The sequence below is a fragment of the Monodon monoceros genome, unplaced genomic scaffold, assembly GCF_005190385.1.
Source record: "Monodon monoceros isolate NGI ecotype Baffin Bay Population unplaced genomic scaffold, NGI_Narwhal_1 Super_Scaffold_18, whole genome shotgun sequence".
Classification (NCBI taxonomy): domain Eukaryota; kingdom Metazoa; phylum Chordata; class Mammalia; order Artiodactyla; family Monodontidae; genus Monodon; species Monodon monoceros.
The window spans coordinates 39,468,047-39,528,743 of record NW_021703774.1 but is presented as its reverse complement, the minus strand read 5'-3'; the positions used below and the strand labels follow the sequence as shown (position 1 = coordinate 39,528,743).

The 60,697-nt window shown below is 38.1% G+C and overlaps 2 protein-coding genes across 6 annotated transcripts; one reads left to right on the top strand and one right to left on the bottom strand.

Moving 5' to 3' along the window:
* Nucleotides 1-2,121: 2,121 nt before the first annotated feature.
* TATDN3 (TatD DNase domain containing 3) lies at nucleotides 2,122-18,171 on the bottom strand. Of its 5 annotated transcripts, none has more exons than XM_029229356.1 (10): nucleotides 17,995-18,171; nucleotides 16,061-16,093; nucleotides 15,067-15,140; nucleotides 14,767-14,851; nucleotides 10,197-10,259; nucleotides 9,169-9,278; nucleotides 8,949-9,004; nucleotides 7,473-7,585; nucleotides 5,827-5,907; nucleotides 2,122-2,926 (listed from the first exon to the last, which is right to left on the bottom strand). In XM_029229356.1, the coding sequence occupies exons 1-10, from the start codon at nucleotides 18,058-18,060 to the stop codon at nucleotides 2,783-2,785; spliced, it is 825 nt and encodes a 274-aa protein (XP_029085189.1). In that variant the 5' UTR covers nucleotides 18,061-18,171; the 3' UTR covers nucleotides 2,122-2,782. The 5 variants fall into 5 exon arrangements, with proteins under 5 accessions (XP_029085189.1, XP_029085191.1, XP_029085192.1 ...); XM_029229358.1 differs by lacking the exon at nucleotides 17,995-18,171 and adding an exon at nucleotides 17,451-17,940; XM_029229359.1 differs by lacking the exon at nucleotides 17,995-18,171 and adding an exon at nucleotides 17,578-17,940.
* Nucleotides 18,051-57,912, top strand: NSL1 (NSL1 component of MIS12 kinetochore complex). The gene is made up of 6 exons (XM_029229355.1): nucleotides 18,051-18,447; nucleotides 20,318-20,396; nucleotides 25,837-25,967; nucleotides 27,697-27,751; nucleotides 54,182-54,249; nucleotides 56,383-57,912. Exons 1-6 carry the CDS (start codon nucleotides 18,145-18,147, stop codon nucleotides 56,659-56,661), a joined length of 915 nt encoding a protein of 304 aa, XP_029085188.1. The 5' UTR covers nucleotides 18,051-18,144; the 3' UTR covers nucleotides 56,662-57,912.
* The last annotated feature ends 2,785 nt before the right edge of the window (nucleotides 57,913-60,697 follow it).

Genomic DNA, 60,697 nt, shown 5'->3' with positions numbered 1-60,697 from the left:
GGAAGCCGGGTCTTGGGGCTAGTGCTGGCCTGCTGCTGGGCAGACCTATGCCCCAGGATCTCTGGCTGCAGGCCTGGGGGTCCCAGGGCTGGTAAGATGGTCTGCTGGTGGACGGGGCCCAGGCTGCAGCCCAGGTGATCATGGGGCTGATGCATGTCCACTGGTGGATGAGGCTGGTCCAGGGTCTAGCACTGGTGGGCAGGGCCATGTCCCAGGATGACTGTGGGCTCAATGTGTCTGAAGACAGCAGGCCAGCTGGTGGGTGGGGCAGCATCTTCCCCCAGCTGGTTTGGGCTGAGGTGTCCAGTACTGGTGCTGACAGGCTTGTGGGCAGGGCCAGGTCCCAGCGCTAATAAACTTGAAGGAGGATTCCAAAATGGCACTTGCCAGAAACAGTGTCCATGTGGTAGAAGCAGCTCCACAAAATTTTCTGCTGCAATTATTTATGTCCCCAGAGTGAGCTCCAGGTGCCTCCTGCCTCTTGGGGAGGCTCTCCAAGATCAGCAGGTGTGTCTGACCCAGGTTCCTTTCAAATCACTGCTTCTGCCCTGGGTCCTGGCATGTGTGAGATTTTGTGTGCACCCTTTAAGGGTGGAGTCTCTATTTCCCGCAGCCCTCTGGGTCTCCAGAAAGTAAGCCCCCGTGGCCTTCAAAGCCAAACATTCTGGGGGCTCATCTTCTTGGTGTAGGACACCTGGACCTGGGGAGCTTGATGTAGGGCTCAGGCTCCTTACTCCTTGAGAAAAGCCTCTGCAGTTGTAATCATCCTTCCGTTCAAGAGTCACCTACCTGGGCATATGGGTCTTGACTATACCATGTCTCCGCCCTTCCTACCTGTCTCATTGCTGTTCCTTCTTTAGTTGCAGAAGTTCTTTTCTGCTTGTCTTCTGGTCTTTCTCATCAACAGTTACTCTGTAAATAGTTGTAATTTTGTGTGCCCATGAGAGGAGGTGAGCTCAGGGTCTTCCTACTCTGCCATCCTGGCCCCTCCTCAGAGACCTTCTCCATTATGTAAAAGATACATGAGAGCATATGATATTGCAAACCTTGTTGCAAGACATGTAGAAGATGTCTTTTTCTATGATGCAAAAACAAAAAAAGTATTTGTCCTCAAAAGGTTTGCAATCTCTGGAGGTGAAAAACATAAAGTAACCCTAGTAAGAAGGAGTTATGTGTTATAATGTCATCAGACTGGTTTTATAGTACTTCATTCTTCCTTTATTATAGTACTTCTCACATTGCTTTGAAATTTGTCCACTTGTCTATCTTCTTTAGTAAAGTATGAACTGAAGGCAAGAACCATATCTTATTCCTCTCTGTAGCCTACAGACCTAGATTAATGGGTAACCTAAAGGAGGAGCAATAACTATTTGTGTAAAATGAAAGAAACTGATGAATAAGTGAAGAAAATGCCTATGCAATTTAGAGGGCAAGGGTCATGTCTGGCTGGGGTGATCGCATAGGGTGAAGTCATTTAAGTTGGATCTTAAAGGTGAGAGTCTGAGAAAGGGAATGGGAGCTGAAGGAGGTAGAAAACAGGCAAAAGAAATATAGAGTTGAAAGAGAGATCAGAAGTCTAGTTTTAATATAACCTCCCATTAAATGTGGGCATTTCATCTGTCATGATGCTGATAAGTGGTTAAGTATCTCATAAAACGTTCTATTCTGCTTCTTAGATAGTCTAGTTTGATTTGGACAATCTGCCCTAGAACTAGTTTTGATTCTTCTATAAATGAATTCATTTCAAAGTATTGAAGATTATGTAAAATCACTTGGCTTTTTAGGAAGTTAGCTTATTTCTCTGACAGGTACTTTTTCCAGTATTTGCTGCTTATGTAATTTAACAAAATTAAATACTCATGTTTTGGTATGGATCTCAATACCTTGTAACCTACACCTAAGATGTTTTTCTAAAAAATTGTGGTAAAGTACACATAACATAAAATTTACCATCTTAAGAATTTTTAAGGGTATAGTTTAGTGGCTTCAAGCACATTCATATTGTTGTGCTACTATCACCACCATCCACTGGACCCTTTTCATACCAGAGATTTTTAAAACTGAAAAATATAAAATATTATTGCATGCAAAAAAGTCAGATACATTTTTTCTTCTTTTTTTTCAGATACATTTTTAATAGAGCTATGTACATTTTAAACATGTGACAAAATTCAGACTGGAACTTAAAACCAATTTATTAATTAAACTGTGGTGCTTGGTATTTAACGGTGATTGCACGAACCATGGGCTTATAAGTCAAAATCTAAGATCTATATAAAAACCTTGTACATTTTTCTCTTAAAATGAGAGATAATTCAAAGTACTAAAAGTTCAATTTTGTAAACCCAGAAAAGATAAGATTTCTGATAGTATAAAAAACTAGACACTCGCCTTTCACTGGATAAATCCTGTGGGAAGTCAAACAGGTGGTAAAGGATCAAACTTTAGCCTATTCCATGCCATCACAGTAGCACTTATTTCTTACCTGTGGGAGCCACCCTTGCCAGAAGAAATGGTTTCAGTTCATTTGGTGGTTCTATTTAACAGGGCAAAGTAAGAAGCAGTGGTATTTCCCAATCTCCTGCTAGGACTCCATTAATTGAAAAGCAGTGCAAGGTAGAATTAGAACCCAGGGTTTTAGGATCTAAGCCCAGTTTTACTTCTAAGAAAAATATTTCTCTAAAATTATAATCCCGATACAATGGCTTCTTCAGTTCAGACTCTTCATCAGAACATTTATTTTTCTCAAACAGTGCCCTCTGCACTTGATTTTGTTTTGAAGCTATTTCGGGAGCAGGTACTGAAGTTTGGGAAACAGTTTCAATGCGTTCTGTGTTGTCACTTCTATAACTTCCTCCACTGAGATCCCTTTCGCCTGGGCAATATATTCTGCTGAAATGGAAATGTTTTGGGGCTCATTCCGTACCTGAGACAGACAAAGCAGACATTAATCAAACATGACACTCAAGGGAAGCAATCCTTGAAGACTGTAGATAAAAGAGATGAAAATGAGTTGGTAAAAACAACTGATGAGCTCTTTTTTTTTTTTTTAACGGGGGTGAGGCGAAGCTGAGGAAAAGGCCCTGAACTTCAGCTTGAAAGCTAAGGCTACAACATTAACTGTAAGTCTATCCTGCTCCTGAAAAGAGCCCTGGGGTATTACCAGTCGAGGTCCCAGCACCTAGCATATGAAGCAGTCTGCACAAAGTGGACACTTGGTGACCTGCCTCACTGATGAATTAACTGTCCTTTGGTTTGTTCCTCAAGTGAGTGCTTGCAAAGGTCAAGCTCTGTAGCTTGGCCATTTCAACTCACAGGCTACGTTACAGTTTGACTCAGTAATGCCATGGTGTCTGGAAGACTACACAGATTATGTAGTCATATTTCACTGATTCTAAGATGCATTTCTCCCCTATCTTAACATCTCTGAAATTGACATATATTTTAATGACATTCAGTGGCATGTGAAAGTATAACTGTAGTGTTTTTTTCCTTAATGGTCACAAAACAGTGGTACATCTACAATCAGTGGCATTTAGATTTGATGAAATATATTATTGTTGTTACTATTAAGTTATCGACTCAGGATGATAATGTTCAGAGGAATAAGATAACAAGGTTAAAAAATAACCTTGATAACGTAGCCTAAGAAAACAATGAAAAATGCACATCAACATTTAGGTTCAAGGACATTCATCATATTGTTTATAATACAGTTGACCCCTGAAAAACATGGTTTTGAACTGTGTGGGTCCACTTATACATGGATTTTTTTTTTTCAATAAATACTACAGTACTACACAATCCAAGCGTGGTTGAATCTGTGAATGCAGAACCACGAAAATGAGGGCTGAATCCGCAGATGCAAAACTGCAGACGTGGAGGGTGGACAGACATGTATTTTCCATGGTATGGGGCGGGGCTGGGGGGTTGGGGAGGGTGTTGGTACTCCTAAGCACTTCTTGTTCAAGGGTCAACTGTACTGTGTTGGAAACAAATAACCTAAATGACAGTATCAAGTTAAATATATTGTGGCACATTCACACACTAAAATTTATATACTTATTAAACATGATGAGGAAAAGTATATTTATTGATATTTACATGTGTTCACCACATAAAAGCAAGTTATGGGGGCTTCCCTGGTGGCGCAGTGGTTGAGAGTCTGCCTGCCGACGCAGGGGACACGGGTTCGTGCCCCGGTCTGGGAGGATCCCACATGCCGCGGAGCGGCTGGGCCCGTGAGCCATGGCCGCTGAGCCTGCGCGTCCAGAGCCTGTGCTCCGCAATGGGAGAGGCCACAACAGTGAGAGGCCCACGTACCGCAAAAAAAAAAAAAAAAAAGCAAGTTATGAAATGATGTGTTGAGGCTAATCCTATTTTTATGAAAAAAAGATTATGTGTACATATATGGACATAAAGAAGTGTGGAAGGACATAAGAACTTTCATTTATTTAGTGCTTGTTGTAGGCAAGGTTTTGTTCTAAGGTTTTCATGGAATTTCTCATTTAATCCTCAAAATAACTCTGTGAGATAGGTACTATTATTATTAGCATCCCTTTTTTACAGATAAGAAGGGATCCTAAACAGCGAGTAAGTAGCCCAGTTGAGGTTTAAACCTGTGCAAGCTGTTATCAGAGTTTATGCTTTTAACCACTATACTATAGTGGTAAACTTTCAGTGGTAGATGGTTCTATTTTATGATTTTCTGTTTTCTATTTTTCTAGAACAAACACATTTTACTTAACAAAAAGCATATTCAGTTTTATTTTTTTTATTTTTATTTTTTGGCTGCGCTGTGCGGCATGCAGGATCTTAGTTCCCCGACCAGGGATTGAACCCGTGCCCCCTGCAGTGGAAGTGCAGATTTCTAATCACTGGACCGCCAGGGAATTCCTCAGTTTTAAAATTCATTTATTCAATAAATGTTTTTGAGTACCTACTATGTGCAAGGCACTATGCCAGAAACCCACAATTTTTATCAAATCATCTTAATACAAACATAAAACTGAGTTATAAGAGCATTTGAAATTCATTTCTGTTTAGGGTGAAAAAGCTAGGCCATTTTCATCCTATTTCATACTAACCAGGAAGGCAATTTTGTACCATTCTGTCCTACAGTCAAACAAGAAAATAAATGTGGTTATAATCCTCTATTTTCTCATTCCTCTACTATATTCTTTTCTTTTTTTTTTGCGGTACGCGGGCCTTTCACTGTTGCGGCCTCTCCCGTTGCGGAGCACAGGCTCCGGACGCGCAGGCTCAGCGGCCATGGCTCACGGACCCAGCCGCTCCGCGGCATGTGGGATCTTCCCGGACTGGGGCACGAACCCGTGTCCCCTGCATTGGCAGGCGGACTCTCAACCACTGCGCCACCAGGGAAGCCCTAGGCACTTTCATATACATTACTTCATTTAATCCCCACTGTAATACTTCAAAGTATTTTACTATTATTTTACCCACATTTTATAAATGTAGAAACAGTTTCAGAGAGATTAAGGAACTTGCCCAAAGTTATACAGCTAGTGGGTATCAGAGACAGGATTTGAATCCAGCCCTTTCTGCCTCTAGACACTAAGCTTTTTACTATACTGGTCTGGATTTCAATATTACATAAATTAGGACATGACCCATATCAAATAATATTCTGTGTAGCACAACAGTCATATTTACAAAAGACTTGAAATTAAGTCAATATAACCTTTCAACCTAGCATTAAAGTAGGATCCCATTATATTTACACTGCAATGAGAAACACAGCTAAACTGAAAATAGTTCAAATAAAAGACACAATCTAAATAATGTAGAAATTAGAAAATCATTTACCTTTTTTTCTGGCCCTAGCGCAGGTGAATCTGTTTCCAAGCAAATCGAAGTTAAAGGCAACTGTTTAACAAGTTTCTGCTTCTTAGAGAAAAGAGAAAGCTAGTAAGTTTAAAACATGAGAAGTAAAGATTAAATAAGTAGCATTAAACCCACATGTCAATGCATACTACTCTGCAAGAATCTAAAATTCACACTTTAATATTCAATTAATAAATGTTCACTATGTTCTCATCATTCTACATTAATGGTTAGATTTAAGAAGAAACATTCTTTGCCAAAAATTATCCGAAGCCTCTAGGAACCCAAAGAGTAGTAACCAAGAGCAAAAAATGAGGTAACATCCAGCAAGAACCCAAACATCTGATATCATGTGCCTACTGAAAGATCCAAGGAAGAGTGACTTCTCTGGTGGCATAGTGGTTAAGAATCCACTTGCCAATGCAGGGGACACGGGTTCGAGCCCTGGGCTGGGAAGATCCCACATGCCATGGAGCAACTAAGCCCATGAGCCACAACTACTGAGCCCGCCTGCCACAACTACTGAAGCCCGCGTACCTAGAGCCCGTGCTCTGCAACAAGAGAAGCCACCCAATGAGAAGTCTATGCACCACAATGAAGAGTAGCCCCTGCTCCCCTCAACTAGGGAAAGCCCGTGCACAGCAACGAAGACCCAACACCCAAAGATAAATAAATAAAATAAATAAAAAAGAAATTTCTCCACAAATGATAAAAGTAGGAAAAATAAAAGTAATCATGGACTATCAATTAACATGACCTAATTGACATTTCTAGAACTTTCCACCTGAAACCGTATATAAGGCCCAGTGTCCCTGTATTTTGAAGTAAATTGCTTTTGCTTCAAGTCTCCCAGGCCTCCCCTGGGCCTCAAAAGGCTGGTTCAAGAATTAGTGATTAGGAAATGTGAAGATGTAGGAGCAATGAATAGCTGTTGGGTCGGAAAACTGGTAACAACTTAGACTATGAATTCGCCACATAGCAGAGTCACCAAATTCCCAGTTCCCTGAAAGTTATAGATAGAGGCCTGACACACACTCCTAAGCTGTTCTTACAGGAAGCAGACCCCAACCAGATGGAAACTGCTGACCTCAAGCATGTAGACCCCAGACCAGCGGAAACCAGAAGATTGATGATGCTCAAAACTTCACCTTGACGCCAATCAATTCGAGAACTGAGCACAAGCTGCTCACATACCCTGCAGCCTCCTCCCTCACACTGCCTTTAATATCCTTTTTCTGAAAGCTATCAGAAGTTCAGGTCTTTTGAGTATGAGCTGCCCAATTTTTTGTTAGTGGAAGTTTATTTTTTTTGTGAGTGGAAGTTTATTTTGATGATATCCAATTTATCTATTTTTTCTTTGGTTGCTTGTGCCTTTGGTGTCATAGCTAAGAAACCACTGCCTGATCCAAGGTCACAAAGATTTAGATCTGTTTTCTTCTAAGAGTTTTATAATTTTAGCTCTTATACTTAGGTCTTTGATCCACTTTTGAGTTACTCTTTATATGAGGTAGGGACCTAAGATTAATTTTTGCAATGAAACCAGAACAGTATCACAAGTATATAATAAAAGTTCATATTTCAAATTATATTTCACAAAGTATAAAATGAGGTTTAATGAAAGAATTTACCTGTCCACTTCTTATGATAGAAGGAGGAATTGAGAAGAAGTACCCAGCTTTTACTCCTTCCATGGCTACAGATGGCCGACCATCAAATGCATGCAGCAACACTTTGTCGGCACCTCTCAAAAATTAAAGATAAATCACAGTTCCATTTTATTTCCTTAATGAGAGGTTTTACCACTAATCAAATTGAACAACACAGATTTTAAGTAAATGTCGGTCACTATAAGGTTCTATGATTTCTAAAGAGTAGATAAACATATAGTGTTCAACCAGTAGAATAAAAATATAGTAAATTCTTAATCTTCAGAATAAAATTAATAAATATAATTGAGCAATTATTTAAACTTCCTATACCATCAAACCTTCTCCAAATCTTCAGAATAAAATTAATAAATACAATTTAAGCAATTATTTAAACTTCCTATACCATCAAACCTTCTCCAAAAGTTTCTGAACTGTCAAATTACTGTTCCTAATAGGTTTTTAAGCAAATTGTCCTTAAGAAGGATGCTAGTGAAAGAAGAAATGAGGAAATAAATGACTCACAAATTCAACACTCAGAGTTAGTTTCACAAAAACCATCTCCAGTTCTTAAAGGATGGCTGCTCAGCCTGCACAAAAATCATGTTCTCGGTGAATCCAGGGGGACTCAGTACTCATCACTGAGAAATACAGTGCTTTCTAATTGTAGGCAATTATGTTTACTTCACTATTTGATACTGTTGGTAGGTGTGACATTTAGTGAGCTACTACTGTGAATTATGAAATCAAATTAGTGGGTCACGACTGGCCAGTGTGTGCTTATATATTTGTGTGCATAAACACACGCACACACACATATCTATACACACATACATATAGATGTACTGCTTCTTGAACTTTTGTCAGTTTTCTGTATATGTATATACTGAGTTTTGAAATAAAGTCAGTGCCAAAAACAGTATGTATGTGTATATATCGAGTTTCAAAATAAAGTATATTTCTTACCGTGGACAGCACTTTAAAAATTTGAAAAGTAATCCTATGAGAAGTATTTTTTCTTTAGAAACAACTGGTGAAGATGACAGTACATTTTATATAAGATGGCCACAATCTGTATAATACCATTTTCTAAAGCAACAGCCATAAAACATGCAAAATAGTAACTCAATGTGATCACCCTTCTTTGCTTTGTTTTTTCCTCCCTCACATACGCTGACTAAAATGTTGGAGCTGCTAATTTTCAAATTAAGGCATTAAAATTACTTGATCCAATTTTTTATTTGCTTTATCCTGGCCTGATAAACATCATAATCACACTGAAAACCTTGTAAATAGTAGGCTGACTTGCAAAACCATCTTAGTTGATTTCCATCTCTACCCTTGACCCATTCCCTTCCCTTTAAGAAATCAAGTAAAGCATGGCTTGTTCTATTGGGAATATGGACTGGAATTGTCAAACTTAAACATTAGGCACATTTTTCTCAGGAACCTAAATACCTTGCTCATTTAAGAGGCTGATGGTGGGTCTTCCAGCTGAACGTGAGTGAACATTTCTGGTAAACAACAAAAAAATTCCTTTTGAGTACTTAATATGAAATTATTATTTTTGTTACATTAAAGCAATTCAGAGAAAAAGAAAAGTAGAGCTCAATTTCAGGAGAATCATTACTTAATTTGCTCTGTAACTATTAATATAGAAAGATGATAATTAACCTACAAAGGCAAATTTAGTCTTTTGGCTAATTGGACCTGTCTGATTAGGACTTGTCTTTGCTCTTCCTTCTGTTCATCAGTGCCAGCAATTCTGGGGGAGAAATCTAGTCCAACCTATAATGGAAAAATAAAACAGAATTACATGTTTATGGTTTAATGAATCCCCGAAGACATATTATGGTGCAGTACAGTCCAAGAAAAATATAATGGGAGCCACACACATAAGCCACATACACAACCTTACAGTTTCCAGTAGCTACATTAAAAACACTAACAAGAAACAGGTGAAATTAATTTTAATGATATATTTAATCCACTATATCTAAAACATTATCAATATTATCATATAGTCATATTATTATGTCAACACATAATCAATAAAAAAAAATTATTGAGTTATTTTACATTCCTTTTTTGAGGTATTGAGACTTTGAAATCCTCAGTGCATTTTATCCTGATAGTACATCTCAATTTGGGCCAGTCACATTTCAAGTGCTCAACAGCTGCATGTGGTAACCACACTGGACAGTGAAGATTATAAATGACTGCTTCCCTTGATTCTATTCTGGCATGCATCGTGATAACCTAGATTCTGAATGTAAGTGCTATTCTTATCTTTTATCTTTAATTATAAGTGGAATTACCAAGTGATAAGATGTTTCACAGCTGTAAATTATTTAATAAAAAATGTTCTTTAATTATAAACTCTAACCTATTTAAAGTATGCTTGTATATACTATTTTAACTAACCAGAGAGATAACCCTATGTAAGCAAAAGGAAAAAAAGAGGAAAGTACATTGAAATGGTAATAGTTTTCTTTCATTAACATAAGCCCATGGGGAGACTTCTATTGTTTTATCCCTAAGCACTTTTGATTATTGAGGAAGTACTGACAAAGTATTATTCAGCTGAACAGGGTGAACATAATTATCCAAGTCTGTTATAATCACCAACACTGAATTAAGTACTATTTTCATCTATCACATGAAAGTCTGGATTAGAAATCATTTGATCAGCTAGTGGGTATTTACCTCTCCAATTGCCAACAATCGATCCTTATAATTCTCGATAATGGGCAAAGCTACATCCAAATCCTGGGATGAAAAAAAAGTAAATTTATTAAAATAGGAGAAGGGAATTTTATAGGTTTTGTATAAACACCCATTATATGCCAGGCACTATGCTATACTGGGTCCTTTACATAGTCAATACCTTTTAACCAGTTGAGGAACTAAGAATGTAATCCTTCTATAATGGTGAGTACTTCTGTCTGGAAATTTGAGTACAAACATCCCACATCCATTTATGTTACAAGAACATGACTTCCTTTTTGAAAAAGTATTTATTTATTATTTGGCTGTGCCGGGTCATAGTTGCAGCATACAGGATCTTCGCTGCTGTGTGCGGGATCTTCATTGGGGCATGCAGGATCTTTTAGTTGTGGCATGCGGAATCTTTAGTTGCGGCAGGCGAACTCTTAGTTGTGGCATGTGGGATCTAGTTCCTTGACCAGGGATTGAACCCGGGCCCCCTGTATTGGGAGCGCAGAGTCTTAGCCACTGGACCACTAGGGAAGTCCCAAGAACATGACTTCTTACGAAGATTCCCACTTAAACCCTTCCTTCTGTTCAGGAGGCATTTCCTGGCATTTAGGAGGAGTGAACTGGATTTCCTGGAATAGCTGAGCAAGAGAGAAGAAAGCCACCAAGTGGTCACCTTTGTGAGTTTTGGGGAGTGCACTGCTATGTTCTCCTCTTAGGGTACTGATGCCTTGTGAATTTTTAATAGTGATAATCCCATACATCCTTTGCACTATTTTCACTAATTTCTTTTGTCTTTATAGTCCCGTGTAGCCTATTTTTGTCCTAAAGGTTCAACAATATACATACTAAATATCACAAATATATTGTTTGCCAACTATTGAAGTAACTGTGTACTGTTAGTTTCCATGATATTACTATTTCCACTTAAAGAGAATTCCCACTGTGAGGGATCCCTTTAAGACAAGGGAAAGACAAATACATGGAAAATTTGCTTCTAGACATTTTAAACTACTTTGAGGATTTTAGTCTCAGAATATGTAAATTCAAGGTACTTCTAGTGAGGATAATCAGAAAAAGGGAGAATTAAGAAAAGGGAGGTAGGGCTTCCCTGGTGGCGCAGTGGTTGAGAGTCCGCCTGCCGATGCAGGGGACACGGGTTCGTGCCCCGGTCTGGGAGGATCCCACATGCCGCGGAGCGGCTGGGCCCGTGAGCCATGGCCGCTGAGCCTGCGCGTCCGGAGCCTGTGCTCCGCAGGGGGAAAGGCCACAACAGTGAGAGGCCCACGTATCGTAAAAAAAAAAAAAGAAAAAAAAAGAAAAGGGAGGTAAACCATATGGTAGAGGAAGAAGAGGAGATTTTATAATTATACCTCAAGAGAGAGAAAAGAAGATGAGGAAGGGTAAATCAAGGCCTCAGACATTCCAGTAGACTCAATGAAGAATTAATATTGTCATGTGGAGCTAAGAGTATATAACCCTAAATACCAAAGATGTCTGGCAATAGCTGAGTAGGTCAAAGTGTCAGGCAAAGATTTTCCATATCAAACACCCAAACTACTGTGTGTCTGTGGGACCTCAAAGGGACTGGAGAAGTTGGAGAGATTACTCAGGAAATGTGTGACACTTAGAAAGTCTTCAGTCAGAAAGAAATTACACATTTGGATGAAGACCAGATACAGGGAAAATATGCTTCTTGGAATATGTATTATCTATAAAAAGAAGCAAAATACATTTACAATGAGACTGTTCCCATTCCTCATGAAATATTTTGGAAGTTTCTGGCAAGTCAGGTATAGTAAATAGAAATTAATATAATTCATATCACAGATTCAATATGTATAAATGTATGTGTGGTCTTTATCATTTTAATAGATGTAAAAATATTTATAAGTACATTCATAGGTCTAAAACTGACTTCAGTTCTATTCCCACTTCCTCCATGAAGTCTCAAGTTCTTTAACAGCTAATGGTTCTATTGTGGGGTTTTAAAATATCCTATACCTCTATACCCTATGACTGGGCATACTACAACTAAATAATTATTCATGATTTACAAATGAGGAAATTGAGACTTGGCAAAGTTAAGTGCCACAGATCACAGAAGCCAGTAGGCCAAGTCTCTCTGACTTCAAAGCCCATGCTGTTTCCACTATGCTATTGAAAGAAGAAAGGAGAGGGAAGGAAAGGATGGAAGAAAGAAGGGCAAAGGGGAGGGAGGAGAGCTTTATTCTGAATGATTTAAAATAATTAGAATTGATTTTTTTATTAAAGAAAATGTTTAGTCTTCAGAACCTTTAGAACAGGGGTCAGGCGTGTAACCGAAATGAGTGAAGTGGGTTAAGTAGGGACAGGAGCCAAACGGACAGCACGTGCCCTGCCTGGAGGGGGCAGTAGCTTGTAGACAGTGAATTGTGATTCCCCAGGGTATCCCAGGGGCTTAAATTCTGCCTAGTAATAATATTTATTGAATATGCTGAAAGATTTGTGTGATGCTAGGCAATTTTCATTTTATAAACCAAGGTAATTTAATGAATACTTACATATTGTACATACCTACCTTTGTACCACATGGTAGGAGCTTGTAATCTAACCACAATGGGAAAACTAAACTATTGTGGGGACTACAAGCACGTTAGGAACAAAACTGCTTAACTCTGGTCTTCTCCAGCGGGCTACCTTGAGATTTGCTGAGTTCCTGTCTGCTTTGAGAATCTAGACTTACCTGTATATTGTTGGTATTTTATTTAGTTTTGTAAGTTAAATAGTCCTATCAGTTCTACATTCATGCCAAAAACATGCCAAATCCACTCACTCCTCTCCATCTCCACTGCTACCACTCTGGTCCAATCCACCATCGTTTCTCACATGGACAATTGCCAACAGTCTTTTAACTATTCTCCCTTCTTCCTTTTTTGCCCTCTTCAAAAATTGATTCTTCACACCATTGCCAAGGGTATCTTTTCAAAACAGAAATCACATCTTGTCACTCCTTACTTTAAATCCCCCACTGATGTAAACTACAATCCAACAAGGCCTTGGATTGTGATGGGGGATCCCTGCCCAATCCCTCTGACCTCACTATTCCTTCCTCTTCCATCTAGTCACATCAGCCCTCTTTCTATTTCTTGACCACATCAAACTTGTAACTACCTTAGGACCTTTGTGCTTCACTGTTTCCTTTGTGTTCAACACTCTGACCCCTCTCTTTGCATGGCCAACTGCATTCAGGTTGCAGTTCAAACATCACCTCCTCAGAGAGGCCTTCCCTGACTACACAATCTAAAAACCAGCATCCACAATCCCCATCACATAATCTTGTTTCATTGCCTTTAAAGCACTTAGTTCACGTATCTAATTGTTGACTGTCTTCCCCAATCCAGAATCTGGCTTCTGTGAGAGGGATTTTACTCTATAGTGCTTAGAACAGTGTTTGAAATATAGTACATGCTCACTAAACACTTGTTGACTGACTACTGAAATGAAGGACTATTAGTATAAATCTCTACATAAGTGAAAGAAATACTGTCCTGCTATGATCCCCAACATTTTGGGAATTGGGAATTGCAACTCTCTGGCAATTTAGCTAATTTTATCATATCAACAACTCAGGAAATCTACAGGTTAAGTACTTATTTTTACCTGAAGTGAATTAAAAGTAATTTTGTTTCAAAATAAGTAAAACTACCTCGGGTACCCCAATGTAGGAATACAGATTTATTATTATAAAAAATGATAGTCTTCATATCTTAATTTATTCATAGATAACAAAAAGTCTTTACTTCTTCAATATGGGGCTTTCAATCTCATTATGTAATAAAGCACTCAGGACACTGTGCATCTCCCTGATGCTGAGTCAGGAGAAAAGTCTGAAACATAAGACCTATTGACTACTGTGAGTCAGTGAGATCTTGTGGGTAGGAGTTTTTTTAGAGCGGGTATAAAAGTAATGCAGTTTAACAGATCAAGAGCACTCCTATAGGGATAGTTCAATGTTCAAAGAACACACTATGTACTTGAACTCATCTGTTCCCTTATAGTACCGCATCTATGAATTTGTATCTTTCTTTTTCTGGATATCTTATCACTTTTATTGCCAAAGCAATATGATAACATGATAAAAAATATGAAAACAAGGTGCTTATAACTCTACCAGACCATCACAATGAGTATAATTTCTGTACTTTTCTCTCTAGTCTTTTCCTTATAGAATATATTTTTACATGGATGTCACAGTGAATAAACCATTTGGTATCCTGCTTGTCTCCCTACACTATACTGTAAACATTTTCCATGTTGCTACATAAACCTTATAGTCCACACTTTCTATAGTTATATTTAACACTGTATAAGTTAACTAGCTATTTATCTCCTAACCTCTAGGCTCTTTCCACTTTTTCTCTATTTCAAGTAACTGCTGTAACAAACATCTTTGTAAAAGAAGATAGAATTTATTTCTTTTGGATTATTGCCTTATAATATTAATTTGAAAGAGGAGGAGCACTGAGTCAAAAGATGTTATGATTTTTTATGGTTCTTGTTTTATAAGACTGTTTGTTACCTTTAACGTGACACTTCTTTGGTCTTTTGGTGAAACTCCCTGAACTGGGTGAACACCCAAGCACGGCAGGACAAATCCATTATACCTAAAAATGTAGAACGAATTAAGAAAGCAGAATATTAGACTAGGAGACAAAGTTACTCTGAAGAACAAGTAGGAAAGAATTTTTTTAGGGCTATGTTAATGTGATTTTTTTCTTCTCATTCTCTTTAAAAATTGATGATCTTTGATATTATAAATATGAAATCATAACTGCATCCTTATTAGCAACTCTTTCCAAATCTTAATGAGAAGTAACACCTTTCTGAAAGCTGCATAATCTTTTCAAATTCTCCTGAATGTTCAGCAACCGCCACAAGAGCCATAACATTGGCCTGCAACAAAAATGAAGAGAATAGTTAGTCTCAAACAATATACATCCAATATAATTAAATAAAAATTTAAAGTTTTCTGTGCTTTTAGTTATCCTTGCTCACTCACACTCCATCAATATAATCATAATAGCTATCACTGAGTAGTTACTATGCTTCGGGTATTACGTTCGGTGAATATAAATATTACCCCCCATTTAATCTACATACTCCTGTGACATAGGCATTGCTGTAATCCACTGTATGGATCAAGAGACAGAGTTCTGGATGGAGTCAAATAACTTGCCCAACATCACTAGCCCTGTGTAACTCCAAACCCCATACTCCTAATTAAGCTGCCACAGTGAAAGATGGCTGTATGTAAAAATGGCAACCATTTCTGAATATCACTTTTGGGGAAGACCACAAAATGCTAGCTTCATAAACACTTCCAAAGATTAATAATTTTTTTCCCACACAAATCAAACTGTTTCAGAAAACTTTTATAATTTCTCCAAGATCTCCAGAATAATGTTAATTCAAGAACTGAAAGATGGACCAATTTGTTCCATATTGCTGGTAAGCATGGTGGCTGTGGGAATGTGTTTTGGATTCAGACCATCTTGTCTACATCACTCACTAATGGTGTGTCTTTGGACAAGTTAATCTCTAGGCCTTAGTTTCCTCATCTATAAAATGGTAATGGTTGGCTATAAAATAGTAGCTTCCTCAGAAGCTTGCTGTGAAACATTAAATGAGATAATGTACAGGATGGGCTTAGCTCAGTGTCTGGCACACAGTAAACAATAAATGCTGTTTATTATTAACTTATTATTATTGAAGTAACAACAACATAGTATAACTAAATTTCAAGCTGTTTTAGATCAAAATTAGGAGGAAAGTAAAAACAACCAAGAAAAGGGCAATTATAGGTATTGGCTTACTTTCTTGGCTTTCTCCAACACATCATCCAGATCCTAAAATAAACATAAGTAATCACAATCATTTTAGATGGATAAGTAAGTGTGCTTTGGCTGTGTATATCAATGTAATTGAGGCACCATAAAGAATGACAACGATGGCAAGGAACAAGGTGGTGGAATGTGAAGAGCCTATGCTGACCCTACCTCCCATCTACTCTCTCAGTAAAATGTGGCTTCTGTTCCCACTCTACTAAAACAGAAACTGTTATTGTCAAATATAAAGGACACTTCTCTGTCCTCCTACTCTACCCCTCAGCAGCATTAGAAACTCCTCACTTGTCCACTCCTTCCTTTTTGAGATTTTCCACTCTTGGCTCCTGCAAATACGCCTCTCTAGCTGGCTGCTACTTTTCAGTCTCCCTGACTGGCTCTCTCTTCTCTATCTGATTTCAGGACCCTATGCTTCTCTCTCTGACTCACCTTAAGTACTCTTATTACTACGCTCATTATGCTAATGAGTCCCCAGTTTTTATCTCCAGCCTATAACTCTCTCCCGAACCCAAGATTCACATTTTATTTTTTTATTTATTTATTTTAGCGGTACGCGGGCCTCTCACTGTTGTGGCCTCTCCCGTTGCGGGGCACAGGCTCCAGACACGCAGGCTCAGCGGCCATGGCTCACGGGCCCAGCCGCTCCGCGGAAGGTGGGATCTTCCCGGACCAGGGCACAAACCCGTGTCCGCTGCATCGGCAGGCAGACTCTCAACCACTGCGCCACCAGAGTAGCTCCAAGATTCACATTTTTAAACGACCATATGACATCTCTACTTGGATGGATATTAGGTTTCAACATGTGCGGAACAACCATTTTCTCAACAAACCTATTCTTTCTGCCTGCCCTCTCCAATCTCAGTTTTCCCTCATCTCAGCACCACCACCTCTCTACAGCATCCTCAAGTTCTCCCTTTCCCTCTCTTTCCTCAATTCCTCTCAGCATGTACTACAGATTCTATCTGTAAAAGATACCTTGAATCCATCTGCTTCTCTCAAACTCCCCTGCAACCACTATCTTTAGTCTAAATACTACAAAAGCTTCTAAGCTGGTCTTCTAGCTTCCATTCTTGTTCTCTGTCCATTAGCCACACATCAGCAAAATGGTTTTTAAATGGATTATCAGATCTTGTCTCTCTCCTTAAAAAGCAAAGCACTTTACTGGATCCCCATTGTGCTTCTAATGAAATGCGAACTCCTGACACTAAACCTCAGCAAACCTCTTCGGTCTTGTTTTACGCGTCTCTCTTTTTAGCTCATCAGGCTCCACCCAGCCTTTCCTCACGTAGCTTGAACGTTCAAATTCTGTCTTGCCTGGAGGCCTGCAACCCGCCTGCTTTCCTCACCACCATGCACTCACCGCTTTGTCTTTCCAGCACCAATTTAAGCTTCACCTCCTGAGAGGTTTTTCCCCTAAAATAGACCCCGCTCTTCTTTTTTATTAGCCTCTAGTTTCCAATGTAGCGGGTAAAACACTTTGAAATTACGTGTGCGTGTGCGCGCGCTGGTTTTTGTTTGCTTCGCTCCCCCGTAGAACTGGAGCACGCGGCGTGCGGGAGTGAGCCCGAGTTTCGCGGACGGCGTCCTGGGGAAAGTGGATTCTCTGCCCGGAGCTGAGAGGCTGGTAGGATAGCCGGGCCAAGGCGGGGTAGGGGGAAGGACTCCAGTAGCCAGTAACAGCAAATAAAAGCCAAGTGGAGATAGAGGATATGGATATTCGGGATGAGAAAGAAAAATCAGTGTGAGTGAGATTAAATAAGGAGTAAGGAGCAAATCGCACAGGACCACAGACGGGGGCCTGGGAGGATTTGGGGCTCCGCCCTAAGGGAGGAGAACAAGGATAGCCTGAAGGGAAAGAATGGGGGCCTCCCTGCTCCCACGGGCCCGACCTCGCCCTCACATACGCGGTCAAAGTCCGGGGCGGAGAGGTGGCAGTGACAGTCCACCAGCCCTACGCCCACCGCCCCCATCGCCGCAGCCACTGAATCCCTCGACTTGCCCGCGGAGCCTCAGGCGGAACGCTGCTGCTGCAGGCCGAGTTTCCGGCCGGACGTATGCTCTTTCCTCCAGGGGAACCCGCTCTTCCGCTCCCAGAGTTCCCGCCCACAATTCAAGTTGGGAAAATGGAGGGGGCTCTTGCGTCGGTGGCCCTTTCTGCTCCGCGGGACGTGGAGAGAGTGGCCGGGACAGACGATGGGGCCCCGGTTCTTGCCACTTCCCGAAAAGACTTCCGGGTGCGTTGCACCTCGAAGCGGGCCGTGACGGAAATGCTAGAACTGTGCGGCCGCTTCGTGCAAAAGCTGGGGGACGCGCTGCCAGAGGAGATTCGGGAGCCCGTGCTGCGAGATGCGCAGTGGGTACGGGCCCAGTCTTGTTTTATCACCCCCTCTCCACACCCCAGGTCTCAGTGGTCAGAAAGAGCGCACGCCAGGCTTCGGCAGAGTTAACGGTGCCCCACGCTTGGTTAGAAGCAGCCCGGGACACGGGAGGGAACGAAGTAGATGCTAGAGGCAGCTGGGTATTGTTAATTACTTAGACCAGTGCTGTCCGACAGAAAAATACAAGGCGAGCCATGTATGTAACTTGAAATTAAAAGTAAGAAAAAATAGGTGAAATTAATTTTAATAACATTTATTTAACCATGTCCAAGATATCGTTTTAACTTGTAATAATTAAAAAATGAACGAGATAGTTAAATGAACGAGATAGTTTACATTCTTTTGTTCATACTAAGCTTTTCAAATCTGTCTTAAACTTACAGCTCATCTCCTTTCCTACTAGCCACATTTTAAGGTCTCAGCAGCCATAAAGTGGCTAGTTGCTCCCCTATTGGGCGGTGCAGACAGAGACTATGAGAAATTCTCCAGGAGAGGGTAATCCTGGAAGTCAGTCAGTCAGTCACCAGGCTAGCTTTTGGTCTTTCCTTTTGTTTGTTTTAGGACATCTTGTAAAGAGAGCGAGAACTTTTTCCCTACAAGTCTAAAGTAGATAAGGAAGCTGTCTTGCTTTTATAAACTTCAGTAAGATCACACACTGGCCCTTATAATACATTTCCCCTTCCTTTCTTAAATATTTTGCAAAGCCCTGAAGAAGATAGTTTTTTTGGGAAAGACACAACAAATTGAGGGATTTGTGCCTGTCAAAAGGAAGCACACAATCTATTTATATTCAGGAAAAAAAGTTAAAATGCTTATAATGCAGTACAGTTTTGAGTGTGAATGACCACAGTGCAACCAAAATAAAGGGTAAATGGATGGAGAATGAAGGAACACTCCCTGGGTTGTGATTCTGTATTCCAGTGTTGTGTACACTGGCTCTTATATCATTCTCTCCTTGCAAGCAAGGGAAGAATAGAGACATACCTGAGTACATTTTTAGTAGTTTCTTGGGAGAAGACTGTTTTGTTGTGTAATGATCTTAGAATTTACCCCTTTCTAGGAAGTGCTAAGCTGCTTAGAACATTTAATTATCTTACAAAAAAGAGGAACTTGGCTTAACCTATTATACCTTATTTAATGGATGAGAAAGTGGATTAGAAGATAAAAGGTGTGAAGACTTAAACTACCAAGGGAATTAACTTGTGTTTTACTTTAATTAAGAGAACAGATAAAAGGCAGAGGCTTTAATTATGTTGACATCTCTTTATCTAAAACCACAAAATATAGTATTATCACATTCTTTTTTGTGATAGTTATTTTTAAACTTATTTTATTGAAGTATAGTTGATTTACAATGTGTTAATTTCTACTGTACAGCAGTGGTTCAATTATAGATGCATTCTTTTTTTAAAAAAATTTTATTTATTTATTTTTGGCTGTGTTGGGTCTTTGTTGCTGCGTGCGGGTTTTCTCTAGTTGTGGCGAGTGGGGGCTGCTCTTCGTTGCAGTGTGCAGGCTTTTCATTGCGGTGGCTTCTCTTGTTGCGGAGCACGGGCTCTAGGTGAGCAGGCTTCAGTAGTTGCGGCACGCGGACTCTAGAGTGCAGGCTCAGTAGTTGTGGCGTGGGGGCTTAGTTGCTCCAAGGCATGTGGGATCTTCCTGGACCAGGGCTTGAACCCTTGTCCCCTGCATTGGCAGGTGGATTCTTAACCACTGCGCCACCAGGGAAGCCCCTGCTACTTTTTTTAATATTCTCTATCACAAATCTGAAATTGTTATTTTGCCAAAATGTTTGAATTCAGTATTTAAAGTTACTTTCAGTGACTTGACTATTGTGACTTTATTGCAGACTTTTGAATCAGCTGTGCAAGAGAATGTCAGCATTAATGGGCAAGCATGGCAGGAAGCTTCAGACAATTACTTTATGGGTATGTGATTTCACTTTGTCCCTCTGTCATTCATTTCTGAGTTATTTTTGTGGCTAGTTTTATTTATTAATTTAATTTAATTTTATTTTATTTTTGGTCGTGCTGCGAGGCTTGCAGGGTCTTAGTTCCCCAACCAGGGATCAAACCTGTGCGGAGTCCTAACCACTGGACCCCCAGGGAATTCCCTCTAGTTTTATTTTGAGTGCTAATTCTTAATCCCCATTTTCAGTGTCACTTCTTTTAAAATTCCTTTAGTGGAAGAGTTCCTTTGCTGGAAAAAAGAGAAAAGTAATCTAGAAGACTATTGAGGTCATAAGCTGAGGCAAACAATGTAGTGGTTACTGTGATCCTTTATATTGATATATACTATCTGGCATTCCCAACAAGACTTTCATCTGATTAAACTTCAGAAGTACCCTTGTCAATAGCTTGTTGGAAAATACTGTAGAACTATCCCCAGATGAAGAAACAGGTCCAGAGAATCCCTATGCTTAATACTTTATAAATCAAGTTGTATTTTTACAAGTGATCCTTTGAATAGATAGTGAAGTACTCTTAGAAATGTGAAGTTAAACTATAAAAGTACCATGTAAAAGATGAGGTCAGTATTTGTAGAAACCTCCTTGATAAAACAGAGTGTTTTCCTGGTGTAGAGCAGACTAGATTGTACCCTAACTAATGATGTTGACATATCTAAAGAAAAAGTTTTAATAGAAAGAAAATGGTCAGTGTAGGAAGGAAAAAATGTAGTAGAAAAAGAGTGATCAGTGTGGGAAGAGAGGCAGAACTCTCCAGCAATGTCCAGGAGAAGGGCTGCCCCATAAGAGGACTGGAGTGTCTTGTTGGTCCCCATGGTGATAGTATGGAGATTTGACCAGCATAGATTGATATCACTGCTAGCTGTTCAGCTTAACCACTTATACCCTTGAGCTTATTCCAAGCCCATCAAGTAATTCTCTGTGGCTATAATTTTTCTCCTCAACATTAAGATAATTCTTTGCCCAGAAGACTTCACTGTTTAATCCTCGGCATTATTATAGTTATCTCTTCAAAGTCACCAAAGTTCACTTTCCGGTTTATATATTAAAATGGAAAAAATAACATCAGATTTTCCAAATATTATCAGAGTGATTGCCAATTAGTGGGGGAGGGGCAGTGTATCATAATCACCTCGGAGTATTTTCAAACTACACAGCTTCTACTGTGTGTTCAACTGACTCTTGTTCTTTGAAGTTCACTTTGGAATCGCTTTATTGATTGGTCCAGACTGCCTTCAGCAATATGATTCATCAGTTTATAGATTACCATGTATTTTCTGACAGGTTGGCAGCCTGGGTAGATGGCTCTGAAGTGTGGATATTCTCTGTCCCTTTTCCCCCTTATAACTCTGAGGGGAAATAGTTGAGAATACTACATTTTTACCTTCTTTCATGGGCACTTGATAAATGCCAGACACTGCCAAATTCCAGGAAATAGATGAAAAGATATGGCTCTTACCATTTAGGAACTCATCATTAAGGGAAGGAAATAGACAAAGAATCACTATTACTCTTCAGGAAGTAGGAGAAGACGTAACAGAGTAGGTTGTTGTTAAAGGAAATGCATTTAATAAGTAAGCGTGTGCTAGACAGAAAGGAGGTAGGAAGGACATTTGAAGCAAAGAGAAAAGCATATGCAAAGGCACAAAGGAGTGATATGTTTGCAAAATGTCAGCAGTGAATTGGGAATACTAATGACAGATGTGACCAGAAAGATAAGTTGGGACCAGATCACAAAAAACCCTGTAGGATATGCTGAGGAATCTGCACTTTATCCTGTAGGTAATAGGAAGCTGGTGAAGGTTTTTAAAGTAAAATTACAGTAGTCCCTTCTTATCTGAGGGGGATGGGTTCCAGGACGCCCAGTGGATGCCTGAAATCTCAGATACTACCAAACCCTATATCTACTGTTTTTTAAAAAATTTTATTGAAGTATAGTTGATTTACAGTGTTGTGTTAATTTTTTCTGTACAGTAAAGTGACTCAGTTATACATATATGTATATTCTTTTTCATATTCTTTTCCATGATGGTTTGTCACAGGATATTGAATATAGTTCCCAGTGCTATACAGTACGACCTTGTTGTTTATCCATGCTATATATATCTATGATAGAGTTTAATTTAGAAATCAGGCGCAGCAAGAGATTAACAGCTATAACTAATAATAAAATAGAACAATTATAATAATACACTATAATGAAAGTTATGTGAATATGATCTCTCTCCCTCATTCTCAGAATATCTTATTGTACAAATTTAATGCCTTTTCCATCTGAACTAAGGACGTATCATGCAATATGGCTGTAACTTTTGCAGTTTGAGGTACGACAACAAAGCTAGTACAGATTTCTTTTTCCTTCTTCACAATTTCGTGGATAGAAGATTTATTCTTACTGTCAATCTTAGCAACTTCAGCATACAATTTTTTTCCTTTATTAAGTTGTGAACTTTCACCTTTTCATTTAACGGAAGCACAGCTTCTCTTTGCCATATTTGAATTGGCAGCATCACTACTCTTGTGCTTTGGGCCCATTATTAAGTATCGATAAAATAAGGGTTACTTGAAAACAAGCACCACGATACTGCAGCAATGGCTACCAAGTGACTAATGGGCAGGATACACTGGACAGAGGGATGATTCATGTCCTGAGTGGGACAGAGCAGGATGTTGCGAGATTTCACCATGCCACTCAGAATGGCGCACAATTTAAAACTTATAAATTTTCCATGTAATATTTTCAGACCATGGTTGACCATGGGTAACTGAAACTGCAGAAAGTGAAACCGCAGATAAGGGTGCACTACTATTACAAGAAAAGGCTTGTGTTTTAGAAAGCTAACTGCTGGCTGTGTGGGGGACAGATTGGAGAAGGGAGAAATTCCAGGGAGAACCTCTAAGACCTTAGGACGTTATTGCAGTAATACACCAAAAGGTGAAGACTTACCCTAAGAAAGGAGAGAAGAGGACGGGTTCAAGAGATGTTAGCAGGTAGAATTAATAGGATCTGTGTCTGATCTGATACATAAAATCAATAAGTAAGCTTCACAAGGGCAGAGGTTTTTGTCTGTTTTGTTCATTGAGATCATTGTGCAAATGAGTGAATGAATAAAGAATGAATGAATGTGCAAATGAAACCAACTTCCTCCCTGCCCCTCTACCCTGAAAGGAATTGAATTCAGAAGGCTGGACCTGACACATTTAAGAATTAAAAGATAAGTTCCTTGAGAGCAGAGATTATATATTTTTTTCTCATCACTATGTTTTCAATACTTGGCTTGGCACGCAGTACATATTTGTTAGATTAATGACAAATTCTTCCCTGCTCAAATTTATACATTTCAGTTTTGTAGCTTTATCATTAGGTGGCGCTAAGAAACCATTTTCTCCTCTACATGGAAGATTTAGCTGGGAGACTTGTTTTTTTAAACTGATTGTGAAATAGTTACAATATTCCTTTCAGGCTAGTGATTGAACTTTTTAAATAATAAATTAAAATATAGGGAAGACTGCTCATTTAAATGAATATTCAAAGTAAGAAATGACTATATTTTATAATATTCTCAGAAGAAGTAATTTAATTGGACTTGGTGAATATTTTTTTCATGAATGCAAGGCCATACATGATATATATACCTCATTAATCTTTATGATATATATGTTTATGCTGATGTATGTCAGCAGTGTCTCAAAATGTTCTCAAAATATGTAACATGTTTCAGACTTCTCCCTAATGAAGCTCTACTCAATAAAATAAATAGATCTATTTCTATGATAGACTTTGACATAGCAGAAAACAAATGACGTAAGACCAGTTAAGCTGAGGACCTAGCTCTTTAGTATTTTTAGCTACTTAATATTTGCTACTTTTTAAAGTGATTTTCAAAATAAAGTTGATGTATCCCCTGCATTCATTTCATCTGGGGTGCTTAATTTCTGGGCCCCATTTGAGAGAACTCTACTAGGAATCAAAATTTCTGCACTTCTCCTTACCAAAGAGTATGTACTGTATGATTTCATTTATGTAAAATTCTAGGAAATGAAAACTAGAATATAGTGACAAAAATTTGATCGGCAATTGCCTGGGGATAGAGAGCAGTTTGGGAGGAGCAGGAGGGAGAGATTACAAGGGAGCATTAGGAAACTTAGGGGTGATGGTTGTGTTCATTATCTTGACTGTAGTGGTGGTTTCAAGGGTATACACATATGTCAAAACTTATCAAATCGTATACTTTAAATATGTGCAGCTCACTGTATGACAGATATACCTCAATAAAGCTGTTTTTTAAAAAGTAAAAAAAAATATCTGCACTTCTGACAAGTTCCCCAGGTGATTATTCATTCTTTCAGAGTTTGAGAATCAGTACATTTGACTCTTGAACAACTCAGGTTTGAACTGCAATAGTCCACTCATACAGGGATTTTTTTCACCAAATACAGTACGACACCATTTGTAGCTGGTTGAATCCACAGATGTGGAAACTCTAAAGTTTCCACAGAGGGCAAACTATAAAGTTATGCTTGGATTTTTGACGGCAAGGATGGTTGGTGTCCCTAACCTCCACGTTGTGCAAGGGTCAACTGTACTTTAAAACATAGGAAAGCAACTGATAAGATAGCTTTAGCCAAATCAAAGAAACTCTAAAGTCACCATATCTTTTATGTTTTCCTACCATTTATCCAGTTGTACCTGTTTCAAATCTAGCTATTCCACTCACTGCTATTGTCACGGCTTTGGTTCACCACATGACAAAGTCAAAACTTATTAGCATCCCTGATGTTAAATGTTCTTTACAGTGTGGCTCTTCTATATATTATCATCCTTTTTTCCTTATACTTTAACCTGCAGCCATTTAGATCTTTTTCTGTTTCCTAAAGACTCTTTGATCTTGCAGATACTGTTTTCTCTGCCTCAAATGCATCTCCCTATTATTTTTTTCCCTACCTTCTTTTATGCAGTGGATTTACACTTATATTTCAAGTTGCAAATCAAATGTAATTTTCTCTTTAAGGTCTTAAATTCCCAAGGCAGAGTTAGTGTTCCACTGTTCTTTGTCCAGATAGCATTTTGTTCATACCTCTACTGTATTTATTCAGTTGTTTTGCAGTTGTATGTCTGTTTCTTCCAGTGAACCGTGAGCTCTTAGAGAAGAGGGATTATGTTATGTTCATCTTTGTATTTCTCTGATTTAGGCTTGGCTTTCCATAGGGGCTCAGTAAGTAATCGACTGTTCAATGAATAAATGAATCAGTTACCAAAGTGGAGCATCCATTAACTTGCCATATTTGTTTTCCTTAAATTTTGTGTTTTCTAAATTTAGTTTATTATGTTACATTTTCATATAGAATATTAAAAAATGTGTTTTAAGGAATTTTTTGATATTATTTTTCCCTCGAAATAGATTCTGATATCAAAGTTCTTGAAGACCAGTTTGATGAAATCATAGTCGATATAGCCACAAAACGTAAGCAGTATCCCAGAAAGATCCTTGAATGTGTCATCAAAATCATAAAAGCAAAACAAGAAATTCTGGTAAGATGATTTACCTTTAAAATAGTAAATTTTATGTAATGTCTATTTTATTACAGTAAAAAAATTAAAGTATGAGATCCAAGTGGAGGTAAGTGACATTTTGTTTTCTTTGTCTTTCCTGCCTCAGTTACTACTGTTTGTCTCTTTCTAAGTCACACTAGGTTTTGAATACAGCTGATGATAAAATAAAATAGAATTTGAAGATAGAAGACTGACAGTGACTTAATTCTGAGACCAGGAGGGAAAAAGAAATGTATTTTTTAAGCCTTTTCCTTCTATCCGTCATTTGTGTTTGGCACATTATTTGTATATGTTTATGTATTTTGGAAGACCCTTTAGTTAAATCGATGATGAAGATTGGCTACCTGTTTTTTAACAACAAAATTTGCTTTATGAATTGTGTATAATTTGTTTTGTTCCAAAAATCATGATGAGGTGGAAGTAGGTTTGCTGGGAATGGCATTGCCTGTGGAGTGAGACATACATGTTGCTTTCGATTGTGCTTTACTTTTTGTCATTAGTTTTTGAAATTAGCATACTTTCACATATAAATTTTCTAGTTGCTTTCCTTTCAGGAATTGTTTTAGAGAGTGAAGACAGGTACTTTCTCTAAAACATTTTAGTTATCATTCTGTGAGAAAAAAATAATTATAAGCAAAATTTTTCATTTTTTTCTTCCATAGAAGTCAATCCTCCAAGAAATACCTCACTCCCTTTGCCTCATCCACTTTTAAAGTTTCCTCGGGAAAAACATTCAAAATGTATTTATTTTCAGCATCTCCCTCTCTATTACTACCCTTCCTCCCCCACCCAAATGTAGTAATCAGTATTGCATAAAAGAAAGGAAGTTGGCCGGCCTAGGTGGGGTACTGCTGTGGAAGTTTAAAATTGATGCAAAATGGATGGGGTGAGGATACTAAAGACAGCTTTTTTAAAAAACAAACAAACAGCAACAACAACAACAAAAACTTTTTGGCTTCTGCTGCTTTGGGCAAGAGAAAGGAGAGACATTCTTCTCTTTCTTTTTGCCTGAATTTTGGATCCCGTTCTTATAGTTCTGCTATTGCAGTCCCAATGTATCACAGGATACGTAGGTAGGCATTAGTGTGCTGATGTGATAGTGGCCTGGCCATGTTTTTTTTTTTTTTTTCTGGCCACTTTTTAAAACAGTTTCTGTGGGAATATGAGTTCTGAGTTCTAAACACTTTTCTTAAAATGAACTTTAGAAAAACAGTCCATTCATAATTTGAAAACTACCTTGTACTGTATAAACACAAGATTCCATCTCTATGCCTCTAATTTGCTTGATTGCTTTTCTTATGCTTTTTGTTTTTCCTGGTTTGTTTTTTTTTTTTTTTTTTTGGCTGCACCTTAGTTCCTTGACCAGGGATTGAACCCTGACCCTCAGCAACAAAAGCGTGGAGTCCTAGCCACTGGACCACTAGGGAATTCCCTCTTATGCTTTTTTATGGTGCTATATCTTAGTGTATGCAGTAGGTGGCAATACTATAAAAGGTATAATTCAGTCTTAGTTTGATCTTTTCTTTTCTCCTCCCTTCCCTACAGATTTTCAGGATCTAATTTTGGGTTTTTTTGTTTGTTTTTGTTTTTTTGGCAAAAGAATGGTACTACTGACTAATAATATATTTGCTTATATAAACTGAAGAAAATGTTTGTATGAGGCACTAAGTTGTTAAATTAAATCTATTTTAATTTATTTTATGTTTAGAAGCAGTACCACCCTGTTGTACATTCATTGGACCTAAAACATGACCCTGATCCAGGTGAGTCAGTGTTTATGGTAAAAGTTAAGCATGAGCTTGTAATTTTCAGGAGTTCCTGATACTCTTTTAAAGGTTTCAGCATCAAGGGTATCTTCCCTTTGATGCTCTAACTCACTACCAGTCATCAGTGTTTAACTCTTTTTTCACTTAGGATTATAAGAACTTGCTCTAAACCTTCCGACTCAGAATCTCCAGGGCTAGGACCCAGGAATCTGGACTTTTATTAAGCACTCTCCTGACCTAGACTATTATAACACCTTGTCAATCTCTAACTTCTGTTATAATACCCTCCCATCTCTAATGCTATTAAACCATCCATTCTTTGCATTACAGCCAAAGTTATACTATTAAAGCACTCATGGTGTCTCTCCTTAGTGTGGTAACCATCACTGGTTTCTCATCATTTACAGAATAAAATCCAACAAAAATATAATGTTGAACTTAAGAAGAGATACATACGCTTGTTATGCCTTTGAACTCAATTCTGTTTCCACTTAGGTGCATCCTCTAAATCACAAAGAAATAAAATTTATACCAATTTTGTAAATCCAGCAATAGAACTGACTTTGCTAAAAATGTGGATCATATGTATTTTTAAATGACTCTATTTTCACATTTAAAAATTTCTAGCAGTTTTCTTGAGACCTTTTGAAATTTGCCTTTGGTGCTCAAAAGTACCATTTCTGAAATATCAGTAAAACAGTTAAGACCTTCATTTATTTGTATGGGATTTCTATACATATGGCTTTGAGTACCTCACCCTTGTTGAATTCTGATTTACTTTCTAACATGTCCCCTTGCCCTTCGTAAGTGTCCCAAGCCAATGGGATAAACTGAGAGGGGGAAGTAAAGATACTCTGAAATTGGTTAAAATCACAGCACTCACTGTATTTGATAATAAAAATTGACGTAGGACCTAACACTTAATTGTCATGGTTTGCTAAAAAGGATTAGTTGCCAAAATGCAGTGGTTGACATATACTTGTTTTGGTTTTGAACAACAAAAAAATAATAATTGAAAAATGTGTTGTCACAATATACTCAAGTATTACTTTTTAACTATAGTTAATTCTCCAAAGAAACTTGGTTAACCTTTTTATCTTAGGAGGGAAAACAGGTTTATTTAAATGATCCTTTGACAGTCTACGTGATTTTCTTCCTACCATTCCAGTTATGTAGTATTAGTGGAAAAATCTTCTTTGTCATGTGATTCTGACTTCACAGTTAAGCAAATAATTAGAATCTATCTTTTGGATAAATTTTGAGATTTTTGTCATTATACATTTTCATAATGTTTATAAGCTTAGAATAGCAGCAGCTCTTTAAGCACAGCAAAATTAACTTATTGTTTTATTAGCTGGATGTCCTTGGGCAAGTCACTTGACTTCAAGCCTCAGTTTCTTTATGATGAAGTCTACATAGCCTGATGCTTTAGGTGTGAATTCCAGCTCTGTCACTAAATGTTACAGAAATGTCCTGCCTACTCATTGAGGTTGTTATGAATCACATGAGATAAGGGGGTCTGTAAACTGTAACTAAAATATATAAGTAGTAGTTTATAAGGAGATGCTATGTAATAATAACCCTATTATAAATCCTATCCCTGGGCTTCCCTGGTGGTGCAGTGGTTAAGAATCTGCCTACCAATGCAGGGGACATGGGTTCGAGCCCTGGTCCAGGAAGATCCCACATGCCGCAGAGCAACTAAGCCCGTGTGCCACAACTGCTGAGCCCACATGCCACAACTACTGAAGCCTGTGCTCCACAGCAAGAGAAGTCACCACAATGAGGAGCCCACACACAACAACGAAGACCCAATGCAGCCAAAAATAAATAAATGAATTTATTAAAAAATAAAATAAAATAAATCCTGTCTCTTTTACAGTGGTACACCTTATAATACTACATAGCTTATAATACATTCAACTGATAAAATCATATGAAATTAATTAAAATGGCTTAGGAGAAAAGTGGAAAGCATAAATTTGTGTAGAAGTTAAAAATCTGAATAAGTTACATGGGAAAACTTTTTAGAGAACTTCTTGGAATTTTGTTTGTTATTAGAATATTAAGTGATATCAGCCTTATTTGAAAGCTGACACTTTTTTTTTTTTTGCGGTACGCGGGCCTCTCACTGTTGTGGCCTCTTCCGTTGCGGAGCACAGGCTCCGGACGCACAGGCTCCAGACGCACAGGCTCAGCGGCCATGGCTCGTGGGCCCAGCCGCTCTGCAGCATGTGGGATCTTCTCGGACCGGGGCACGAACCCATGTACCCTGCATCGGCAGGCGGACTCTCAACCACTGCGCCACCAGGGAAGCCCTGAAAGCTGACACTTTTAAAGAAGGTTGTCTGGTTTTCAAAACATGTTACTTAAACAATGTATATAACAATTATTTGGCATAGTTAGGTACTCTGGGGGATATGGAGATAAAAAAGATTCTCCCTGTAAAGAGCTTATGTCTGAATAGAAATAAGAGATAAACATAAAACAGGATTCTTTCATGCTTTCCAACTGATTCCTTTCCCGGTTTTCCCCATCCGAGTAAACAACACCTTCACCTACGTACTGCTTTAGTGAGAAGTCAACTTTGATTCTTTCCTCTCCTGAACTCCTCATCTACAATCCATCAATAAGTCCTACAAATTATTCCTTTGAAATATAATCTCACATTCATCCACTTCTCTTCACCTCTCTATTATCACCTCTAATCTAGGTCACCATCACTCTAGCCAGGATTTGTAGACGTGCTTTCCTGAAGGTCTTCTGTTTCACTCTTATTCTCTTCCAATCCATTGCATACACCTCAAGCAGAGTTGATTTTTTAAAAAATTCTTTGAAATATTTCAAACATATAGAAAACATGGAGTATAACATAATGAACATCTTTGTATTTACCACTTATTTTTAAGGGCTATTCAAATTTGCCAAACTTGGGTCAGACCTTCTTAGGAATTAAAAGGTATGGATACAGTTGAAACTTTCTTTGTACCCTTCACCATCCCATTCCACTCCCTCTTACTTCAGAAGTAACCACCATCCTCAAGGTTAGTGGACCGTTCCTATCCATGTTTTTATGCTTTTATTGATACTTTATCAATGTATCCATAATGTATGGCATTTGTTTTAAAATTTTACATAAATTGTATCATACCAGTCATATCATTCTGCAACTTATTTTCCCCCCTCAATATTTTATACACACATATCTCTCTATTCATTTAGTGTCTAAATAATATTCCTGAGTATGAATACACCTCTGTAAATCCATTCCTCTACTGAGGGACACTTAGTTTTTTTTTTTTTTGGCTGTTATAAACAATATTACAATGAATATTTTTATACCTGTGTCCTTGTAAAGTGTAAATATGTCACATATTTTGTGGGGTAGATTTCTGAAAGCAAAATTTCTAGATCCACAGGGCTTGTCTCTGTTCAGCTTTATTACATATGAGCTTTACTACCCCTCCAAAAGAGTCATATCAGTTTACCGTCCCACCAGCAATGTTTGAAAGTTCTTGCTTCTCTACATTTTGCCAACAATTATTACTGTCAGGCTTTCTGTATTTTTTTTTTTTTCCGCCAATTTGATGGACATGCGATAGTATTTAAAGTGAGGTTGAGCATCCTTGAATTCCCTATTTATATTCTTTGCCCGTTTTTTGGTTGGGTTATTTGAATTTTCCTTATTCATTTCTAAGAGTCATATACACAGGCACATGAATGTACATGCACACACACATTATGGATATTTAGGTTATGAGCACTGTAAATATTTGCTCTAAATTTTTGGCTTGTCTTATAACTTTATAATGACATATATGTTTACATAAGTTTTAATGTAGTCGGATTTACCAGAGTTTTTCCATTATAAATGCTCTTTCAGTGCCTTTAAGTGTCTATCTAAATGACATAAAGATCCTTTGTTATTTTGTTTATAGACTTGATTATCATGTTTAGGTCTTGAATACAACTGAATTTTTAAAAAAATTTTATAAGGAAGGGATCTAATTTCTACTGTACTGGTAGCCAGTTGTCTTAGCATCATTTATTGAATAGTCCATCTCTTTTCCACTGCTTTGTAATGTCACTCTCTAATATACTAAGTTTCCATGTATTTGGGGGTCTGTTTCCGGGCTCTGTCTCTCTTTTTCTTTTTTTTTTTTCTGGGCCCGCGTCTTGTGGGATCTTAGTTCCCTGACCAGGGATTGAACCCTGGCCCTTGCCAGTGAAAATGTGGAGTCTTAACCACTGGACCACCAGGGAATTCCTCTGGATTCTCTTAACGTTATTCGTTGACTTGGCTGTCTCAGCACCATTACCACACTTTTTAAGTTTCTGTAGTTTAAAAGAAGTCTTGATATCTTGCAATTTCTTCCAAATTTTGTTGCCTGTTTTTGGCCCTTTACTCTTCCATAGGAAGTGTTAGGATCAACTTGTAAAATTGCTTGAAAAATCTTATTGGGATTTGATTGGGATTGCATTTAATTTATAGATAAATTTGGAGAGAAGTGCCACGTTTACAATATATGTCTTCCCATTTGTGAACATATTATATCTCATTTTGGGTTTTTCAAAATGTCCTCCAATAGTGTTTTATAAACACATGTAATAAAGATGTTTATAAGAGTGCTGCCTGCTTGCTATGTTGAAAACTGTTATTTAAGGGACTGGATCTGATATGATATTCTGTAATGCATGTAGAGAAGTGTTTAAAGACATGTAATAAAGATGGTTTTAAGGAAAAAACAGTATTTTATAAATTTCTCCACATAGGTTTTACACATCTTTTATTTGTTCCTAGATACCTTTTTGTAGCTATTGTAAATAGTAATATTTTGGGATTGCACATTGTAATTGAATATTCCTGGTGTTTAGGAATACTGTCGATTTTTATTTGCTGAACTCTTGTTAGTTCTAATGGATTATCTAATTTCAACTAGATTTTTAAAAATGTGGATAATCATATCATTTGCAAGTAATGCTAGGTTTTATCTTTTTCCTAACTTTATACATGTTCTATTTTTGTCTTATTACATTGATTAGAGCCTCCATTATAAATATTTAGGGGGTGCGGGAAGGATAAATCAGGAGTTTGAGATTAGCAGATACAAACTACTACATATAAAACAGATAAACAACAAGGTCCTAATGTATAGCACAGGGAACTATATTCAATGTCCTATAATAAACCATAATGGAAAAGAATATGAAAAAGAATATATATGTGTATGTATAACTTAATCAGCTTGCAGTACCCCAGAAACTAACACAGCATTATAAATCAACTATACTTCAACAAAAAAATTTTAAGGAAAAAAAACAAAAACTGAAAAAAAAAAACAACCTCCAGTGTAATGTTGAATACTAGTAATGATAGTGGCCATGATATATATATATATTTTAAATTTATTTTATTTATTTATTTTTGGCTGCGTTTGGTCTTTGTTGCTGCGCGGGCTTTCTCTAATTGTGGAGAGCAGGGGCTACTCTTGGTTACGGTGCGCGGGCTTCTCATTGCGGTGGCTTCTCTTGTTGCGGAGCACGGGCTCTAGGTGAGCGGGCTTCAGTAGTTGCAGCATGCGGGCACAGTGGTTGTGGCTCACAGGCTCTAGAGTGCAGGCTCAGTAGTTGTGGTGCACGGGCTTAGTTGCTCCATGGCATGTGGGATCTTCCCAGACCAGGGCTCGAACCCATGTCCCCTGCATTGGCAGGCAGATTCTTAACCACTCCGCCACCAGGGAAGCCCAGTGGCCATGATATTTTAAAATTATGAATAAATGTTTAATTTTATTGAACACTTCTTTTGCATCAACTGAGATCATACACTTGTTTGACCAACTTTATTGAGGTATAATTTACATATAATAAAATACATCAATTTTATGCATACAGTTTGAGTTTTGACAAATGTATACAACTATGTAACTGTGACCACAATTCAGATATAGAATTTTTCATCACTCATGAAGTTCCCTTGTGCCCCTAGATCGTATGCTTTTTTGTCTCTAACTGTTAATATGGTGAGTTAACAGTGACAGATTTTTCTGATGGTTATCTTTGCATTCATAGAGAAAACCCCACACTCATTAGTATATTTTTTCTTTTATACACTTGAATTAAATTTACTTATACTCTGTACCTGTATTTTATTTAGTATATTAACCTATAGTATATTTGCATCTGTAGTCACACAGAAAATAAACGTGTTTTAAAACATACTGAACGGGCAGGAATAGAGACATAGACGTAGAGAATGGATGTGTGGACATGGTGGGGAGGGGCGGGGAGGGTGGGACGGGTTGGGAGATTGGGAGTGACATGTATACACTACCATGTGTAAAAAAGATGGCTGGCCTGAGCATGCTGTAAAGCACAGGAAACTCAGCTCGGTGCTCTGTGACGACCTAGATGGGCAGGATGGAGGGTGGGGTGGGTGGGAGGTTCAAGAGGGGGGATATAGATATGCATATGGCTGGTGCACTTCATTGTACAGTGGAAGCTGGCCCAACATTGTGGAGCAATTATACTCTAATAAGGAAAAAAAATAATAGTAAAGCAGGTGAACTTCAATGAAAAAAACAAACCATACTGTCCCTTTCCAGTTTTGTCATCAAGGTTATGCTGCCCTCATAAAACAGTTTCTAAATGTTGGAGGTTTTTTGTTCTTTGAAGAGTTGATAAGGTTCATGTATAAAACTGTGTGAGCCTGGGGTATGTATGGGGGTAAGTTTGACTTAACTGATTTAGTATACTTAATGGTTATTGATTTCTTCAGGTTTTTAATTTTTTCTTGAATCAAATTTGGTAATATTTGTTTGGAAAATAGTCTCATCCATGTGTTCAATATGTTGGTATGAAACTGTAGTAGTTGCCTGTAATTAAAAAAATTTGTTCCACATATGCTTATTTCTTAATGTTGTTTGTTTTTGCTTTCTCTTTTTTCTTGATATCTTGCTCTAGATTTCTTTGTTTTTATTGGTCTTTGCAGAGAGTCAGCTTTTAGTTTTGCTGAGTTTCTCTATTGTTTTTTTACTTTTCTGGTTCCTTGAGTTCTGATCTTATCTTTAGTGTGGTCTTCCTGCTTTCTTGAGTTTTCTCTGTTATTTTTAGCTTCTTGAGTTAAACACTTAAGTTTACTTCAGTCTTATATTTTAATAAATATGTTTAAGGATACATTTAGATTTATCTCTAAGTCCTGCTTTAGCCATATCCTCGAGACATGACATGTAGAACTTTCACAATTCAGCTCTGAATATTTTTTTGTTTCCAAATATAGGAGTTTTACTATTTTCCCTCTTTTTTGCCATCTATCATATTGATAGATTTTTCTTTATTCTCTTATTTTCCTTTTTTCTGGTTTGGAAGCTATATGCTATGCTTCTTTTCCTTTAGTGTTACCTGTAAAATTTTAGCATACTATAATTTTAAAATTATCTAACACAGTCGGGAGTTATTCAGTATTTCAAGTCCCCTCCTGGGCAAGAAAAGGACTTTATTACACATTACCCACTGAATAAGCACACCCCTCCCCCAATTTTCCTTCTTGTTTGTGTCTAGAACTTTAGTTCTTCTCTTGTTAAAAAACACTTCAATAGTTGCTACTTTTTTGCACTCAGTGATTAATTAAATTTATAGCAAAATGTTCCAAACTCTCTGTCATGGCTTCCTTCTAGGTTTACTACTCTGTTGATGGGTTCCTTAGGTACTTTGAGTAAAAGTCTGTGGGCGGTAGACTCTTAGTTTTTATTACATGCTCTTGAATTTTGTTTTATTTACTTTCATTTACCATATGGAATATATTACATCATTATCTTTGACACTTATTTTTTTCTAGTGGCTTTATTGAGGTACAATTCATATACTATCCCGTTCACCCATTTAAAGTGTGCAACTCGATATTCACAGGGTTTTATGCAGCCATCACTATAATTAATTTTTAAACATTTTCATCACTTCAAAAAGAAACCCCACATTCTCCCCCTAATCTCTCATCCCTCTCCCTTGGCCTTAGGCAACCATTAATCTGCTTTCTATCTCTATAGATTTGACTATTCTAGATATTTCTTATAAATTAAATCATGTCATATGTCATCCTTTAAGAATGGCTTCTTTGAATTAGCATGTTTTCAAGGTCCATGTTGTAGCATGTATCAGTATTTCATTTCTTTTTTTGCCAAATATTCTATTTTATGGACATATCACATTTTATTTATCCATTTATCAATATATAGCTATTCTTGAGTTGTTTCTACTTTTGGTTATGAATAATTCTGCTATGAACCTTTGTGTACAAGTTATTGTGTGGACATATGTTTACAGTTCTCTTGAGTATATATAGCTAGGAATGGGATTGCTGGATCATATGGGAACTCTATGTTTAGGGGAACTGTTGAACTGTTTTCCAAAGTGGCTGCCCCATTTCACATTTCCACCAGCAGTGTTCGAGGGTTCCAGTTCCTCCACATCCTCATCAGCTCTTGTTATTTTCTGTCTTTTTTTTTTTTTTAATTGGAGTAAAATTGCTTTACAATGTTATGTTAGTTTCTGCTGTACAGTGAAGTGAATCAGCTATATGTCTACCTATATCCCCACCCTCTTGGACCTCCTTCCCCCCCCGCCCTCCGCCATCTAGGTAATCACATAACACAGAGCTGAGCTCCTGGTGCTATACAGCAGGTAGTGCATTTACACATGGTAGTGTATTTATGTCAAACCTAATCTCCCAATTCGTCCCACCCTCTCCTTCCCCCGCTGTGTCCCCATGTCTGTTCTCTACGTCTGTGTCTCTATTCCTGCCCTACAAATAGGTTCATCTGTACCATTTTTCTAGATTCCACATATATGCATTAATACGTGATACTTGTTCTTTTCTTTCTGGCTTATTCCACTCTGTATGACAGATTGTAGGTCCGTCCACATCTCTGCAAATAACCCAATTTTGTTCCTTTTTATGGCTGAGTAATATTCCATTGTACATATGTACCACATCTTCCTTATCCATTCATCTGTTGTTGGACATTTAGGTTGTTTCCGTGTCCTGTCTATTGTAAATAGTGCTGCAATGAACATTGGGGTACATGTGTCCTTTTTTTTCTTAAATTTTTTTTTTTGGCTAAGTTGGGTCTTCGTTGCTGCATGCAGGCTTCCTCTAGTTGCAGTGAGCAGGGGCTACTCTTTGTTGCGGTGTGTGGACTTGTCATTGCAGTAGCCTCTTGTTGTGGAGCACGGGCTCTAGGCACACAGTCTTCAGTAGCTGTGGATCAGGGACTCTAGAGTGCAGGCTCAGTATTTATGGTGCATGGGCTTAGTTGTTCCGTGTCTTGGACCAGGGCTCAAACCCGTGTCCCCTGCATTGGCATGTAGATTCTTAATCCTGTGCCACCAGAGAAGCCCTATGTGTCCTTTTGAATTATGGTTTTCTCAGGGTATATGCCTAGTAGTGGGATTGCTGGGTCATATGGTAGTTCTATTTTTAGTTTTTTAAGGAACCTCCGTACTGTTCTCCATAGTGGCTGTATCAATTTACATTCCCACCAACAGTGCAAAAGGGTTCCCTTTTCTCCACACCCTCTCCAGCATTTATTGTAGATTTTTTGATGATGGTCATTACAACCAGTGTGAGGTGATACCTCATTGTAGTTTTGTTTTGTTTTGTTTTGTTTTGTGTGATACGCAGGCCTCTCACTGCTGTGGCCTCTCCCGTTGCGGAGCACAGGCTCCGGACGCGCAGGCCCAGCGGCCATGGCTCACGGGCCTAGCGGCTCCGCGGCATGTGGGATCTTCCCGGACCAGGGCACGAACCCATGTCCCCTGCATCGGCAGGCGGACTCTCAACCACTGCGCCACCAGGGAAGCCCTAATTGCCATTTTTTTATAGATAATCTATTTTTTCTCTCCTGATTTTTCAGAATTCTTTTTGTATTCTTAATGTTCTGCAGTTTTACCATAATGTGGCTAGATGTTTATTTTTATTTACGTAGCATGGTGCTTGAGGTGCACTTTTTTTTTTTAAACGTTGAAAGCAACTTTATTGCTTTTTCTTGATTATATATAAATGCATTCACATTCCAAAAGTGTTAAAAGCATAAAAAACAAATTTAAATCACACAAAATCATGTACTCAAGAGATAATCACTATTAACATGTTTATAACCAGTGACCAAGTGTTATAATATATTGCTTGAGGCTTCACCTTCAATCTACCTGAAGATCTTGCTTCCTTTACCTTGAAAATATATTCTGAATCCAACTACTTCCTACCAAATCCATCTCTACTGCTGTTGTCCTTGTCACTGTATTCTCCTAGTGGGACTGCTACAGTAGTCTCCTCACTGGTCTCCTTCCATTTCAGTTTGCCACACAGCGGATTCTTTTTAAAGCATAATCAGATTATGTCACCCCCTGCTTAAAAGTCTCCAGTGGCTCCCCATCATACTTCCCTTGGTCTCTCTGACCTGGTCCCTGAGTCCTCCTCTTATTCCATCTCTGACCCCGGTTTCTTACCACTCTCACCTTTGTTTACTGAGCTCCAGCTACACTAGCATTCTTTCTGTTTCACCAAGAATGTGCCAAACACACAGTGGCCCTGAGGCTTTCACACTTGCTGCTCCCCCGTTCCTATCTGAAACTTCATTCAGCTGTCTGTTCAAAGTGTTACCTCATCAGAGAGGTCTTCCCTGACAATCTGTGTCAAATCCCCTACTGACCCACTTGGTCATACTCTATCACTTTAACCTGCTTTATTTCCCCCACTCCTTACTGACATTATGTAATTTCTGTTCATTTTATTGTCTTCATCCCTTCCCCCCCCAAGGACTTTGTTTTGTCCACTTTTGTATCCCGTAGCTCTAAGATCATTATCTGACATAGTACGCTCAGGAAATATTTATGAAATAAGTACATAATTATACATGTTCTTTTTAAATTAAAAAATAAGGATAGCATTTTATTTTTTGTTTTTGGCTTCCTTTCTCCTTTCCCATCTACTGCTCCTTCAGATGTCCAACATTAATCTGGTATGAATCCATTTATCCATTTTTCTCTTCTCATATAATCATATAGAAATACATATGTACTAGACATTTGGGGAGCATAATTTATTTTACAGAAAATTGATTTATGTATTCAGATTATCTACACCTGACTCTTCTAACCTAAGTATATGGGAGAATCCTCCAATTCAACTGCCATAGATCTAATATTATTATTTTAAACTGTTTTATATTTTTATAATTAGTTTTTGTTTTGTTCTCTTAATAAGTGTAAGCTTAATATAAACTTTTAAATAATCAGTGGTGTATATATAGTAGAAAATGAAAGTCCACCATACTTGTCTTCCCAAGTCTATCTGATGCCACACACCTTCAAATAGATAACTACTGTAACTGTTTGATATGTCTAATTTTAGATCTTTATATCAGTGCATTTGTATGTGGGCAGATAGGCACAGGGAGTTTTGAGTTATTTATTTTTTATATATAAGTATTATACAATATATTATATTCCGTTATTTTTTTTCACTCAACTATGTAACATATAGTTCAGCTCTGTGCTGCTTATTGGTAATTTCTTTATGTTTTTGTACATATACACACAATTTTATTTAAATAGATCATACACATATTTTTTTGGTTTGGGTGGATTTTTTGTTTGTTTTGCTTGCTTTTTGTTCTCATCTTCCACTCAGATCTCTGTGTGTACTTTCAATCTGAGGACTCCCATCTTCTAGAAAATCTTTAACTTAATCATTCAACTTTGCTTCTTTATCATTTTTTCTATGTTTGTAGTATTCTTGTTTTTATTTCATAGCGTATTTTTTTTCTGTAATGTCTGTTATGATTTCCTTTAGCTATTGGAGGATCCTAAACCTTTAAAAATCATTTTCAGATTGCTCTATTTTTATTCCATCTGCAGCAAGTTCCTCTCCTTGACATTGGTTATAGTGGCTGTCTTTCATGGTTGTAATTTCTTCATGTATTTAAGAATTTTGCTTAGCAAGTGCTTCTTGACTAAGTTTTTCATGTGCTTATTTTCTTATTGCTGCTTTCCCCTCTTCCTGTCTAGTAGTTTTGTGGTTTCCTTCCGTCTGGCCCCTGAACAGTCCCAGGCTAGAACCATATCTTAAATTGACACTGTGGGGCCCCTGTTCCACTGCAATATTGGAGATAGTGGATCTAGTCACTAAGTCAGCAGGCAGCTTAATCTAGGCCTGGGCTTTGAGGTATTTTCTGCTTCCCATCAACTTCTAGTGTAGCTTTAAGTATGCTGCAGCTCCTCTCAGTGGTTAATGTCAGGGTTTTTTTTCCAGCCTCCTTTTCAGGGTAGGAAAACTCCATTTCAACCCTTGGTTTGATTATGAGCTCGACTCTCCCCATTTCCTGCCCCTCCGGAGCACTTTGATCCCCTTTTATCTTGTGGGAAGCAAATTCCTGGTTACTTACTGCCTACCTACCATCTGCCTGCCAGTGGATCTGCAACTTCAGCCTGACTTACAGCTTTTTCTCGTCTGCTTTTTTCTGGTTCAAAGAAATGTTTACTTTACATATGCTTTGGGATTTGTTTTTTTTAATTTTCTATATTTATCCGATGGTGTTTTGGCAAAGGTGGGGAGTTTATGAACTTCCAAGACCAACTTGAATAAAAATCTAGGATACTCTTAAAAACACAAATCAACTTTAATTCCTTTGCTTAAAATCCTAAAATCTTCCAATTTTAAATATAATAGACTTCAAACTTCTCAGCATTCCTTTACATGACCTGGCTCCTCTAAATTCATTTCAGGCACTTCTTGCTGTAGCCCTAGACCCCATCTTTCAGTTCTTTGAAAGTACCTCACTTTCACATATGCTTCTTCCCAATGCTTCTTTTTTTTTTTAAATTGTTATTGAAATATAGTTGATTTACAATGTTGTGTTAGTTTCAGGCGTATAGCAAAGTGGTCTCTCTCTCTCTCTCTATATATATATCCCTTTTTAGGTTCTTTTCCATTGTAGGTTATTATAAGATAATGAGTAGAGTTCCCTGTGCTATACAGTAGGTCCTTATTGGTTATGTATTTTATATATAGTAGTGTGTATATTTTAATCCCAAACTCCTGATTTATTCCTCCTATCCTTTCCCCTTTGGTAACCATAAGTTCGTTTTCTATGTCTGTGAGTCTGTTTCTGTTTTGTAAAGAAATTCATTTGTATCATTTTTTTTAGATTCCACATATAAGCAATATCATACATTTGTCTTTCTCTGTCTGACTTCACTTAGCATGATAATCTCTAGGTCCATCCATGTTGCTGCAAATAGCATTATTTCATTCTTTTTATGGTTGAGTAGTATTCCATTGTGTATATATACCACAGCTTCTTTATCCATTTATCTGTCAGTAGACACTTAGGTTGTTTTCATGTCTTGGCTATTATAAATAGTGCTGCTATGGACATTGAGGTGCATGTGTCTTTTCAAATTATAGTTTTCTCCAAATAAATGCCCAGGAGTGGAATTGCTGGTAGCTCTATTTTTAGTTGTTTAAGAAATCTCCATACTGTTCTCCATAGTGGCTTCACCAATTTACATTCCCACCAGCAGTGTAGGAGGGTTCCCTTTTCTCCACACCCTCTCCAGCATTTATTATTTGTAGACTTTCTGATGATGGCCATTCTGACTGGTGTGAGGTGATACCTCATTATTGTTTTGATTTGCATTTCTTAAATAATTAGTGATGTTGAGCATCTTTTCATGTGCCTGTTGGCCATCTGTATGCCATCTTTGGAGAAATGTCTGTTTAGGTATTCTGCTCATTTTTTTTTTAATACGTTTATTTATTTTGGGCTGCATTGGGTCTTCGTTGCTGCTCGCTGGCTTTCTCTAGTTGCGGCGAGCGGGGGCTACTCTTTGTTGCGGTGCGCGGGCTTCTCATCGCGGTGGCTTCCCTTGTTGCGGAGCACGGGCTCTAGGCATGCGGGCTTCAGTAGTTGTGACTCACGGGCTCTAGAGCGCAGGCTTAGTAGTTGCGGCGCACGGGCTTAGTTGCTCCGCAGCATGTGGGATCTTCCCGGACCAGGGCTTGAACCTGTGTCCCCTGCATTGGCAGGCAGATTCTTAACCACTGTCCCACCAGGGAAGTCCCTGGGCTCATTTTTTGATTGGGTGTTTTTTTGTTTGTTTTTGATATTGAGCCGTATGAGGTGTTTGTGTATTTTTGGAAATTAATCCCCTGTCGGTCACATAGTTTGCAAGTATTTCCTCCCGTTCCATAGGCTGTATTTTGGTTTTGTTGATGGTTTCCTTTGATGTGCAAAGCCTTTTAAGTTTAATTAGGTCCCATTTGTTTATTTTTGTTTTTATTTCCATTACTCTAGGAGACAAATCCAAAAAAAACATTGCTGTGATTTTTGTTAAAGGGTGTTCTGCCTATGTTTTCCTTTAGGAGTTTTATAGTATCCAGTCTTACACTTAGGTCTTTAATCCATTTTGAGTTTGCTTTTGTGTGTGGTGTTAGAGAATGTTCTAATTTCATTCTTTTACCTGTAGCTGTCCAGTTTTCCCAGCACCACTTGTTGAAGAGACTGTCTTTTATCCATTGTACATTCTTGCCTCCTTTGTCATAGATTAATTAACCATAAGTGCGTGAGTTTATTTTCCCCAGGGCTTCTAAGGTTGACATCTTTTCAATTTTTCTTTCACATTTAAACGCTACCTCCTCAGAGGATCTTCTCTAACTACCCTAACTAAAATAGCCTCTCTCCAGTTCTCTATCATAACCCTTGTTTATTTCCTTAATATCATTTGTTACGATATGTATTTGTGTGTTACTTTACGGTTTCTCACAAAACTGAAAGCTTCATGAGCTTTTTACTTTGTGTTTGCATTAAACACTATTATACTATTGTATTTGCTTCATGAGCTTTTTACTTTGTGTTTACATGATATAGTATCATGCTCAGTAAATACTTACTGCCTGATTATTATTCACCCATCCATTCAGCATATTTATTGAATGTCTACTATATGCCAGAACTGTTCTCACTGTGGAGGATGTAATGGTGAACAACACAGACAGACAGGGTCCTTGCTCTGTGGAGCTTATGTTCTAGTGGGAGAAGAAAAGTATCAACAAATAGAAAAATAAATAAGTAAAACCAGTGTTACGGTGGTGTGTTTAGGTGATGGGAAACACTTTTCTGAGGAAGAAACAAGAAGGAATTTACCTTGTGACAATCAAGAGGAAGAACTTTTCAGTTAGAGAGAAGAGCTAGAACAAGGTTCCTAAGTTAAGAATGAGGTTGAGTATAGAACAAGAGACCACTGAAGCTGTGGTGGAAGAAATAGAGGGAAAGAGCATTACAGGATAAGGTTAGAGACTTGGCTGAGACCAGGTAACACAAGCTAGGAGTTTGAAAGTATGTGGTACCTTAAGACAGATGCAACTCTTCAGTATTGAAGGAGCTGGTGAGGTGCACGTGGGAGTGATTGCAGAGGATTACATACCTGCTACCTAGCAGGTGTGTTAAACAGATGTGTTTAAATTGTAGCAAAGTGTTATCTTCCAGAAAGTCATAAGTCACTGCTTAGTTTTTGGTTTCATTTTCACCAGGGATGGTACTTTTTAATTCATGGTTCTTATTCATGCCTTTGGTTACCCCTTTAGAAACTCGTACAAGCCAGACATCCTCTGTTATGCATGCTTGCTCATACATGCTCATAAAATACAGTGGAAATAGAAAGGAAGCATTCAGTTAATGCTTTTTTGCTGAATTTCTGAATTTGTGCAGGCTTTTGGAATTTCATGTTTCCTAGTTTAGTCAGTGCAATGACCTGAAAGCCAAACAAGGTTGATTACTCAATCTTTCATTTCCACTTTTTCATTTCCCTATGTTTTAGAAAGCAAGTGACTAGGGAAGGCAGTGTACTCAAGGGTGCGTAACTTCCACATTTTTAAGAGCAAACTTTTTAATATCTTTGCAGCAATCTTTTAATTAACTATCTACTAATAGGATGAGTTTTCATTTGTCACTTACAATGTTTTGTGATCCTATTAGTAAAACTAATCATTGCTTCCATATCGTCATTTTTTAAAAGTTATTTGAAGTTTATCGATGAGACTCCCTTTTAATTATTTCCTGTCCTTCTCTAAACATGTAGTGATGACAAGGAGCTATTTTAAGTTTCTCTGTAGTAGACTTTATGATAGTTCCAGTTCTTTTGCTGACCCTACAAGCTGAGGACTTAGAGGCTGTTCCTCTTCTCTCCTAATAATGACTTGCTTAAGCCACTGCCGGAATATTTACAGGTAGTCACCCACTTACATTTCAGACATTCATATTTAATCTGAGCTTTGGAATTTGAATTGTATTTCCCCCCTGAAAAACAATTTACAAATGGTATTATAAATGAATACGTTTCTAGGCTACCCTTTAAAGATCTACGTAACCTACAGGGTAGCTGAAATATCAATACTGCACATTTATGATGAAAAACATTAGGAGAATCACATTTCAGATGCACGTTAGTTCTACTACATGATGTTTAAGCAGGAGGGATTCCTAAACACCTTTGTTTGTGGTGAGAGTATGAACAGTGGTCCCATGAAGATGTTCCCATCGAGGCTATGGAGAGAGCCATTGGGAACGCTTCTGGAGGAAGCCCATCCCCATCTCCTGCATGGCAGGGACTAGCCGTCTGCATGTGAGACGTTCTTAAGTCAAATGCATGTATATCAGGAGTATCTGTATGCTCTTACTAGTTACAAAAAGTGAAAAATTCATTAAAAGGAATCTTAAGTGAGGGATTGAAAAGTTTATATATTTTGAAATTTCCAAAGCAGATGTTAATGTTGATAAAAGCTTTTTTGATACATTTACAGACATTTCATGTTTAGTGATATTTAATTGTGTGTTCCCCTCCCCCTTGTGTCTTTTTTTAATCTTTGTGTGTTTTGGGACTTCCCTGGCAGTCCAGTGGTTAAGACTCTGCGCTTCCAATGCGGGGGCAGTGGGTTCGATCCCTGGGTGGGAAATGAAGATCCCACATACCGCACGGTGCGGCCAAAGAAAAAAATCTTTGTGTGTTTGGTTTTATTCCTAAAATTATTGACGATCCTTAGTTTTCAAAGAAAGGAATTTAATTCACTTAACTAAAAAGAAAGAAAATGGTACTGTAATGTTAACATTTGAAACAAATTTAACTCTAGACTTATTCTACTTTTCATTCTTTACCAGGCATAATTTATTTTTATTTCAAGAGATTTTCATTATATTGGAGCTAATTTTTGATCATTCTTCTGAGTATAGTATAATTCCTGGCAAAGTGATATTTTGGAAAGTTATGTATAGAATACAGAAGAGCATGTGCTGTGGGTTCTAATTCTATTCAGTGTTTATTCAGTTATTCAGTTCAGATACATTTCTCAGCCCTCAACAGCTTCTTTTTCCCTATATATAAAAGGAGGCTGATGAAATCTGCTTGCCTCACAGAGTTGCTAAAGTTATTACATAAGATTGATTGGCAATGTATGACAGCCCATAATACCAGAAATGGGCTGTCGTAGGGTCAAGTAGGGAAAGCTTTCATGCCATTGTGTTTCTTTTCCCTGAACTCTCCTCCTTTTCATAGCCAGGTTTCTCAAAAGAATAATCTACACACATCAGCTTTACTTGTAATCTCTCGTTTTTGTCAGAAATAATCACTAGTATTTAGCATTGATACTGTTATGTTAAATGTTCTTCAAATGAGTCAGGTAATCATACTATGAGTATATTTTCTTTCTTGAACATCTTCTCATCCCCCTTCAGAATGCTTTATTTTTCTGTTTGCTTTGTTTGCTGTTGTGTCTTTCACTAATTCTTTCCCAAACACTTCAATAGAACTGTAAAATTCCTCTCAGTATAGTAAACACTTCCATCAAATGGTTATCCATCAAATCCATTTTAAAACCCTTTCCTTTTTTCTTGGAGGTATTCCTCTGGGAGTCTTTTGTCTTCCTAGCATAATCTGGACTGTTTGCTCTCTAGGCCTGCTGCAAAGCTTTCATCCTGTCTGTTTCCTTTCCTCATCATCCTGGGAATTTCCTTTACTTCTCTGTTTTGGACCATGTTTCCTGGTTCCTGTGTTTTCTTCTTTCTTGATTTATTCCCTTGTTTTGGTATAGCACATCCTCTACCACCCACCTCCTATTCCCACTCACCCCCAGACATCCAAATCCTCTTAGGCTAGGCAACTCTCTTACAACATGTATGAAGTTTTTACTCTCCTTTCAATTCCCCTGTTGGATTGACCTCACCTCCCTTTGTGCCTCCATAGAATACTTTATCATAGCCTTGGTCTGTCATACTTATTAAGCACCTACTCTACATGTCAGGCACTGTGTTCAGCACTAGACCGTCCAAGATTAAGAGAATGAGGTTCTTGTTCCCAGGGAAATTCTGAAAGGTGATAAAGAACACCATGGTTCTCACTGGAGGCAGTACTGCCCCCTAGCGGCCCTTTGAAAAAGTGGGGGGAAGTTTTCTGTTACCACAGTAATGGGAGGGTACAAGCTGGCATTTTGTAGTCGGGAGCCAGGAATACTAAATGTCTTATAAGTGCAGCACAACTTTAGAATGTTCCACCAAACATTCATGTGTGAAAATCTGTTCATAGTTATCCAAGCCTGGGACCTAAACTCCATTTTACGCACAAACCCAAACTACTTGGTGCTTTTTACATTGTCTTTGCTTGTGCAACAGATGGAAAACAGCTACTGTCCATCATTGTGGGTTTATAGAAGAAACATTTTTTTAAGTAGCATATGTTTATAAAAAAAGTTAAGAATCCCTTGAATGATAGATTCATGCAATAGCAATGAAGAAGGAAATGATTGCCTTACTCTATACATAAAAGTAAGAACTTTCTAGAGTAAATGTTAAAAAAAGATTCTGTTCATTATTGTGTGTATGTTTGTATATACTGAGCTATAATATACAGTGCACAGCTAGATGAATTGGTAAACACACGTACACATTAAGACATGCAACTGCCACCTGGATCTAGATAGAGTGTCTGCATAGTTGGGAAACATAGGATAAACTTATTTTTAAAAAGTATGTTACATTTTCAAATAATGTGCCCATTATATTTTCATGTGTACAATAAATTCAGTCAAAGTGTCCAAAAAATCTGGAAACATCAGGAAAATATCCTATTTATTACATTTTTAATACATTTTAGCAGTTGGACCCATTGTTTTATTTTATTTTATTTTTTTAACATCTTTATGGAGTATAATTGCTTTACAATGGTGTGTTAGTTTCTGCTTTATAACAAAGTGAATCAGTTATACATATACATATATCTCCATATCTCTTCCCTCTTGCATCTGCCTCCCTCCCACCCTCCCTATCCCACCTCTCTAGGTGGTCACAAAGCACCGAGCTGATCTCCCTGTGCTTTGCGGCTGCTTCCCACTAGCTATCTATATTACATTTGGTAGTGTATATATGTCTATGCCACTCTCTCACTTTGTCCCAGCTTACCCTTCCCCCTCCTCATATCCTCAAGTCCATTCTCTAGTAGGTCTGCGTCTTTATTCCCATTTGCCCCTTGGTTCTATATGACCTTTTTTTTTTTTTTTTACATTCCATATATATGTGTTAGCATATGGTATTTGTTTTTCTCTTTCTGTCTTACTTCACTCTATGACAGACTCTAGGTCCATCCACCTCACTATAAATAACTCAATTTCGTTTCTTTTTATGGCTGAGTAATATTCCATTGTATATATGTGCCACATCTTCTTTATCCATTCATCTGTTGATGGACACTGAGGTTGCTGCCATGTCCTGGCTATTATAAATAGAGCTGCAGTGAACATTGTGGTACATGACTCTTTTTGAATTATGGTTTTCTCAGGGTATATGCCCAGTAGTGGGATTGCTGGGTTGTATGGTAGTTCTATTTTTAGTTTTTTAAGGAACCTCCAGACTGTTCTCCATAGTGGCTATATCAATTTACATTCCCACCAACAGTGCAGGAGGGTTCTGTTTTCTCCACACCGTCTCCAGCATTTATTGTTTGTAGATTTTTTGATGATGGCCATTCTGACCGGTGTGAGATAATATCTCATTGTAGTTTTGATTTGCATTTCTCAATGATTAATGATGTTGAGAATTCTTTCATGTGTTTGTTGGCAATCTGTATATCTTCTTTGGAGAAATGTCTATTTAGGTCTTCTGCCCATTTTTGGATTGCGTTGTTTGTTTTTTTGATATTGAGCTTCATGAGCTGCTTGTAAATTTTGGAGATTAATCCTTTGTCACTTGCTTCATTTGCAAGTATTTTCTCTCATTCTGAGGGTTGTCTTTTTGTCTTATTTATGGTTTCCTTTGCTGTGCAAAATCTTTTAGGTTTCATTAGGTCCCATTTGTTTATTTTTGTTTTTATTTCCATTTCTCTAGGAGGTGGGTCAGAAAGGATCTTGCTGTGATGTATGTCATAGAGTGTTCTGCCTATGTTTTGCTCTAAGAGTTTGATAGTGTCTGGCCTTACATTTAGGTCTTTAATCCATTTTGAGTTTATTTTTGTGTATGGTGTTAAGGAGTGTTCTAATTTCATTTTTTTACATGTACACGTCCAATTGTCCCAGCACCACTTATTGAAGAGGCTGTCTTTTCTCCACTCTATATTCTTGCCTCCTTTATAAAAGATAAGGTGACCATATGTGTGTGGGTTTATCTCTGGGCTTTCTATCCTGTTCCATTGATCTATGTTTCTGTTTTTGTGCCAGTACCATACTGTCTTGATTACTGTAGCTTTGTAGTATAGTTTGAAGTCAGGTAGCTTGATTCCTCCAACTCTGTTTTTTTCCCTCAAGATTGCTTTGGCTATTCGGGGTCTTTTGTGTTTCCATACAAATTCTGAAATTTTTTGTTCTAGTTCTGTGAAAAATGCCAGTGGCAGTTTGATAGGGATTGCATTGAATCTGTAGATTGCTTTGGGTAGTAGAGTCATTTTCACAATGTTGATTCTTCCAATCCAAGAACATGCTATATCTCTCCATCTATTTGTATCATGTTTAATTTCTTTCATCAGTGTCTTATAGCTTTCTGCATACAGGTCTTTTGTCTCCTTAGGTAGGTTTATTCCTAGGTATTTTATTCTTTTTGTTGCAATGGTAAATGGGAGTGTTTCCTTAATTTCTCTTTCACATTTTTCATCATTAGTGTATAGGAATGCAAGAGATTTCTGTGCATTAATTTTGTATCCTGCCACTTTACCAAATTCATTGATTAGCTCTAGTAATTTTCTGGTAGCATCTTTAGGATTTTCTATGTATGGTATCATGTCATCTGCAAACACTGACAGCTTTACTTCTTCTTTTCCGATTTGGATTCCTTTTATTTCTTTTTCTTCTCTGATTGCTGTGGCTAAAACTTCCAAAACTATGTTGAATAATAGTGGTGAGAGTGGACAGCCTTGTCTTGTTCCTGATCTTAGAGGAAATGGTTTCAGTTTTTCACCATTGGGAACTATGTTGGTTGTGGGTTTGTCATATATGGCCTTTATTATGTTGAGGCAAGTTCACTCTATGCCTGCTTTCTGGAGGGTTTTTATCATAAATGGGTGTTGAATTTTATCAAAAGCTTTCTCTGCATCTATTGAGATGATCATATGGTTTTTCTCCTTCAATTTGTTAATATGGTGTATCACATTGATTGATTTGTGTATGTTGAAAAATCCTTGCATTCCTGGGTTAAACCCCACTTGATCATGGTGTATGATCCTTTTAATGTGCTGTTGGATTCTGTTTGCTAGTATTTTGTTGAGGATTTTTGCATCTGTGTTCATCAGTGATATTGGCCTGTAGTTTTCTTTCTTTGTGACATCTTTGTCTGGTTTTGGTATCAGGGTGATGGTGGCCTCGTAGAACGAGTTTGGGAGTGTTCCTCCCTCTGCTATCATCATCATATTTCTTCAAATATTCTTTCTATCTCTGTTAGTTTACATGTGCAGGAAAGGTAAATTGAACTAAAAAGAAACAACTCTTTGCAACCAGTTACATTTTATCAGTCTAATTATGAAATGTTTTAGATCCAGCTACAACTTTCATACTCCTTTTTTCAAAAGATGATGAATTACTTAGAGCGTTGTGTGTAGAACAAAGCTAATGGGAAATATGTAATAGAAGATTTGAGAGTCCTTTTAATAGAACCAAATGTTACTGAATTAATAGAAGCACACGAAATGTAGGAATCTCATTTTTTATTATAAAAATGATTTTTAAATACTTCCTATTATTGCCACATTAAATATTAAAAACTATTTTTGTACAGTGATGAGAAATTATGTGAATATTAAATTTTTAATTCGATTTTTAGATTGCTTTTCTTTACTCTTACTCTGAATCTATCCACAAAGGTCAACCACATATCTTCCCTGTAGTTTCTCATATTTCTGTTTTTGTCTTATCCATTCTCTATTGCCTACTGCCTTTCAACAGTGTGATCTCTGAATTCTTTTTGAGTGGATATATATACTGAATGTAATTTGAATTATGGTGGAATTTCAAAGTAGGAGATATGTTTTCTGTTGGATTTAATCTTACACTTTCTTATTATTCTTTTTGCGGCACGTGGGCCCCTCACTGTTGTGGCACCTCCCGCTGAGTAGCACAGGCTTCAGACGCCCAGGCCCATCGGCTATGTCTCACAGGCCCAGCTGCTCCGCGGTATGCGGGATCCTCCCGGACCGGGGCACGAACCCGCGCCCCCTGCATCGGCAGGCGGACCCCCAACCACTGCGCCACCAGGGAAGCCCTCCATGTGTCTGTTTTAAACTGAAAGTTCCTTGAGGGGCAGAGACCATTTTTCCTTACTCTTAACTACTGGTATTTGTCCATGGAAAGTACATAATAAATGTTAGAAGAATGGGCAGCTCCACACAGGTGTGCAAGTTTGATGAGGAAAGAATGTGGGCCTGGCTGGAAGCCAGATTGCTACAAGAGTACTGAAGGTTGGATCATTTATTTGCCATACCCAGGGGAAAATTTAATAATTGCCTGAATGCTCTTGGGGGAATCTCCCCAAATCGTAAAAGAATTGAAATTAAATTAGCATACTATTTTAAGGCAAGGGTCCTGAGAATATAGGAGGCTGTGAACTTGGAGAGGAAAAAAATTACAGTGTTATTTTTATTAACCTCAAACTGAAATTTAGCATTTCCTTCGATTTTGAATGCAGGTAATGGTGGTAGTATTAGCAGTACCTGTAATTTTTTTTTTTTTTGCTACTGGAAGCCACAGATATTTTCAGTTTCAGTTGTTGCAGACACCTCGCAATATTGTTTATACTCATTATTTTCTTATTATGGTAATTAGACCTGCCGCTCGATCTTTTTGTTTAAATCATTAATAAAGAAGCACCTGTATTACCTATTACAATTTTTAAGTAATTATATTTTTAAATTATATTTTAAAACATTGTTCTGAAATTCTAGAGTAAGCAAAACTGACGTATAATGATAGAAATCAGATGAGTGGTTGCTTCTTGTATAGAAGATTGGGAAAGGGGCACAAGAAAACTTTCTGGAATGATGGAAATGTCCCATGACTTTGGTGTACATTTGTCAAAGGTGGTTGAATGCTAAACTTAAGTTCTGCATTTAACTGTATGTACATTATACCTCAATTAAAAAAATAAATACATTAAAAAATATTCTGAGAAGGGGTCCATAGGCTTCTCCAAATTGCCAAAGAAATCTCTGGGAACTAAAAAAGGTCAAGAACCCTTTTTCTGAGGCTATCATGTTGCCTTTGCCTTTGCCTTTCTCCTTTAAGGGCCCATTCTCTCAGTTCCTTTTTTTTTTAAATTAATTTTTATTGGAGTATAGTTCCTTTACAGTGTTGTGTTTTTACTGTACAGCAAAGTGAATCAGCTATACATATACATGTATTCCCTCTGTTTTGGATTTCCTTCCCATTTAGGTCACCACAGAGCATTGAGTAGAGTTCCCTGTGCTATACAGTAGGTTCTCATTAGTTATCTATTTTATACCTAGTATCAATAGTGTATGTCAGTCCCAATCTCCCAGTTCATCCCACCCTGCCCCTTCCCCCTTGATATCCATGTTTGTTCTCTACACCTGTGTCTCTGTTTCTGCTTTGCAAATAAGATCATCTATACCAGATTCCACATATATGCGTTAATAAAAGATATTTGTTTTTCTCTTTCCGACTTACTTCACTCTGTATGACAGCCTCTAGGTCCATCCACGTCTCTACAAATGACCCAATTTCGTTCCTTTTTAAGGCTGAGTAACATTCCATTGTATATGTGTACTGCATCTTCTTTATCCATTCATCTTTCGATGGACATTTAGGTTGCTTCCATGACCTGGCTATTATCAGTAGTGCTGCTATGAACATTGGGGTGCATGTGTCTTTTTGAATTATGGTTTTCTCAGGGTTTATGCCTAGGAGTGGGATTGCTGGGTCATATGGTAGTTCTATTTTTAGTTTTTTAAGGAACCTCCAGACTGTTCTCCATAGTGGCTGTATCAATTTACATTCCCACCAACAGTGCAAGAGGGTTCACTTTTCTCCACACCCTCTCCGGCATCTCTCAGTTGCCTTTGCTATTCATTTTCTTTATTCTAAATGTGTTCTCACTTTTTTGAGCCAAGAAAAGTCAGAAAAGAAAAAGAGCAGCTATGAAAGAAATTCTTTGCTTGGCTTATTTGCCAATCTGTTGAAGTCAGTAAAACTGTGGCCTTCCTAACATAGTTATATACTTGCTTAGACTTTAAGAAATTTCTAGTGAGAACTACTCTTCTAAAAACTAATTTGTAGGGGCTTCCCTGGTGGTGCAGTGGTTGAGAGTCCGCCTGCCGATGCAGGGGACACGGGTTCGTGCCCTGGTCTGGGAAGATCCCACATGCCGCGGAGCGGCTGGGCCCGTGAGCCATGGCTGCTGGGCCTGCGCGTCTGGAGCCTGTGCTCCGCAACAGAAGAGGCCACAACAGTGAGAGGCCCGCGTACTGCAAAAAAACAAAAAAAAAAACTAATTTGTAGATGATTTCATAATGGAATGGTTTTTCTTATCTCCAGTTTCACTTGGAGTTTTATTAAGATTTTTATACAGAGGTATCATTAAATATGCAGTTCTGTTATGAAGTAGGCACGAACATTTGTAACACAGATTGGAAGAAAAGAAAATGTATTAGGAATCAGAAAAGCATCGAGTGGGGCTTCCCTGGTGACGCAGTGGTTAGGAATCCGCCTGCCAATGCAGGGGACATGGGTTTGAGCCCGAATTCGAGCCCGGGTCCGGGAAGATCCCACATGCCGCAGAGCGACTAAGCCCGTGTGCCACAACTACTGAGCCCACGTGCCACAACTACCGAAGCCCACGTGCCTAGATCTCGTGCTCCACAACAAGAGAAGCAACCACAATGAGAAGCCCCCGCACCTCATTGAAGAGTAGCCCCTGCTCGCCGCAGCTAGAGAAAGCCCACGTGCAGCAGCGAAGACCCAACGCAGCCATAAATAAGTAAATAAATAAACAAATAATTTAAAAAAAAGAAAAGCATTGAGGAAGTAAGGAAAGAAAAATGAATATTACTGACAATCTATTCCACATTTTCTTTTTCAGAAATTCCATCTAGGTGTCCTTGATGTAGTGTGACTGTATATTCTAAGTTCAAATATGTTTTACTTTTATAAAATTCAGAGTACTACAGATACCAAATATTAGCCTATATTTATTTTAAAATGTGATGATAGTGCTTGAAAATGTTAAACATAGTGGTAGATAATATGCAGAACAAACATCAGGTTCTTTTTCAGGGACACACAGTGTTAAGACTACTCACAGTATAGTTCTTGCTGTCTATCATTTTATTTATTTTATTAAAAAATATTTATTGATTTATTTTTGGCTGCATTGGGTCTTCGTTGCTGCACGCAGGCTTTCTGAAGTTGCAGTGAGCACGGGCTGCTCTTTGTTGCAGTGTGCAGGCTTCTCATTGCAGTGGCTTCTCGTTGTAGGGCACGGGCTCTAAACGCATGGGCTTCAGTAGTTGTGGCTCATGGGCTCTAGAGCACAGGCTCAGTAGTTGTAGTGCACGGGCTCAGTTGCTCCACGGCATGTGGGATCTTCCCAGACCAGGGCTCAAACCCGTGCCAGGCACATTCTTAACCATTGTGCCACCAGGGACATCCCTGTCTATCATTTTATACTTATAACCATAAGTTTTTCTCTGCTATTCTAATATTTTCACGGTCTTTTTATTTATCTGGATAAACTTAATAGGACACTTGTTTTAAATAGATTACAAAGTATTCTAAGAAAGATTGAGCCAAGGTGAATAATTCTAACAGATTGTTGTCCAGATAGCATCTGCATGTCTTTTATGACTTCGTATTAGATAAAAAGCCTAAAATACTGTTCGACGGTTTCTTTGCAGCCTCTCGTATGGAAAATTTGAAAAGCAGAGGAGAAACAATAGCTAAGGAGATCAGTGAAGCCATGAAGGTAAAAGCTACATACTAAATTATAAGTGAATAACATGTGTGGCTAGGTGTTTGCTTTTAGCATTCTTAGGTGTTTTAGTCTGTTGTAACGGGAATTCTCAGTAGTCTTTTAACTAGATCTTTAATGAATTTATTAAGTGACGGTAACATTCAGAATAATTGCCATTTATTAGACACCTACTATGTGCCAGTATTATACCTGGCTTCTTTAAAGGTTGGTTATATTTTTGAGTTCTGAGAGTTAGCAATCCATCAAACAATTTTGGATAATAATACCAGTTAACATTTAGTCAGCATTTAGTATGGATTAGGCACCATCTAACTGCTGTACATGTATTATATTTCCTCATTTAATCCTTACACTAACCCTCTGAGATAGGTACTGCTACTGTTTTACAGATAAGGAAACCAAGGCACAGAGGAGCTAAGTAGATTGCCCAAATAAGTAATTGTGCCAGGATTTAAACCCTAGATGTTTAGCTCCAGAGCCTATACTCTCAGCCACTATATTATTCTGTGTTGATGCAAATAATCAATAAACAATATGCAATAAGAATAGAAGAAGAGTTTTATTAGAGCCAAACTGAGGACTATAGCCCAGGAAACAGCTTCTCAGTAGCTCTGCTGGGACTGCTCCGAAGGGGTAGGGGAGGAGAGAGGATATATGAATTTTTTTGGCTGGAAAAAATGTGGTCAAGGTTACAGCTTGGTAAAAGATGACTGCTAACCACAAAGAACAGACATCTCAAGTTAATGAATTTAGGATTTTTTCTGTGTATGGGAAGATGCAAGAATCTGGGGTCACTGAAATTCATCCTTAAATCTGCATCTTAACTATCTAGAAGCCTATACGTCCAAAGCACAGAATGCCTGAATTCCCCTGAGGGCTCACTGTCCGGGTGGCTGCAGTGGGTTGCAGCTTAACCCTTTATGTAAGTGGATGATGAACAAATTCTTTTCTTTAATGATGAAAGCAGATGTACAATGTGTGTTTGACAGGCCACAAGACAGGCTGTTTCAGTTAGCATAAAGTTCAGGCTAAATCATGTATAAGCCACAGTGATTTCCCCATACCTCCATATGTGAAAATTTCTTCCATCAACTGTATATCCAACTTGGAGTTTTAATATTATTATCATAAAATTGTTTATATTATTGACATTTATTTTGCCCAAACAGAAAATATTTAGATTTCTAGTACAGGAAAATTATTTTAAAACTCCTTCAGAATCTCCTCTGTTTTGATCATCTTCTGTAACACTCTTTTGTGGTTTGTACTGATGCCATGATTTTCTGGTACTCACACTTCTCTCATAACATGTTCTTTTTTTTTTTTTTTTTTTTTTTTTTTTGGGGTATGCGGGCCCCTCACTGTTGTGGCCTCTCCCGTCACGGAGCACAGGCTCCGGACGCGCAGGCTCAGTGGCCATGGCTCACGGGCCCAGCCGCTCCACGGCATGTGGGATCTTCCCGGCCCGGGGCACGAACCCGTGTCCCCTGCATCGGCAGGCGGACTCTCAACCGCTGCGCCACCAGGAAAGCCCTCATAACATGTTCTTAATCAGGAGTTGACAAACTGTGGTGGGACAGGGTAAAATCCAGCCTGCCACCTGTTTTTGTAAATAAAACTATTTTGGAACACAGCCATGTACATTCGTTTACTTATTGTCTATGGCTTCTTTACATTACAACAGGAAAGTTGAATAATTGCGACAGAGATGTAAAGGCCCTCAGAGCCTAAAATGTTTACTGTATGGCCCTTTACAGAAAAAATGTGCTGATCCCTGCTCTTGATAATTAAGATTTCTAAAATACTTGCTATCGTAAAATATGGAATTTTAGACATTAAATTTTAAACTCTGAAATTCTGTTACCTCCTGTTTTGCCAGAGTTTTATTTTACTACCAGGCATTATAGGAGCAGAACATATCTTTTTAGTTTTAGCTTTTTGTTAAAATTGCTCAGCTAAAACTGGTATTTTAAGGTAAAGTTGAATATCTATGACCTAAAAAATTAGGTTTTAGAAAAAGCCTTGATCTGAAGAGTTAAAATACTCAAGTGTTGTGTCTATCTCTGTGTGTTTGCGTTTCAACCTGAGATTAATGTTAAGTATTACTGTTGTTTGTTTTTTAAGTCCTTGCCTGCATTAATTGAACAAGGAGATGGATTTTCCCAAGTTTTAAAGATGCAGCCTGTTATCCAGCTCCAGAGAGTCCACCAAGAAGTGTTTTCCAGTTGTTGTAGGAAACCAGATGTTAAACCTGAGAGCTTTATAGCACAAATAGAAACCACACCAGCAGAGAGTTCTGCTAGGAAAGACACTGACTTGGTACTGAGAAGAAAGCGAACTAAAGACTGCCCCCAGAGAAAATGGTATCCACTGCGGCCAAAGAGGATCAGTCTTGACACATAAACTCTTTTTGTTTATCTTGGGAGTTGAGATTAGGCACTATTAACATTTACATTCCAGCTTAATGCCTGGACAGGACTTCATTTAAAACAACAGATAAGTAGTGATTCTTTTACACAAATATAGTAGCTCTGTGCTGGGATATGATGTAATATTGTATTTCTTCCCTCACCTTTGCATTGATAGTCAGTGAAAAGCGTATTGTTTGAATATTGGCACAAAGCCTGTCAATGGTCATTAAGAGTGCAAACTTTTACTGTCCTTGAATACCATCAACACTTGGCTGCCTTACAGCTTTTATGGAATTTCAGACGTAACATATTCCATTGGGTTTCCTGGATATACATCTTTCTTTTAAAAAAAGAGCTGTGTGACAGTTGTCATTATTTAAGGACTGAAAGTCATCATCAGTTCTGCACAGGAGCAGATGCACTCCTCCCCCACCCCTGCAAAGCAGTTTGATTTATCAAATTGGCGTGCAGGTGGCAAGACTGGCTCTGACTTTGTTACTCTAAGTTCCGCTAATTTGGACTTGTGGGATTAATTTTAGGATTTTTTGGTTTTGTTTTGTAAGGTAAAGAAGATGATTACTTTGTGAAGATTATTATGTGTAAGAATTTCTGTTAGAAATAAAATTTGGCATGTAGCCAGTGTTTCTTACCCACACTTCTGTTTTCCATAGATCTCTTAACTTTTAAACATAATTAGACTTGGAACTAATAGTTTCTTTTCAGGATTTCTCATTATTTCTTTGTAAATGACTCCAGGTCAAAAATATATATCAGATTAATACATTAAACAAATTGTCATTGTGGAACAAATAATAGATGCAATCATACCGAACTATTTTACATTTAAGAATGTTTATATATCAAGTATATAATCATTGGTAGAAGTCTGAGAAAGCTATATTGCCTATACTTCTAACGTTAACTGCAGTTTCTTATCTCTTATTGTGTCTCTTACATTAATACATTGTAGGCAGTGTCATCTAATTTGCCAACTGTTTCCCTATTAATGACTGAATACCTTCATTCCTTTGCAGAGGAATTTACTAATCATGAGGCTGGAAAATCCGTACTTCTCTTGTTCATTATGTCTTAATAATCATAAAAGTCTAAATGTGACAGAAAATCTGTCTCAGTGAAGAGAACTTACAAAGCTACTTTATCGCATTCTGTATTTGAATGTTACAACTTGAGATCTGTATATTTGTACACAGCAGTGTGTTTTTTATTAAAATAATGTACAAAGACTTCAACCTTATACTGTGTATTTTTTTTTAATTAACTTATTTATTTTTGGCTGCATTGGGTCTTCATTGCTGCGTGCGGGCTTTCTCTAGTTGCGGCGAATGAGGGCTACTCTTCGTTGTGGTGCACGGGCTTCTCATTGTGGTGGCTTCTCTTGTGGAGTACAGGCTCTAGGCGTGTGGGCTTCAGTAGTTGTGGCTCGCAGGCTGTAGAGCGCAGGCTCAGTAGTTGTGGCGCACAGGCTTAGTTGCTCCGCGGTATGTGGGATCTTCCCCGACCAGGGCTCAAACCCGTGTCCCCTGCATTGGCAGGCGGATTCTTAACCACTGAGCCACCAGGGAAGCCCCTGTGTGTTTTTAAGAGTTGTCTCAGGCCTTCTTGAGCTCAGCTTTAGTTAGATGGTAGATCAGCACCTTGCATTTCAGAACATACTAAATTTCACTTTAAAACCGTTTTGAGTCTACAGAATACTGCTATACAAATGCATTGCTAACTTTTTCATAGTACAGAATTCTGTATGAGTAGTTTCACTTCAGAAGCATGCAGACAAAAGAATTATTGTTAATTCTCCTACATTAGATAATTACATTGTGTTTACATTAGAAAATGTCTCCCTTTTTTAAGAGATTCATATTGAGATACATAGAGTTTAATGACTTGATATCTTAGATTTGTTCTGAAATATGTCAGCAAAGAAAAAAAGGAAAAGGAATAGATTAAGCAAGTGTGACAAAAATCTTGATAATGTTGGATCTGTGTGAAGCTCTAATCTTTCTACTCCTGGGTCTGGAAATTTTTGTAATTAAAAAGTTTTGCTGTTTTTAAAGTGCTCAGACAGGCAGCTGAAACTTTTTTGTGTGTGGGGGGGTGTGGGAATCGAACCCACACCCCCTGCGTTAGAAGCACAAAGTCTTAACCGCTGGACTGCCAGGGAAGTCCCTGAAACTTGAAATCTTTCAGAGAGCCCCAACTTTCACTCCACAGTTATAGCAGAGTTACAAATGAAATACCATTAGGAAAGAAAATATATTAGCATTATTAACTAAGATAAACATGGCTGATATCAGTAATAATATTGATAATATACATTTTTAAGAAGAGAAATTGAGTTTCTGCATAGACCAAGAACTAAGCTAGCTAAGGTGTTAAAAGGTCAGAAAGTTTATAGTTGCGGGGAATGTTGAAGGAAAGAATAGAAAATCAAATATTGACCTACCTATGGTAAAAAGAAGGCTGGATTGGATGGAGTCTTAAAATTTCCTTTCAACAAAAACCAAAGCCAAACAAACAAAAAAACACAACACGGGAAGTTTAAATCCAGTTCCACTGGAGAGAGAACACTGTTAAAGCAGCTGGTTTCTGAAAACACTGAAGGAATATCTGTGTTTTCCAAACTTCAGACATTAGAAACTGTATTAGTTGGTTTGAGTTGCTATAACAAAATACCACAGACTGGGTGGCCTAAACAACAGAAATTTAATGTCTCACAGTTCTGGAGGCTTGAAGTCCATGATCAAGGCAAATTTGGTTTCTAGTGAGGTTTCTCTTCCATCGTGCATGCTTTGGGGGTTGGGGGATGTTGGTGTCTTTTCTTATAAGGACATTAATCTTATTAGATCAGGGTTGCACCCATATAACCTCATTTGACCTTAATTACTTCCTTAGAGGCCCCATCTCCAAATACAGCCACACTGGGGGCAGGGTGGGGGCAGGGTTAGGGCTTCAACCTATGGATTTTGAGGGGAAGCAAACATTTAGTCCATATCACTAGATAAGAGAAATCTTTTCCTAGACCTCTTTCTCTGGGTTTTTATGACTTGGGCTGCGTAGAGGACAAAGCCAATGACATCACACTTTTAATTTGCTTCAGAATGTAGCTATCTCTAAGAATGAGCTTGTTTGACTTCTATTGAAAGCCTTGGTTTTTCCCTACACACCTTCATTCATTCATTAATCCATTCAGCAGATTCCTGTTAGTCACTACGCAGTTCAGAAGTCAGAGAGGTTCAGAGCATAGTCTCTCAGCCAGATCATCTGCGTTCAGATTTCTGCTCTCCTGTCATTAGATAGAATTGGACAAGTTGCTTAACCTCTCTGCACTGCAGTGTTCTCATATGTAACGTGGGTGTGATGATAAAACCCACCTTATAGTGTTATTATGGGAAGTAAATGAGTTCATAATATAAAGTCCTTAGCACTAGTACTAGTGCATAGTATACATAGTAAGCATTCCGTAAGCATTATTATTACTTGGTTTGACAGAGGAAGTGAAAACACCCATAGGATAAAACTTGTCTTCAAGAATCTCATATTCTAGTGAGGAGAACAGGCATGTGAACAATGATCGTGCAATGCAGCAACTGCTATATAAATGTGTGTGGAGGGAACTTTGGTGAGAAGTCATGGAAGTCTTTGTGGAGGAGGTGACGTTTGAACAGTCTTGAATATTTTAGGCGAATAATCAGGGAGGAAGATTCCTGGCAGCCTGAGAGACTTTAACAAAGCAGGTGGTTGTGACGGAGCGTTGTGTACTGGAGGACCATCAGGTAAGTGTCTCTATGTGGGTCTTGTTTAAAGAGGCTTGCTACAGGGCTTCCCTGGTGGCGCAGTGGTTGAGAGTCCGCCTGCCGTTGCAGGGGACACGGGTTCGTGCCCCGGTCCGGGAAGATCCCACATGCCGCGGAGCGGCTGGGGCCGTGAGCCATGGCCGCTGAGCCTGCGCGCCCGGAGCCTGTGCTCCGCAACGGGAGAGGCCACAACAGTGAGAGGCCCGCGTACCGCAAAAA

Excerpts from the sequence above, each read along its gene's own strand:
- TATDN3 (XM_029229356.1), bottom strand. The coding sequence starts at position 18,060 with ATGGGGGCGGTGGGCGTAGGGCTGGTGGACTGTCACTGCCACCTCTCC. Across the intron at positions 16,094-17,994 it reads CCGCCCCGGACTTTGACCGC|GATCTGGATGATGTGTTGGA; the intron begins GTATGTGAGGGC and ends TGTTTATTTTAG. Across the intron at positions 7,586-8,948 it reads CAGCCTCTTAAATGAGCAAG|GTGCCGACAAAGTGTTGCTG; the intron begins GTATTTAGGTTC and ends AATTTTTGAGAG.
- NSL1 (XM_029229355.1), top strand. The coding sequence starts at position 18,145 with ATGCTCTTTCCTCCAGGGGAACCCGCTCTTCCGCTCCCAGAGTTCCCG. Across the intron at positions 27,752-54,181 it reads AAAACATGACCCTGATCCAG|CCTCTCGTATGGAAAATTTG; the intron begins GTGAGTCAGTGT and ends GTTTCTTTGCAG. Across the intron at positions 54,250-56,382 it reads AGATCAGTGAAGCCATGAAG|TCCTTGCCTGCATTAATTGA; the intron begins GTAAAAGCTACA and ends TTGTTTTTTAAG.